Raw genomic sequence first — 72,089 nt, 5'->3', positions numbered from 1 at the left:
AATGAGACCTACAGTCTCATGTTTCTCTCATACTGGGGGAAATAAATGAAATTGTTTTCTAGCACAAGTAAAATATTACTAAATCCAAAAAAGGGAAAATCGAAAGAAAAAAAATTGTCTGATGATTATATTAAAATACAAAATCATCCCGAATGTCTTAACCTTCAAACAGCCTATGTTTAGTGTACCCACTTACACAAAAATGCAAATATTTCTCTCAGAGAAAACAGCCTAAGCTTAGGTTAGGTATATGGTGAATGTTATGGATTATAGATTCAGAACTTTATTAGCCCATATTTACAAGCTATTTCCTGAATGGCATTTTGATGTCTCATGTGAACTTTCTGAAGATACAGTCCAATCAGCAGCCCAGGCAGCTAATGACAATTTTAAACAGTGTTGCTCCCACCATCACTTCCTGAGAAACATTCTTGTAACTGTCCACCTATCCAAATTTGAGCTACTAGCTCCTGCCATTTGAGTCTGATTGTCCAAACATTTCTCTGCTCCCTAAGCATGTATTACATCATAACCACCCAGACCAGACCTCTTTAATTTGGGCATGTCTTTTTCTCTTAACTCATAATCTTTTGAATTTCTTTTCTTATCCCTAGCAGCTTATACAGGAGAAAGTTTGGATTATTATTTGTTGAGACATGTTTTTTTTTTTTTATTTGCAAAGAAGACGAGGTGAGAAACATTAATCATTTGTTTATTTTTCTTGTTTTTTTTCTCTCTAATCCTTACGAGGAAATCACTTTTTACTTCTGAGATAGTGACTGCAAAATATATATTGCAGATATAATAATAAGCTTCAGTCTTTAGTGTTGCCAATGTAAAACTTCACAAGCATTGTACTACAGTCAGGGAGACAAGATGACAGATAGAGAGAGAGATACCAAAGCAATAAAAAACATCACCTAATGAAACAAATATTTGAAAAACCACTGAATTAAATAATGTTCTTCTTGTAACGCAATCCCCTGAACACAGCATACAAGAAGAGCACAATTTTTTAACAAGTGAAGGCACCAGCCCTCTATTTCACTCTGTCTGTCTGTCTACCCAGCCTCTATCTGTCTATTTTGGCTTTCAAAGAAAGTACACAAGGCACATTTAGCGCAAATGGCTATCGTGATTAATAAGGACATCACAGTGAGACACTAAAAACTGCCCTGTCTCCTTCATCTATTCTTTTGGTGCAGTGATTAACCTTTGAGTTTATGATTATTTTTGCACTTGCCTCAGATAAAATATTTTATGACTTCTTACCTTCCAGGCAACTTGGATTAAACTTATCCAGTCTGGGAATATAGTAGCCCGTAATGACTCTTCCCTCAGAAATCATATCTACCTCCTTACTGCATTATCAGAACATTCTTTGCACAAAACAGATAGAAACATCAAAACAAGAGATAAGACAACTTGTTAAGGTCATTTTTCACCTTCCTATACATCATTCATGCTTAATTGATTTCCAAACCCTTCTAGAGACAGATAGCCATACATTATGAAGGCTAAGAATATGAAAAGATCATTTTCTTTTCCCCATTAATTCCCATTTGCAAAGTCTTCTTCAGCCTTTCCTAAAGTTGCTTTGGCAGTGTTCTTACTAGTGACTGATCACTGCCCTTCAGCATAGAAATGGGGCAGAAGAAAACATTTTTATCTTTTGGCAAAAGCATCCATCTCTAACACAGAATTTCAGATATTCTGCACTCAGTTTCAGAGAAAAACTAAGAGGAGAACAAAGGAGGTTCAAAGGAATCTATAGGACAGATCTCCAGAGACTGAGTAGTTTAAAAAGCTATCTTGTTTTGAACTTACAAAATGACTCATCACCATTTGAGGAATACTGCTTAGCTTTCCCCTCACACCTATCTGATGTCTCCTTCTGCACTGTACAAAGAGGGAGGCAGCCATTTTGATGCATGACTCCTAAACATGGTGGATGTACATGTGAGTGTCAAATCTGAAATTGCTGTAGACTTCCTAATCATTTAGAGATAGTGAAGAAATGTGAGGAAAGGAGAAACAGAAAAAAAAAACAACAACAACAACAAATAGATCAAAATAAAACAAAACACAAAGCTTTGGTTGTTGTTCTCAAAGATTTTTCTGTCTTTTCTGAATATGTTTTCTCTTGTTAATGTAAACAAATGGAATGTGTATAAGTTGCTATCTATAAAACTGTAGATATAGTCATAAAGGATAGCAATATCAGAATTAAAAGTTGCATTCAGTCTATAGAAAGGATTAAAAAGGTATCTCCAAAGAAAATGAAATGTAAGATTCCTCTTGTTGCAACATTTTGAAATATTTATATTAAGCTAGGTGCAACAGCAGTATAACTAGTAATATTTCAGATTTGGAATATATTTCATTTCAACAAAATTGTCTGTATACTATTCTTGGAGGTGGAAAACTGGTTTTTGGAAGGGAATTTGTCACTTCACTGCTCCTCTGCTCAAATCATGTGAAAAGAAGCAGATGAAAGTCACTATTGGTTTCAGAGTTCTTGAGTTTACATAAAACAGAAAAGAAACCCAACAAGCACTGAAAGCACAACTGGCCTTTAAAATGTTATCTGATTCTGTCCTGTTTAAATAATGTGCATGTGAACTAAATTTAAAAAAATAAAAAGTCCAAACTTAGATGGCTTTGCCATCCAGTTTATTGTCAAGTACATTTTGAATTGTTGAGTCTTGAACTATCATTTCAAATCATCCTCATACTTTAAAATCAAATCTTTACAGTTTGCTTCAACACATAAGAATAAAATAATTCTCCAAGATCAAGCTAATGTGGTGGCACAAGGAACACTCTCTATGTTATGTATTTCCTCTTTTAAATAAAAAAACAGATGTTTCTTGGTGGAGTAATTTGGAGGAGGATGAAATGCAGATGAAGATTTTTCTTTGTAACCATTGCTAACACCTGCTTCACGTCCTTTGGCACTCTCAGAAACCTTTCATGTGCACTCAAGTGAAGAGGAGAGGGAGGAAAACCAGAGACTTTGCACCATCTTTTTTCAGAGGGCAGCTTTGTATCATCTCTTTACTGCTGTATCTAGTGAAAATATAAGGTGCAAGCTGCAAAAAACCTTCTTTTATTTTCCTTAGATATCAACCATTTAGATGCAAGCTTGTACAGCTTCATTGTAAGTTACTCTTTGTTCAGAGAACTGTCAAGTCAGAGGATAGGAAAAAGAAAAATCAGATGAGTTTCCTTTGCAGCTTCCCAGTGGGAGAGCTCTGCTGAAATGCCAGTCTAGCTCTACTGGTTTCTACATCAACAGATGGCAGACAGCATTCCTTGTGTTTGCTTCCCACTTGGTAAATCACAGGTTACATCTGGTCTGGCCTCTGTTCTTTCTGAACAGATGGAAATACATGTTCATTATGGATTGCAGCAAGGAGATGAAGGGATGATAGGGATAAATGTTCATGGCAGGGGTGGGAAGGTGAGAAGGCATTAGAAAATAGAAAAGACAAAACCAAATAATATTTTAAAAAGGAAAGAACATCTTAAAGTGACCACTACTAAAAAAATAATACTGCTCATGAGAAAGGAAGATTAGTAAGCAGCAATGCATACTAAAAATTTCTTCCATATGTAATGCACAAATTAATCTACTTGCAGAATGTGAGACTGAATGACTATATTATCTCCTACTCAAAGCTATTGGAAAGAAAAGCCTGTTTTCAGTCCTAATTTCTTTATACTCAAGGTATGAATCAAGGTGAAGCTAAATAAGTCTCTGGGCAATCTGATCTAACTGTGGACGTCCCTGTTCATTGCAGCAAAGTTGGACCAGATGGACTTCAGAGGTCCCTTCAAACTCAAAGGATTCTATGATTCCATAATACTAAAAACAGAAAACACGCAGATAAATGTTCTCAGTAAGTCTCAACCATAAGTTTTATTTTAGATAGGAAAAAAAAAAAAAAACCTTTTTTTTGCAACTTGTCATCTCACATAGAAGTATACCAAACTTTTAAAATATTTTTCAACCTCCCATTAGAAAATGGAGTTTATTTTCCTCTAATCAGTTAATGAATGTCAATTTTTTCATATTTATATTGATAATCTTTTAAACATTCATAAGTTAAAGATTTCTAATAGAAATTTTAAAATATTGATTTTTAGTGAAAATTTGAGATTTTAATGAAAAAAATTATAAAAAAAAAACAATACTAGAATTCTACATCTGAAGTGTAAATGTCCTGAAGATTTAAAGTGAATTTGCTATGATATCTTCAAATGGACACAGCTCAAACTTCTTAAAATACAGCAAATTCTTCTTGTAACTATAGAAATGCATACACACAGCATAGACTTTGTAAATTGAAACACAAAAAAAGGACCACTGCTAATCCTTTGGCTAGGTACAAACTTGTTTCACACCTAGTAAATATGAGCAAATTTGATTGAAGGTTTGGTTATTTTATTTGTAAAACTAACTACAAAGATAATTGACAGTTATAGATCGCTTTTGAACTACAGCACAATAAAATCTTTGTGATAAAGAATGCAATATTTCAGGCACCCCAGAACTACAAAGCTCAATAATTAATATAAATTATAACACCTTATTCTGCTTCCTTTGTGCGTGCAAAGTGCAGTATGACTTCTAATTCAAACAGCCTAAGCCCTCCCCTATTCACACTATCAACAGGTGATACCTGAGAAACAGCCATTATTTTGTAACCTTTATTTGGGGTAAGGATCTATGTCTTATTTACTGCATTCTATTCAGCCCTTCACCTATTGCGGACTCCTTAATTTCCTTACCAAGCTTTCTATAGGACTATAGTTTAATTGCTAAAATCTACAGTTTCTCAGTATTATTTATAATTTTTTTTTTTTTAATTTATGTGGAACAACCAAGAAAATCTATTTTTTATTTTTAATTAATTAGTTCAGAAAACAAAAACAACCATTTAATATACAGAGAAAGTACAGTCAACAAGTAGTAGTCAACAAGTGTCTAGACATAAATGTCTAGCCATTTCTTGTCTGTGTACTTAACAATTCATTGAATACAACTGTATTCTAGGCACATCTCGTGTGGTTTTCATTTTTAGCACCAATAGCTTGCCAGTGCAGCATATCAAACATCCAAGTCCTCTACTGCATAAACTATGAATAGAGACCATATACTATTCTATTATACTATTGTTATATATACATATAACATATACATATATATACTGTTCTATTTCAGCAGTCTGTGCCAACCTATGAAATAGAATGCAGCTTTGCAGGATGCTTTTCAATTGCTCTGACTAGAGTTGTAAAGTGGACACTCCTAATTTCATTTTTCTGACATCATTTCCTACTTCACCTCCCACAGTTTAACCTCTGTAGTAAGTAATGTAGTAAAGTTATAGAAAAGAACCTCTTCTACTCTGATTTTATTAATCACAAGAACAGGTGTATTTTTCAGCATGAATTAAAACAACTATGAAACTGTATTATTTGAGTATATTGTTATAGAAATGCTGCATGTTTGTATATATTATAATGAAATGATTTCTTTGCATATCAATCAAAGATAAAATATTCTAGAAAAGTATTATTTCATGTTGTAGAGCCATTCCTGCAGGTTCTTTTTTTTTTTTTTTTTTTTTTTTTCAGACACCAGAAAGATAAATTCATTACTAGATGTTATATTTTGTGCTTGGTAGAACTGAGAGGCATGTGAGATAGAAATATTGATATGTGATAAAACATGGATTAGAGGTTAATTTATTTTCTGATAGCAGGCTGTGCTATGCAAACTTGTGACTAAAGACTTTGATTTACTGCTAAAATGTGTGAGGTCTACAGGATCAGATGTGGATTAATGTAATAGGGGAAATATAAAGCATATTTACTTCATGTGGAACATCTGGAAATAATTTAAGTGAAGATTAAAGAATTTTCAGAAAAAAAAGTTTATTACTAGTTTATGCAAAAGCAACATGTAGCAAAAACAAATGGATCATGATTACCCTTTAGACAACAGTAGTGATCAGACTGACATTAAAGTTAAGGATAGATTCCAGATTACATGTGCTTTAAAAGCACCTTCAGAAAAATGCCTATATAGAAACACCTATAAAGCAATTCCTTCATAAAAAACACTTTGGGATTATGAAGGTAAAACGAAGATTGGTGCTATTATGGTTAAATTCTTTTAGTTATTGAGCAGGTGGGGAGTTCTGAAACATGATCATGGAACAGGGACAAAACAGGCAGATTAATTAGAACATTAGAAATGCTAGTCATTTTGTACTTGTAGAATCAATTTGCAGTTTGTATTCAGTCTCACTCATCTCTCTTTTCTGTCCAGCACAATTATTTTTTCCTATACTATATTCTGAGCGTTTTACTATGGTGCTCTCTTTTAAACGATTCAAATGACCACGATCCAGTTTTGGAGACAATGTCATAGTTTAATACAATATATAATCAAAGGAATAAAAAACAGCCCTAACCTTGGTTTCCTGCTAGTTAAAATCCACCTGATTTTAACTAGTATAGATCTTTGATAATTCATTCTCAATTTGAAATGGCAGAAAATTCATACTTGTGCTCTCTAGAACAATTCCTGCCTCACAGTAGGATATGAACTAAATCATTAGTCTCTCCTCCAAGATCAGTGTCCACCAACAGTTTCTTCACTCACTGCCTGTATCTAACTCTTTAATATTCTGGTGATGTTTTATACAATCCATTTCTCTGTGAATTACATGTGATACTGTATAGTTTTGTATCTTTTTTGTTGTTGTTGTTGTTCTGAAAGTAACAACAATATTTATTTGAGATTGACATCATAATACAAACAACAGATAGGATTTATTTCTTACACATAAATTGGTGTTCTACTTCTGACAATAAGGGACTTTAAATTAAGCAGAAATCTTGCCCTGAGGAAAAAAAAAAAACCAAAACAACAGCAACAAAACTGCTACAGCAATAAACACACAATTCTTTCAGGCAAAGGGATATATTAAGGATGAAACACATTTGCAGACATATGCTCTGGACAGTTTATGAATTGGAAGTAATCAGGGTTTGAGCTGAGGAAAAATAAATAAACAAATAAATAAGAATCATGAATGCTATGTTTTGTGAAAGTCCAGAACTTCAACTACTTTCAGAAAAGCAAGCAGGATAATAATAATCAATAATTTTTGGGAAAGGAAGCAAACAAGAAAGCAAGAAATATAAGAAATATAAGAAAATAAGAAAGGAAGAAAAATTAAGTTATTGGAAGAATTTCTATGGAAGATGTATATTTGAACAGTTTCTTGGATAAAGGAATTCTAAAGAAGAGAAGAAGACTTCTGATTTTCTTTTGTCTCTGTATTTATTCCCCCAATTATTTTCTGAAAACCATTTACGTATCAAAGGGTAATAGGCTTTTTTTGGATGTATGTCTCAGTTGACCACAAGAGGTCAGGAGACCTCTTAATGACAAGTATTGAAGACAAGGACAAGTCAGATTGGAAGGGAGATCAGGAGGTTCTTGAGACCAACCTGCTGCTCAAAATACTCAGAAATGAGAATAGATCAAGTTCCTCAGATCTTAGTGCATCTGCGTCTTGAAAAAGACAGAAGCTGCAGAATACCTCTGGTCAGTCAGTTTCTGACTGTCCTGAACAAGTAAGATCTTTCCTCATATTAAGTTAAAATTCATTGTTTCATTTTGTTTCTCATTCTTAAACCACATACCATCTCATGAAAAGCTTTCTTTTGTCCTGCTGATGAACCTGCCAGGTTTCCCCAAATCATTTCTTCTTCAGGTTGAAAAAGCCTGGATTTCCTCAGCTTCTCCTTATTTGTCAACTTCTCTAGCTTTTACAATTTTTGTGGATTCCATTGAAATTTCTTGTTTGTCAATATCTTAATTTTCTACAGGGGAGACAAAACTGGACTCATTGATCTAATGAGTACAGTGAAATCATCACTTCCTTCACCTCCCACACTGTCACTGACAAAACTGTTAAAATATACCACAGAAAAGATATTGTAAATGTATGAATGAAGAATTATGTTCTGTAGGCCAGCTGTCCTTTATTCTGTATTTAACCAGTTAAGTTCCCCCTTTACAAAGTCATGTCTCTTTGCCAAGAAGAGAATAGGTAGCAGAGAAGATAACCTGATTTCTTTAAGATTTCTGAGTAGGAAAAGCACCATTTTCTCTCTCTACTGGCTTTCTTTTACAACTTCATTTGTGATATCATGACTGTCTTTCTCAGACCATAAAATCAAACATTCTGCTGCAAGGTTTCATTTCTTTGCTTTTTACCCTCTTTTCTCTGTAAAAGTCTTTCGTGTCATGCTGTCTTTACATTTTCCTCTCATTAAGCATATCTCTTCAAATACTTAAAGGAAAATCCAAGATCTATATTACTTACAATCATTGTTCTTATTTCACATTCTGTCAAACACATCTCTTCCCTAACACATAACTAAGAGGTTTTTTTTATACCAAACTTCTGTCTTGTTTTCTTCCATGTTATTCAACTGACCTGCACTTTGAAAAGCAGAAAAGACATTTAAAGCAACTGGTTATTAGAGTACTTCCAGCACTGAACATGTGCTTTTTTCTGAAAGAACAACTCCACAGGATATAAACCGGGTCTTGATGAATAATTAAATTATTTGTAAGAGTTTATAGCTTTTGAGAAGATAAGCAAATAAATCACATCTGCTGAAGTCAAACTTCATTAGTTTTAAAATCCTTAAAGTAGCCCATTTTTAGAAAAATCACTAGCACACATTAGAGCTGTGTGTATTTCAGAATTTCAAGTGTCTGTAAAAACAAGTGTTGGTTACTCTTCAGAAATAGTATTTCTCCTTGTTTTAATTTTCTATGGATATATTCTTATAGAATAAGAGACCGGCCTATTGCTCTGCCTGTTTCTGCAAAGAAATGTGCTGTGTTAGTAATCATGCTTTACCTACCAGGAGAATAAATAAAGATATCTATTGTCCTAGGACGCTAATCCGGTAGCTTTCACCAGAGGTACCTGTGAAAATGTGTATGCTTGCAACTTAAATATTCATTTTTGCTTTGAATCATTAACATCTCCTTCAAATGCATGTAAGGAAAGTTCCACGTATTGGAGAAACTAAACATTATACTGAGGAAAATCTTAACATACACTGGATTCCTGAAAATAGTTAAATCTTTTATCTATTAGTTCTCAGCCTTTTGGGCAAAGTAAGGAAGTTGTAATTGTTGTTGTGCTTGTCCATGGTTTTGTTCTGAGAAAAGTCCTCTGCTAGCTTCAAAATCAAACCATAACTATTCATTCTAATAAGTAAAATTTATTCAGGTTTGCAATCAAGTTGCCTCTTTTAAAAATATATGATGATTATTTAAAACCAAAATTATTCTGCTTTTTTTCCTCTCTAGAAACCTTATCATAATTTAGTATTACCTTCCTACACTGTACCACAATTCCTTTTATTGTAAAACTGCTTAGAGTACCACAAGCTTCATCCTGATCGTGCTGACTATATTCAAGTTTGCCTGTCACTAATTCTGATATCAATCAAGTGGTACAGAAAGAGATTCCAGGGCCTTAGACAAAGGTCTTCTAAAAATGTCATTCTTTAGCACATAAATTTTATGCTAACAAGTTATAAAACAAAACAACACAAAAACAAACAAAAAAACAAACCAGATAAAAAAAATTTGGCCATTCAAAAGAAGCTCAGTCATATAAAGAACACTTAACAGATTAGAAGTAGAACAATAAGTTAATATTATGATAATTAAGAATATTCACAGGAAAACTCAGTAAAAATCAATTCTATAGCAAGGCATACGATATGATTAGATGAAGAATTAAACTATAATGTTTTCTTGACTGAACTCATAGAATCAGACAAAAGGACAAGGATGAGAATTTTCAAATTAAGATAATTTTGTTTCAAAGCAATTGCTAAGGATAAGGCAAATATACTTAGAAGCAAGTTTCACGACCATATTTCAGTGGTCAGGAATCACTAATCAATGAATTGCCGTGTGGTGATCATTGCAATCTGAGGATTTGCAAAACTTTATATTGATAAATTAATTATCTCCATTGCTCAGATTAATAAACTGGCATGTCGAGAATATAATAATACAGAAAACCTAAATCACAGTCCTCCTCAGCTCTTAAGTGTATCTCTTTCTTACAGTCCCAGTTTTCTTTTTGTGCTTTTTGTCAGAATTACATGTAAATGTCTATTATATAGATATTATATACCTACATATAAATATCTACATTTTCTAGAAGCTTTTTACTAAGAACTTTTTGTCTGTTTGGTCTAATATTAGAATAATCCAGCTGCCATTGAAGAAAATTCTGCTAATTTTCACTTATCCAAGTCAAGTCAAATGTCTGTTTATAACTTGTCTGTATAGTAATTTTCCAATACTGCTCTTCCAGCTGACTACAAAAAGTTAACACAGAAACATACACAGAGCTGGAACAGGAGCAATTTCTTTTTCCGGATCACAGTCAAAATGAGACTTTCATGATGTATCTCAAAACAATTTTTCTCTCCATTTGTCTGAAAGTGCAATTTAATAAATAGTTATTAGTACTTTTAATACTTCCTATGGGAGAAAGTTAAATCATAGCCAAATCAAGCCTTTCCTCCCACCACTTGCTGAAACTGGAGAAAAAAAGCCAACAAGATGGAATTCTGTAATTATTGTTAGAGGGTAGTTCTTCTACTACAACCAAAAACAGTTTCAAACTACAGTTTTTTAAAATGTAAGAACTTTCATTTGGTTTCATTTCATTCTCTGCCCTCTTCTTGTACTCTTTTAACTTGCCTCACATTTATCTAATTTTTTAAAATTAGAACTGTATAGACTGATGCAGCAGAAATAGGTAGCAATAAATTGTTGGACTACACTTTCATTCATATCTTTAAATGCTTTATATTAAGAAATGCTTAAATGTTTCAGTTCTCTATTTATTTTATGTATTTATTCCATGAAGAGTTTAAATCAGCATTAATTTATTAAATTTAATATTAATATATGAAATATTAATATTAATTTATTGTTTTAATTTAATCAGATAGAACTGTAATATTTTCCTTTCATTTTATCAAAGATAAAGCTGCAAGTATTGTAAAATATCATGTCATTAACTTGAGATGATTGAGATTACTATGTGCATATATAACATTCTGTCAAACTACAAATTTGAAAATCTGCTGCTTCTACTCACTGATAAAGGGAAGATCTTTTAAATAGTTTGCAAACAATATATAATCTTTTTTTCTTCTTAACACTCTTCAGGGTCCTTTTATTGAAACATTTTAGAACAGAAGTTAGGAATGGTTTTGAAAATACATTGATTTTCAAAATGAAATGAAAATAAATGGATTTTGAAAATACTTGTAGAAATACAACAAATCTTAGGGAAGGGAAAGGGAAAACACCGAATACTTGTTGGATTGAAGTCATGCTAAATCCTGTCAAGAGAAGTTCTGAATTGGGTAAAAAAAGTAATATGAAACTAGGTTACATTCTATTTATACAATCTACTATATCGCATCAGTAGATTAAATATGTTCCTCTTTCTGTTTGTTTCAAAGACCAAACGTTATTTGCATTGCAGCTGTGGAATATCCATAAAACACAGAGAGACAGAATGGTAATGAACTGTGGAGCCAAATGGTAAATTGTATTTACCCCACAATTGTGTCCATGGCACTCTGCCCACTGATTTTTCTCCCTTATAGTTCCTCTTTTTGACATTAGAAGCCTGAAGCAACTTCAAATACACTCTAATTTTCTTTTCTAATGCAATACGTTGCGTTACTTCGCCCCTAGAATTTTTGTAACCCAATACTCAAGAAAAAAAAATAAAATAAAATTGGTATTTTACAAACATGGTTTTACAGATCAATGTTTTGTTACTGGTACCAGACAGTACCAGTTCAGGATGAATATGTACCAAAATAAGCAGTTTAAGAAGAATTACTCTAATAATGATTTAAACCATTAAAGACTTTGAAATATGTTTATTTTTTTACTTAGAAATACAATCTAAAATAAAGAAGCTAACGCATGAAATAGAGTTTTGATCAAGCAGAATGAATAATCATTATTAGCTGATTGTGTAACAAAGATGAAAATAATGCAATCATCAGGTGAAAACAGAAAGTAAGCCAATAAACCATCTCACATACTATCTTCTACATTCCCTTATTATTCCTATATATTTCTCTAAATGCGGTTTTCTCTATCTTTTCTTTTCCTCAGCAGTATGTTTTCTCCAAAGAAAACAGTTTCTGATTATCTGGCAGGAGCTGGACTACGAAAGAGTTTAGGAAAAACAAGCAAGCTTCATAAAAAATTAGTACAATCTGATTTATTACTAAATATATGGGATTAACCTTCTCACACACTTCTACATATCCCCACCAGCAATACCAGAAATAAATACTTCAATGACAGACTGCTCAATAAAATCCTGCAACTAAGCTTACAATCTCTGGCATCAACCATAAATTCAAAGTGCGAAATGGGATTATTTCATTCCCAGTGAATTAGTGTCCCTGTTAATAGAATTCTAAATATATATAATCATATAAATGTCAGAGAGAAAAATCTTTAACAGGCTTTCACTGTGCAGTTATTTCCAATGTAGACCCGGGAAATCAGCCAGGTCCATTCACCTTTGAGAGCAATGCCTCATATATCTCCATGGTTGGTCTTTCTGTCTAAAATACCATGCAAAAAAGAAGCAGGTCATGGGTTTTGTCAAGCTTTGTCAGATCTCTAAAGTGTCATCAGTTCCTGAATTTTTTCCTATCTCTCCCCTAGATTTAATCCAGCAGACAAGCAGTGTTTTAATGTAGACCAGAGCCGGTTTCTTGTTAGGACTTGTTAGGACACATCATCTAGAGAGTAATATGGTCTTCTATAGGTAGAAGGAACAAGTTTCAACATTCTTGGTCTCTTAAACCTGAGCCAGATCTGTTGGTGAATATCTTGCTCAGCAGTCTGTACTTATATTTTAAAAGTGTACTGCAGAAAGTCACAGACCTTGATAAGCACAGGTTTTCTAAAAAATACGTGTAAAACACTCTTGTCTCTTGAAATACTGTCTGAGGCTGCAGGTTGTCAGTCTGTGTGAGGTAGTTTGTTGAGATTCTTGAGATGACTGAAGTGCTAACTTGCAATGAACTCTGAAATTTTGTGTTCCAAAATTGTTAAGCATCCAATTTCAACCTTAAAGTTCACTGCAGCTCAGACAAGAATAATCTTTTTCTCTAAATCTTCCCCTTCTCTTTTATAAATTATTTTATATATGTACACACACATATACTCACGTATACTTGAACACAAGATATCTACAGAAAATAAATTCTAAAACATTTACAGATAATTACTTGATTTTAAGTATTTGGGGAGGAAATGAGATTATTAACTCATTATGTATGTCTCAGAGAAAACAAAAGTAGGTTTATAAACAGTTATCTGAAGTAGTATCTGATTTTTACTACTATTTGAATTAGTAAATTAGGCCATTATGAGGTAAATATTGTATGGCACTCAATTTATACAAGTGAAGTTTAATTGTTACAGAACAAAAACTTGTTTGAGAACACAAGACTCAGACTTCAAATTCAGATCTAGAGATGGAAAATTAGTCCACACTATTTTTTAGCTAATTTCACTCAAATTTCTGTTTTCATAAGTTTCGGCTTAGTTTATAATTTATGGTTGCTTTCTATGTGAATATTTTAACTGGAAAAAAAAATATCTTTATGAGAAGAAAATTCTAAGTTACTATGCATTAGTTAGTAATTAAATAATTAATAAATTACAAGAAATAAGTAATTCAGGGAGGAGATATATTTGCATAGGATTTTAAAAATTAACATGTTATATGGTTGTAGTATCATTTTATTTTTCAACTCACGGGTATTCAGATCATCATAAATACCTGTTTCAAAGGTTCTATTCAAAACTGTCTCTTAAAATTATATCTGGAGTGCTCATTGTAAACCAGTAAAGAGAAATAGCAGTATTAAAATTATTGTTCCACAGTCGGGTTCATTATGCTAAAATGATTCCCATAGTTCATTTTTGTTGCTAAGAGGCTCTCTCAACTCCTTTCACATTTTAGATTCCTATCCAGTGCTTTCTCTCTCAAAAAATCCTATCACAACAAATTAATTAAAAATCCCTAAATGAAGAATGTTTATTTGATAGATACACTGAAAATTTTACTGGCAGAAAGGCTTAAGGGCCAAGTGTACCAATGACTGTCACAAGCCTTAAATTTCAAGACAGGCACCTTCTTTGAACAGATATATTCTTAGCTTTGGATCTAGTTCTGTGTCTTGGTTCATGAAAAATATATTTTATTTCTGTTGATACTTCAAATTCAGCATTTTGCAGATATTCTGTTCTCTTGCAGGTAATGATTCACAATTATCCAGGTAAGAATTATTTGGTAAAGCATAAAATCCTATGTCGAAGATTATTATCAAGATTCCTTTTGTAGTTAAATGACAAACTGATATATCTAGATGTAGTTCTTCTCATCATGAAAAAAAGATTAAAACCGTGGAGCAATTACAAAATAATAGTGTACTTTTTTTCTCCACCAACTAAAAAGAGATTCTACTACACATGATTCAGATTGAGCTCAACATGACCTAATCTAGTTTGCATAAACAAAAACATCAGTGTGAGAGAAATTACTCTAACTGATTTTAAGATAAAGGAGTTTTGCTTGTTTTTAAAGATTTTGAGGTAAATTCTTCCTTTACCATCACAGTTTTACAGTTTCTTGACTGTATTATCTATTTTAAAACACAGCTACTGGCAAAGTTAAAATTAGACTGTTTAGGTTGCTCCAAAAGTAGTGCCTCCTACTTAATTCCACAGAAACTACAGCATATACAAAGAGCAGGACAGCACTACTTGATAGAGCTACAAAACAGTAGTTTTCAACATAACAAACATCATTAGCTATACTCACCAGGTATAAACAAGAGCCTTCAGGCTTATAAAATTCTGCACCAGCTGAGGTGACCCATTGTCATTGTCTCTACTGCTGAAACATACCACCCACCCTCTCAATGTTATCACATTCACTGGTTAGTCTTCATAAATGTGCAGTAAGTACAAGTGAATATGAATGGATGCAGTTTTTTCTTCATGGGTGAATTCAGTGACACAGCTTTGCTTCCTACACACTTCCATGTCAGATATCATTTTGTCAGCCTGCCCCTCTGCTGCCCAGCAAGAAATTGTAATGGAATGTTAGTGGGAATGTTCAACCTCTACTACCATACAACCAACATTCTCCTCTGACATCACTGGGCAACATAATAAAACAGAAGACACTAATTTCAGAGCAGACCTCATACATTTTTAGTAAAGAAATATCAAATACTCTCTGTAAGACACAGTGTTTCACTTTTCAATACTCTGACAGTAAAGGAATCATCAGAATAGTCTTCATTTTTTGAAGAACGTGAAAGAAAAAGAATAGCTTTACAAACAGAAAGTTCTTGTATGTAAGAAATGTATTTGATATGCACGGGAAGACTTGCAATCTTAACTACTCATGCTAGCAGACACAACAATAAATAAATAAATAAATAAACAATTAAGTATTTATAACTATATTTATTAAGTATTTATTTATGAGTATTACATAAACTATATCATTTGAGGAATCATTCATTCAATGACACGGAAGTCTGGAAATAGGTGATTTGAAACTGCTGGGATAAGATGTATAAACTAGATGTATAAGTTGTATAAACAAGAATTCTGTAATAATGAACCATGTTAACAGCAGCACATTACTCCACCAAAAGACTATACCTCACATAATATTCCTCTCTCTCTGCCTTCATGAAGGTCTTCACTGGTGGAATGTGGTTTGTATAATTCCACCCTCATATGTGCCCTATCTTCCTAAACTGATTTAAAAGAATTAACATTGGAAAACTAGTGTTAAATAGTTGAGCTTTCTGCTTGTGTTCCACAGTACCCCTTCATTCACAAATTAGGATTCAGATAAAGATCTACCCTGAATTAGTTCAATGTACTGAGAGTTATTCCATAGTATGCAGTTTTTATAAGGAATACCTCAATACACTATGTTTGAAAATGAACATTCCATTAAAATAAGAAAACTGCACAGATCCTCAAAAGCATCCTCTCTGACTGAATATAAACATGCAAAATTACAGTACATAAAATTCATATTCTAGTTAGCTAGATCAGGGTAGTATTTCAAAGACAAAACTCACTCTACACTTTGTAAACTTTTACATGTATAAAAGGCTAAATTAATTCCTATCCTGCTCGTATATTTTCCGATAATGTTGTTAGATCAAATTGATACCTCTAAATGATTATCTCTTATCAACATTTCAGAGAAGAGAGAATAATGTATTTCTGAGATGCTTAGGCACTTCTGGAATGATATGCTGTTTTAAGATTTTCACAAACAATTATATTTGCAGAAGTCCTAAGAGTCATTTCAGAGGCTGTATCAAACTGAAGGAACTGAAAAATTATCCTGAAGTGTGCAAACACAGAAAGGAGAATAGATTTATCAATTAAGAGATCACTGTATGTTAGCACAAACAGGATACATTATTAGAATATTACACCACTTTCAGTACTTTCTCTGGCATCGACTACCTGTGTAACTATTGCTAAATCATGTTCAAGAAACATGTTATAGGATACAACATTCCCTTTAGAGACAGAAAGCAAAACAAGGGTAAATTGATGTCAAAATTGTACTATACAGCCAAAGGAAAAAACATTACACTGTAAGCAGATCAATTCCATTTGTTTTCCTTTCTACTGATGTATTTTTAATGGAACTCTCATGCATTGGAACAGGTACTAACTGATGGAGAGAATTATATGTTAATTTTAGCTATGAAAGAAGTCAAATGGCTCAGAAAAAAAACAATCAAAGAGGTAGCAAGCCCAGTGGTAGAGAACAACACAAAATGAAGGCATGAGCATAGAAGGAAAAAAAGAAATCATACATGCCTCTCCATATGTTCTGTCATTTACTTTTATCCCATTCCCATTCAGTTAAAATGCTTAAAAATCTTGTGAAATAGAAAATCACACTGAAAGGTTGCACTAATAAAAGCCCAGAGTTACAGATTACAAGAGATAGAAAGAGTGTACAAACAGAAAGATAAAGCTGTGGCAGAAGGGAAGGCTTTCTTTCACAAGCAATGCACAAAACAGATAACCAAAGCTGAAGAGATGGGGAAAAGGGCATAAGAATATAGAGCACTGAGAAAGCAGCACACAATAAATGGAGAACTTCATGAATCAGAAAAAAATAAAATTGTCACAAATAGATTCACATATTAATTTGAAACATATTTAAAAAAATAATAAAAAAATGAAGAGCAAAGGTTTGAGAAGTACCAAATAAGGATGGCTGCCAATAAGGATTTTCTTACTAAAGACATAATTTAAGAAAAGTGACACCTATGTATTATCAAGGACATTTGTAATGAAAAATGCCTAAGAGTTTCAGTTTTAAAAAGGAAAGTATCTAGATCCCAAGAAGAATGGTCAGGAAGTATAACCCTCTATTGTGTATTTGCACTCTTTGGTGTGTTCTTCAAATATCAATCTTGACTCAGGAAAAAAAAAAAAAAAAAAAAAAAAAAAAAAAAAAAACCACCAACGGATGCCATTTCATAAAGTGAAATTTTGAATTACATTTCTGGTTGAAAATTTGTTGACTAGTTCTTTTAAATTTTCAAGAGCAGCCTGAGTAACTGTGAGCCATAAGATAATTTTCATGATCTATTTGGATGTGATGCATGGTTTGAACCATTTGAAGGTATTGCAAAGTATTGTGCTTAAAGTGATTGTTTTCTGAACAGCTACAAACAGTGGAGGTATAGAAGGCAGTAAATGTATCTTCCATCTGCTGCTACTGCCTTCTTATCTGAAAAGGATATAAAATCTCTGTATTCTTTCTTCCCAGGGTAATAATGTAAGTTACATCCTATGAAGTAAAGAGCTTTTTGTTATTTAGATTTTTGAAAGCAAAGTGCTCGACTGAATAACAGTATGAAATGGAAAACATGTGAGTTTATGTAACAATAAAAGTCACATAATATCCTCTCATAAAAAAAAAAAAAAATCTTACCTTGCTACTGCTTCCTTACTCTATATAAATATTATGCTTAGATACTGACAAACCATTCAGAATATTTTCACTATGAGGACTAGCACACAGCAGGATGTATAAAGAATTTCTACAGTCTGCCTCCATGGAGATTTTCAATACTTTTCTGGAGTCCTGAGCAACCTAGTCAAACCTCTCAGCTGACCCTGCTTTGAAAAGAAAGATGAACAGAGACCTCCTGAAGTCCCTTCCAACCTGAATTTTTCAACAACTCGGTGAAATATGAATTGCTTATAATGAAATGCACGTATTACAATGTCACTAGATTCAGTTCAATTCACTTGATCCTCGTTTAACTAATTGAATAGAAAATCATAATCATCTACCATTTAGCACTCTATATAATTGAAGCAAAGCCAGTACTCAGAACTACCTTTAACATTCAATGTATGTTGATTTAGTTTTAAAGGACAGGTCTTCTGAACAGCTATGTTTACTAGAGACTTAATTTTCTTATTTTCTTGTGTGAAATTAGAGACATAACACTTGTTTCATATTCTTTTGTGAAGAAGATTTGGCACAGAAACTCAAGATCTAGAAGTGTAAGAGATGTCCAACCCAAAAATTATAGAAGAGTATTATGCACATCCATTAAAAGGAAGACTAAGGATTATCCCTGCTCAGATGGCCATTTCTTTTAAGCCATTACAATGCTTACTCATGTCTTATTTCTTATAACTGTTTTGAATTATGGAAAAAAGAAATTTCCTGCTTTAAGCTATATCAATTGTTATTTCTTAAAAATATTGACTATTATAAAAATCCAAACAAAAGGGAAAAACAAGAACAAAAAATATAGATTTTCTCCATTAAATCCTGAGATTTAAAATATGCCTATGCTAAGTTTTACCAATCTTCAGAAATCAACAATTATAAGGGTAAGGTAAGACTAATAAAATCTTGAATTTTACTTTCAAAAGTCACAACAAAATAGACTCTTAGGGAAGCCTTGACTCACTATTTTCCATTCTTAAATTTCGCCCTCTGTTCCTTAGTTCTTTGCACTTTATAATAAAAAACCATCTCCCTGTGACATATCTCCAGGGAGATACATTTGCAGGAAGTTTTCTCCAGTGTTTCTGAGTGTGCTATGAGTAATGAGAGGATTTGAAAATCTAGGTTTGATCCTACAATATTTTACTTTAGCCTAAAGCCCCCATAAGAACACAGAATACAAATTTCTTTTTTCTCATATCTTTATCTGAAGTTAAAAAAAAAAAAAAACATTTAGAAATCTCATATATAATAAGAATTTTTCTCAATGTGTCCCAAAAGATTACCTGAAACAACTCACAGATGTTTAATTGCTTGACAATCTTGCCTTCCTCCTCCTCTTTCATTTTATGAATATTAGTTCTTTGACTTCCTCACTTATCCAGAACTTATATATCATCTCACAATCTAGCACTCCAAAATGGAAAACAATGCAATGAAAAAGTTGAGCCAACAAAATTTCAAAAAACCCATGAAATTATTTTCTGGAAGTGATGAGTATTAAATCATCATTCTGAATATAATTTTGTTCTTACTACATTCAAAATTTAACTGCATACATTAATCATTTTTTTCATATATATTTTTTCATATTCATTTTTTCCAATTTTTTTTTTTCACTAGGTGGAAAAAAATCTAGTCAGTGATGGACTGCCACCATTTCTTGACAACAAATAATTTGTATACACTGTGTATTTGGACACATCTATTCAAATTTCTGTGTCAAGAACTCATAAACAACTCTTATCCTGAGCCACTTGATGATGAAAAAGAAAAGAAATATAATAAAAATATACTTTGCAAAGGAACTGAAGACTTAGCCTCTCAACAAGTCTGACAGTGTCCTTCACAGAATTGATTTTTCCCCTATTTTATCTTATAATCTTGCATTCAGCACTCAAATAAGTCAATAAAACACAGCTATTTGGATAAATAGGCTTTACATCCTTCCTAAAGATGAGTGTTTAAAATCAGCTCTCTTCAGAATTAGGAATGGCACTAAATCTACAATGATAAGCAAGTTATATTTTTTGTAAAATCAGTAACTGAACTGTACAGTTAATATGCCTTACATTGCTATGATTTATTTAGTAGTCTAAGGAACACTACACAGTTCTGTCAGTTATGTGTCTCTATCTGAATATTGTAGACATCAACAACAACAACAAAAAAGTGTTTAGATAAACCACTTTATGTGTTTCAGGCCCTCTGATCTCCCTAAGACACAGTCTGATCATGCAACTCTAAGAGTTATTGTTTATGCAAATACCTACATAACAGTCTGAAACTGAGGGTCTCCTTCCTTTTCACAACCCTCCTTTACCAAAGTCTCTAAAAACACAATCAAGCAGTACTGCTTTACCATTTCTTGTCTTATCCACACAACTCAATAATTTTCACTTGATTACCTTTTAAATTTTACTGGTGAATACAAACATGGCCTTATTTCCTATTTTCCTTATTTTTCCCTGAAACATTATTTCTAATGACATTCAAAGAGAACATTGGCAAAAGGATTCCTAAAGTGAGAACCAACATTTGTAGGTCAGCATATGTCCTGATGTTGAACTTCAGCATTCTAATGCAATCTCAAAAAGGTTGGTGCATATTTGTTCTCCTCTTTCATATCTCAAAGAAAATCAGTGGGCATCACACTGAAACAGTATCTTGAAGCAGTTTGCCATGAGACTGAATGCTTCTGTAAGTAGGTAGAACAGCAAAAATTAAGAAATGACATCATTGAAATTAAAATTCAGCACATGCTAAATCTGCTCTCCCCTCTGAAGTTTACTTCACTTAGAGTATTTCTACAGCAGAGAGTACTAGATGATTAATACATCACCCTTGAAGTATGAGAGATAGCTTAGTAATGAAATACACTAAAATTATACAAATGTTTCCGCCTTAACCTTCTCATTTAACATTTCTCCATATGGCAGATGAACAACAAAATCTGGTGCAGATTCAGAATTACTGAAATATTGTATCAGGTGTGTCAAGGAAAAGTGAGGAAAGCAAGTTGTCACGGAGTTGACCAGATCAATCTATGTCCGTGACAGGGGCGACAGGCCTCTGCCCTCCCCCCCCCCCCCCAGTCCCACAAAAATGGGAAGGAAGGAAGGGAGGAAAAGAACAGCGGCAACAATCTATGGAGGAAAACTTATTTTACTATAATATCGGAATACAAAATAACAAAATATATACAATTTAATTGAAATTGAGATTAATAAATCAGACAAGATAAGAGAGAGAGAGTTCCCGGGACCGATTCAAACCTGAAAAAGCTTGGAACGGCTAGGAAAGCACCCTCCAGCACCCACTGCAAGGCAGCAAGAGAGCGCCCCCCCCCACCCGGAAGGGCCAGATCCCGTGACTGCTGTAATGTACAGGGATAGGTACTTGGAACTGGGGCAGTGACACTTTAATGCCCCGTACACTACATGATGTTTTGATGTGGAATACTGAAACCCAAAAACAAAAAACAAAAACAAAAAAAACATAGAACCATGACATTCCACCCCTTATTCTACATCATTACATCATGCTTAAAATATATATACATATATACAAACAAACAAAAAAATGATTAAAATGCATTAGTCACACATGGCTATATATATATATATACACATAGAATTACTCACAAGTTAAAACTCTACAGTATCTACCAGATGATACCACCTTTCAGTGTTCATTCTGAATTTCATAAACAGTCACAGTGATCAATAAAAGAAAGTACCTTAACCTAAGCTTTAACACAAACAAGTACACCAAAAAACTCTCAGCTTTTTACAAAGTGAAATGCAAAGCACATAGGAGCAATCAATTCCTTTTGAAGAAATCCAACTGGAGTTCAGGATGAGCTCAATTAATAAATTTTAGGAGAGACAGGAAGAACACTTCAACACTGGAAGGGCCTAAGGTTACCTTCTTTCTTTAATGATGTATTTAAAAAGATGTTCATGAAAAGTTGACCTTCACAGGACAAAATGCATATTTCAAAATGTTAAAGGACATACAGCTGATGGGAACAACTGTCCAGGGATTCCAGTTCTTGTCTTGTTGACAGCACACATCAAGACCAACCCTAACAGCTTTTAAACGTGATATTCATGGAGCCAACACTAAGTTCTTGTCCCATTTTACCCTCTTGAGCAATGTATTTCCTATCATTTTTTGCAGTCTTGGAAAAACCAGACCAGCCTAGATCTTCCAGATTGATATCTTAAATATTCAGCACTTATCACAGCAGCCCATCATTATTACTTCCGAACAGTCTGGCATCATCCAATCCAGTTTCACACACACACAAAAAGACTATGTACATTATTCTCACATTTGAATTATGATAGCTAAATTCAAATTTTTAAGTGAAATGTAAGTTCAACACAGAAAGAAGATTCGTGTTGACAAGATTTCTTTTTAAAAACTGTGGCCACAGTCAGCTTTGTTTAAGAAGCCAAGTTTATTTTGTGGCAGTCAAAACAGAAGAGTAGATATCTGTGACTGTCAGTCAGTATATGAGAGTCAAAAAGCAGTGCATCAAAGTTATGGAAACAAGGGATGAAGTTAGGAGAACACACTGTTTTCCTTATGTTTAACCTCCTCCTACCCCCTGATTTCCCAGCTGACTCTGATAGCTTCACTAGTGTAGCTTTCACAGACTCCCTCAGGAATTTAGCCATTTGTCCTGTACAGTTTGAAATCTTTTCTTAGTATCTAGCCTAAACATTTCCTGCCTCAGCCTGAGGTCACTGATCCTTGTCCTACATTTTCTAAGACTGTGAATAATTCCCTGCTTTCAATTTCCATCTCTTTCTTGAAGGCATGAAACTAAGAAGAAAAAAAGAAAGAAAGAAGAAGATAGAAGAAAAAAAAACCAAACAAGCAAAACATTCCTTAGATTTCCCACAGACTGTGAGAGCTACAACAGGATTATTGAGATTTTTTTAGGTTTTTAAACTTCAAGTTTTGTCAAAAAGTTATAAAGAATTTATAAGGTAGTTATATATCTACATTACATTACATAGGTCTCTCAAAAGCCTCCTATTTATTTCCATGGAAGCCACAATGGGTACATAGAGCACAGTAACTGATAGAGCAAATTCTTAGCTACAAAACACCATTTTTTAGCATATTCACCACCATTAGCAGATTCACTTGGATGAGCTGATTGAAACATTTCCTGATACGATAGCTGTGCATGATTGTCCAGAAAGGGGCTGGTCTTTCACATCACTTCCCCTACTACTGAAACATACCATCCACCACCTCAATATGTTGACATCCACTATTTGGTCTCCATAAACATTCAGCAAGTATTGATGAAAGTCAATGGGGGGCAATTTTTTCAGCATGGAGGAATTCTGTGATACACCTTTGCTTCATATACACTCCTATGACAGAAATCATTTTGTGAGACTGCCCCTCTGCTGCCATCCGTCTCACAGCAGCAAATTGAAACAGAATATTGGGGGGAAGGTTCAACCTTGTAATGGTTTTATGATCGGTGATCAGTATTCCACATTATAACAATGTACAGTGCACTGGAAGTTACGGAGTTAATTCTGTGGGTCCCTCTACCCCCTGTCATGGAACTAGCCCAGACAGGGCTGAACAGTGACAAGCTTCTACTGCCTTATCACCAACACCTGCTTCTGACATCATTATAATATGATAATAATTATTATAATAACCAATATAATAACATAGCAGGTGTTACTTTTGGAGCATCCACTGTAATATTAAAGTATCATTAGCCTAGATAAAAATAATCGATAGACTGGGCCTTTCAAGCACTGACAAGAAGAATATTTCTCTTCCTACTTACTGGAAATGAGCCAAGCAGACCAACACTCTGGGCAAAGAGAGTTTTTTTGAAAACACTTTATTTAAGTTTGAACACTTTGAATTTAGTTAAGTTTGAACACTTCTGTCAACAGGAGAAGGGTATAAAGTGTTCTGTCCAAAATTCATACAAGTAATTAAAATGTATTTTTCCACATTGTATAAATGATGACAAACTGCTTATTTCCAAATTTAACAAAATAACAAAGGGATCAACTGAACTACAAAATAATTTACAGAACTAACTTTTTATATTAGAATGACATGGTGTTACAGAAATCTGGGTCAGATCACAAATATAATAATCTTCTAGGCATACTTAATTCTTTTACATTGTATGTTACATTGCCATACAGTTTGGCAAATAATGCAAAATGTAGTACATGGCATCTTGCTACAAAATGAAAAAGAAAGAAAACGAACAAAAATCACATAACAAATTGCAGCTAATTAATATTAGTTATTTATTCATCATTTTACTGGAAAATTTCATGTATTGGAAAAATTACCAGGTATTTGAAGTAAAGTGACAAAGAAAGCAATCATCTTCAAGCTGAAATAAATCCCAAAGGAACTGAGAATTTATATATACATAAATATACGTATTATATAAATTCACTAACTTGTTTGGTTTTTTCATAAGAAATTGCCTTAGACCATCTCATGTATTAACAATGTATCAGAATACAGTTAATTTAGTTAAAAATAAAATAAAAAAAAAAAACAACAAAAGTAGAAAGATGTGAACTCTGCATTTATCATCTTCGGTACATCTTGAGGTTGTATTACAGATATATTTTTATTGAACAAATACATGTTCTTTTGACCCGTTTACTATGCTAGGCAGCCCAATGACAGTGAAATGGAGTTTTTAAGTATAAAAACTTAAACATTTATGGGGTGCAGAGACAGTTACACTTCATCTCCAACATTTAAGCTGACATGACAGATAGACTTGCTTTCCCGTCATAAGACTTTTCAAACAGAATCTAAATGAGAGATCTCAGACAAAGTTTACTCATCCATTTCCATCCAGATGTCTTGTGCAGGTTTACTTCTGACATTCCTGGACTTTCCAAACCATTGATAGTATTGTGTATATATTATTTCTTTAATATTTAATAATTAATTAATTTTGATTAATAATAATAAATTTTAATTAATAATTTTAATTAATATTTAATATCTGTATTCCAGAAAAATCTGACAGGACTAATCTACTTCTGGTAATCAGATAGCTGTATAAAGCTGCTCACCAAACACTCTCAGTCTTCTGTTCATAAAAACAGAATCATATTTTTCCAAAACAGATACTTCTCTAGATAATTCGAAGTTTGAAAAGAAATACACACAGAAGATCGTGAAGCATTTCAAATATTCTTATATAAATGAGTTTTGTCTACACATTGTATCCTGCATTAAAGTTCTGGAAAGTTTAGGTGGAAATGTTTAATGAAAGAAAAAAATTAAACAAGCCAATCAAGAAAAAATATTCCCTCCTAGTGGGGGAAAAAAAAAAAAAGTGTGAGGTAATAAGAAAAAAACCTATCTCGATTTCAAATACAGCAATATTGTTCTACAGTTTGGAACATCTAGGCTCCTCAATTTCACAGACTTGGTGGACTTTCAGGACACCTGACACAGGTTCACAGAATCACAGAATTGTAGGGGTTGAAAGGGACCTCTAGAGATCATCGAGATCAATCCCTCTGCCAAAGCAGGTTCCCTACACTCAGACAAGCTGTGGATATCCCATCCCCAGGGGCTTTCAAGGCAAGGTTGAATGGGGCCCTGGACAGCCTGATCTAATGGGTGGCAACCCTGCCCAAAAGAGTGGCATTGGAACTAAATGATTGTTAAGGTCCCTTCCAAGCCAAGTCATTCTATGATTCTGAGACACCTTACTAGGGGTGGATTGAACTTCAGCAGCACTGCTTTAGAACCTATATAAAAGACTTCCCATTTCAATATGCATTCTGTCCAATTTCATATGTACTACTAGCACCAAAAATAAATTTCTTTATAAAATAAATATTAAAAGTTATCCATGTTGGAATAACTTGATGAGTTCTCAGTTATTCTATGAATAAGGTAGATAACTGTAATACTCGTGTTAAACCTGTATTTCAGGGACTGTGTTTTTGCAAGATAGGCAGAGATAGATTTACTATGGCTTTTTTGTTACTTTTTTGTTACTGTGTTATTTTGTTACTTTTTTGTTACTGTGTTATTGAGAGTGTTTAAATTCCAGTTTTGAGAGACTGAATTTTTGGGGGGGAAAAAAAAGCACAAGCTGTACTGAGCATACAGAACATCTTCTGAATCTAATTTTCCTCATGCTCCTCTACCTCACATCAATTATTAAAGTGTATAAGTGAAAGCTGGATATAGTTCTCTTCATTTTTTTTCCAGTGGGAAAAGATTGAAGTAACACTACCTGAAAATCACCTTTATTCTGAGTCCTGAAAAGCAAAGAGGAAACCTTACACTACCATTCAGTGTGAAAGTCTGATAAAAAGTGAAACTTTTTACTTATATTTATATTTATATTAGTATTATAAATATATATAATATATAAAATATTTCTATTTTTATATTTATATTAATAACTTTTTATAAAAATATCAAATTCTTTGATATTTACTCCCCTTCTTATTACACCCAGCTCATAACTGACCCAGTGATATCATCAGTAGTCAAAACTAATGAAGCAGCTAAGATGACATTCCATAACTCAATGAAAACATTGATAGATCTTCCAAAGATTGTTTTATACTTTCTAGATTGAGATCTGTTTTAGTACACTGACAAGGGTGACCTTTAAAACAATCTATTTGCCATAAAAGGGGGGAAGGAAACCCTTTGTAACTGGAATTTATTGCCTACAAAATAATTTCCAGCCAGAAGTGTGATTACAATCAAAATAATCCACCAAAATGAAAGAGTTTACCTGTGATAAATTTAATGTGGTAGTAAAATGCTAAGTGTGGGCAAAAACACATTCAAGGTTTGTGGTATTGTCTATAAAATCTGCATGGAAACTAAGGTTCAGTGATATGTAGCACATAAGGGTAGGGAGACGACTGGAGAATTATTTTTAAACTTAGGACTTTTGTTGACAAAATATAGAATAGGTAGGGTAAGATTGGAAAGTGAAGAAGTTGTTATTTATGGGACAGTAAGCACACATGCAGTAATTGAATTCTTATTAAACAGAAGACAAAACAGACCATTGTGCATTAGGGTAATAAAGAGAGAGTCTATTTATTTTTTTTAATTATTTTTTTTTTACTAACTACACCTTCCAAGTTCAATCTGTGCAGTATTTTCATTTTGTGTTGGGTACTTTTTCAATCATTTTAAAAAATAAAATGCTTCAAAACACCTTAAAAATCTGAGCTAACACAACTTTGTTCTTTTAATAACTGCTAATTTAAACCTAAAACTAAAAGAAGCACCAAGTCAGACACTACTGTGCCTAAGTAAGATTTTATTTTGAAGAAAATTTCACACTACATTTTTTTCCTAAAGTAGAGCTTTTTAGGATTTCTGATTTTCAGCTAGTTTTTCCTGCTACTTCACCCTTCCTTTCAGATCTCTGTTTTCAGAGTGCAGCCCTGACATTTGTAGAAAGTTTTTATCTGAGATACAAGTGCCATATTGGAATCTTGGTTAAGATACCATGCAAGCACATGGTGATATTCTCTAGAGGCTTGTTACGATAGAATCTAGGCTAAGTGTACTATTATTTGGAATCCAGTTTCATACCACATTAGAAATCTGGGACATTTGAGACCCACATTGGAAAGCAGAAATAGATGAACACACAACTAAAAAAAAGGAAAGAGAAGAAACATTTGTAGAGGGAATGTGAGTTATATTTTGGGAAATTACATAAAAGCAAATTAAAACAGAAAATATCTAAGCCAGAGAATACTCTAAAATAGTTCTTCAATAACAGCACAGCAATTTGAAGAAACTTAGTCTAATCTTCATTAATTTTTTTGTTTCCTATACCTTTTCAATGCCCTTCCCAGAAAAAATGAACAACACATCCTTCATTCCTTAATTGCATTATGAAAATCCTTTTTCTTTTCACTATTTTTAATTTCTGTTTAAATATTTCCTCCCACTGTTTTCCCTCTAGTCATTCTAAAACATTTAGTTCATTAAAAATTTGGCAAACTTCTGATAACACTGGTTTAATGACAGTAGAACACAGAAAATGAAACACATATCTAACAGTGCTGTAAATTAAACTGCACTATGTAATCTATCTCAGATTATATTGGCCTTTCTGCTTGGGGTTGGAGAAAGTCTGTCAGGACCTGCCTAAGAATCTTCTCCTGAATGGTGGAAATGGTGGAACACAATTTGAATTTCCTGCAACAGTTCCAGCCTATTTACTGCACAAAGTACCCCTTTCTCTCTGAAACATGTATTTTTCTTTCCCTATATGTTGGTGTCATTTGCTGAAAAGGAAACAGTCACATACTCTATATGAATACAGAAATTATTTCGACTTACCTGCTTTATTAGATTTTCTTCTTTTGTTTGTGCTCTTATTTATGTTTTGCTACGTGTGGTAGTAGAATCCCTTCATTTTTACAGCTTGTGCAAAAATCTAACTTCTACTAATTAGTTCCAATTTAATTTAATATATAGAGTTATGCTTGTATTATGTTACTTGTTGAAGCCCCTTCAGAAGTTCACCTTTTTCTCCTCTGTGGCCAAACATGCACTGCAGGGATTGCGACTCCTATAAACAGGTGTAAGAGGCACAGTTATTCCCGTATCCCAGCTGCAAAATATTACCTGATGCAGCGGCTCAGGCACTGCTTTTTGCTTACTGGGGTGGGGTGGGGGTTATTGATTGGTCCCCTGATTGAACTGTGGGGCTTGCCACAGGAATTGGAGTGACCACAAGGCTAGCTGTGAGAGTCAGGGCAGCTGCACAGCCAATTGGAAGGGTTAGAGCAAACATGGGACCTGTCACAGGTGTTGGAGGAACCACAGAATCACAGAATCACAGAATCACAGAATTGTAGGGGTTGGAAGGGACCTCCAGAAATCATCGAGTCCAACCCCCCTGCCAAAGCAGGTTCCCTACACCAGGTCGCACAGGTAGGCATCCAGGCAGGTCTTGAACATCTCCAGAGAAGGAGACTCCACCACCTCCCTGGGCAGCCTGTTCCAGTGCTCCGTCACCCTCACTGTAAAGAAGTTCTTGCGCATGTTTGTGCGGAACTTCCTATGCTGCACTTTCCAGCCGTTTCCCCTTGTCCTGTCTCCACTCACCACTGAAAACAGTCTGGCCTCGCCATTCTGCCCCCCACACCTTAGATATTTATAGACCTGGATCAGGTCCCCTCTCAGTCTTCTCTTCCCAAGGCTGAACAGACCCAGTTCACTCAGCCTTTCCTCATAGGAGAGATGCTCCAGGCCCTTCACCATCTTCGTGGCCCTCCGCTGGACTCTTTCCAAGAGATCCTTGTCTTTTTTGTACTGGGGAGCCCAGAACTGGACGCAGTACTCCAGATGAGGCCTCACCAGGGCAGAGTAGAGGGGGAGGATCACCTCCCTCGACCTGCTGGACACGCTCTTTGCAATGCACCCCAGTAAGCCATTGGCCTTTTTGGCTACAAGGGCACGCTGCTGGCTCATGGCCAACCTGTCATCCACCAGGACACCCAGGTCCCTTTCCGCAGAGCTCCCCTCCAGCAGGTCATCCCCCAGCCTGTACTGGTGCATGGAATTATTCCTCCCCAGATGCAAGACTCTACACTTGCTTTTGTTAAACCTCATCTGGTTTTTTTCTGCCCAGCTCTCCAGCCTATCCAGGTCTGGCTGAATGGCAACACAGCCTTCAGGCGTGTCAGCCAATCCTCCCAACTTCGTATCATCGGCAAACTTGCTGAGGGTGGCCATTATCCCCTCATCAAGGTCATTGATGAAGATGTTGAACAAGACCGGACCCAGCACAGACCCCTGAGGAACACCGCTAGTTACAGGCCTCCAACCGGACTCTGCACCGCCAACAACGACCCTCTGTGCTCTGCCAGTCAGCCAGTTCTCAACCCACCTCACTGTCCACTCATCTATCCCACACTTCCTCAGCTTTGTTATAAGGATGTCGTGGGGGACAGTATCAAACGACTTGCTGAAATCAAGGTAGACTACATCCACTGCTCTCCCCCTGTCCACCCAGCCAGAGACAACATCATAGAAGGCTACCAGGTTGGTCAAGCACGACCTCCCCCTTGTGAACCCGTGCTGACTATTCCTGATAACCTCCTCTTCTTCCAGTTGTCTGGAGATGACATCCAGTACAAGCTGTTCCATCACCTTTCCAGGGACAGAGGTGAGGCTGACTGGCCTATAATTGCCTGGGTCTTCCTTCCTGCCTTTTTTGAAGACCGGGGTGACGTTGGCTATCTTCCAGTCCTCAGGCACCTCCCCCATCCTCCAAGACTTCTCAAAGATGACAGAAAGCAGTTCAGCAACCACCTCTGCCAGCTCCCTCAGCACACGTGGATGAATCCCATCGGGTCCCATGGATTTCTGAACATTGGTGTTGCCTAGGCGCTCCCGGACCACCTCTTCCCTGACAGAAGGGAGGTCTTCCATTCCCCAGATCCTCTCACTCACCTCCAGGGTCTCAGATTCCCGAGTGGGAGCTTTTTCACTGAAAACAGAAGCAAAGAAGGCATTCAGTATCTCCACCTTCTCAGCATCCCCCGTTACCAGAACACCCCCGTCACTTAGCAGGGGAGCCACATTCTCCCTAGTCTTCCTTTTACTGTTAATGTACTTGAAAAAACCTTTTTTATTATCCTTTATCCCCTTTGCCAGATTTAATTCCAGGCGGGCTTTAGCCTTCCTTGTCGCATCCCTGCAGACCCTGACAACATTCCTGTATTCTTCCCAAGTAGTCAGACCCTTTTTCCACATTTCATGGGCCTTCTTCTTTCCTTTGAGTTTGTGCACGAGCTCCTTGCTCATCCACACAGGTCTCCTGCCACCCTTTCCCGATTTCTTCCTCGCAGGGACGCACTGATCCTGAGCTTGGAAGAAGAGCTGCTTAAATGCTGACCAGCTCTCACAGGCCCCCTTGCCTTCCAACACCCTAGCCCATGAGACAGCTCTAAGTAGGCCCCGAAAGAGATCGAAGTTGGCTCTCCTAAAGTCCAGGATAGCAATCCTACTTTTTGCTTTACTTCTTCCACTCAGGATCTTGAACTCCACCATCTCGTGGTCACTGCAACCCAAGCTACCCCCGACCTTTACTTCCCTGACAAGCCCTTCTCTATTAGTGAGAATAAGGTCCAGCAGTACCCCTCTCCTCAACCACCTGCATCAGGAAGTTGTCTTCAACATATTGCAGGAACCGTCTGGACCGCGCATGCCTGGCCACATTGCTTTTCCAGCAAATATCTGGATAATTGAAGTCCCCCATAAGCACCAGCGCCTGGGATCCTGACGCTGCTTCCAACTGTTTGTGGAAGGCCTCATCAACCTCCTCCTCCTGATCAGGGGGCCTGTAGCACACACCCACAACGGTGTCAGCCATACCAGCCCGCCCCTTGATTCTTACCCACAAGCTCTCCACTGCTACACCACTCTCCCCCAGGTGGAGTTCAATACATTCAAGCTGCTCTCTTACATAAAGAGCAACTCCACCACCCCGCCTTGCCGGCCGGTCTTTCCTAAAAAGCACATAGCCCTCCATGACAACATTCCAGTCATGCGAGCTGTCCCACCACGTCTCAGTGATCGCAATGAGATCATAGCCATGTGACCGCACGCAGATCTCTAACTCTTCCTGTTTATTTCCCATACTGCGCGCATTGGTGTATAGACACTTCAGGGAGGCAGCATTCCCCTGCCACACTCCATCCCTTCGAACTCCACCCTCGTCCCCCATCAAGTTCACTTTTGAACCTTGAACTACCTGAACCTCAGCAGTCCTCATTTTGTCCCCTAATACACAGGATACATCATAGCTGTTGGAGCAGCTGCTGGGCTCATTACAGGAGTCAGAGTAACCACAGAGCTTCCCATGGGCTGGAGCAGATGCAGGTTTAACTGCAGGGATCAGAATGATCACAGGGCTTGTTGTAATGCTTGGGGCAGCCCCAAGATACATAGCAGTGATTGGAGAAATTGCAGGACTCATGAGGGTTGGAGTGACAGCAGGATCCTGTCACTATGCTTGGACCAACCGCATGACCTGCTGCAGGAAGTGGAGTTGCTACAGGTTCAGTCAGAGCAGTTGGAGGGTACATTGCAATGTTATTAGGTTCAGAGGTATTCTTTTCCCCTTGAGGATGCTGACTAGTGTTGAACACTTGATACACTTATAGTGTTGAACACTTGATGAACACTTAACATCTTGATAGTCCAGTCCCCAGCGTGCTGCAGTGTCTTGTGCCTCTCCAAGATTGCCAGAGTGACTTTCAAAAATTCTACTTGTTTTTCAGGGCTATGAAGTTTTTCAGGGATGAAATTCAAAACTGCTGGGGGTGCGTACACATCTAGGCACCTGCTCCTACCATCTCATACTTCTCACCCCTCATAACTGTCTCACCTCAGAGAAAATCTATGGGAGATAATCTTAAATAGTTGTTTAATTATAAACATAATCTGAAATACATTCTGGACACACAGCTCATTTGAACACCCCAAGGACATCAAAATTTTCAAGAACTATTGTAACTAGTCTGGGCACAGAAGTAAAACTGAAAGAGAAGCAGAGGCTGATGAGCTGCTGGAAAATGTCTTTGCCTAGTTCCTGGGGAGAAAAGCAGAGTATAATTACTAATAGCCTCCAAAGTATGCTTTTTGGAGTCCTGAGATGACTGCAACACTGAGTACAAACATCACGTTAGTTTCTCAGCTGCCAGTTTTGTCATAATATGATCTATGTCCAGACAGCCTAGCAAAATGAAAACTTTAACCCAACCCCCAGAGATGACAAACAACACAGCTGTGAAAATAAACAGTGAGGTGCTAGATAATACAGTTCCATGAGAAGACTCCGAAAGACCTTCATAAATAGTAAAAAAAATTAACCTAGTGACTAGCAATTATCAAGGTACCACAACACCCACATTGATAAGATGAGATACGATGTTATTCACCAGGAAAGTATGGATTTAAAGAATCCACTTACATACGCTTTATCCTCAGGAGCTTAGTGATTTCACAAGGAATCAGACAGTTAAGGGCATTCAACAAAAACTCAACTGGGCCACTTTGTAGAGGCAAAAGTTGAATTTCTAGAAAGGACAGGGCCAAAACCTCTCCAGCTAGCCTCTTAATGGGAAAGAAAGACAAGAGCAAAAGGGAAGATGAAAAGGTAAGACAAAAAGGGAAGACGGAGAGAGAGAGGGGAAAAAAAGAGCTAGAGGATGGTAGAGGGAAAGAGTAAAGGAGACCAGAAATGGAGGAAGAGAGGAATGCAGGAAAGAAAGTTTAAGAAAAAATACAGCAAAAGTACTTTACTGGAATATATATTTGTCTCAGTATGGCACAAATTGAGACAGTCTATACTTCTATATATATATATAGCTAACTAGAAAATCTAAATGTTCTATATCCTTTAATGATTGTCTAGCTGTTTGGAAACAATTCAAATAATGTTTAAAATAAATCCATAAGAAACAAAATAAAAGCACACATCTTGTCAAATTTTCTTGACATTATCCTTTTTTCAAAACACTAGACTCAGAAGGGAACAGCAGTTTCATTTCCTCACAACCTGACTATGAAAAAAAAGGTACACAAATACACAACTGAAGATAGCTTTAAAATTGCTGTATACAACTGGAAATGTCAGAGTTCACCATAATTGCTTCTGGACTTTTCAGGTTACCAGTGATGCGTATTTTATGTGTGAATTTTAAGGATTGCTATTAACAGAACTTTTCTCCCCAGAGATAACTCTAAATTAACTGGCACTGCATATGATGTGATGTTGCTAACACTAGCTAACAGGGATGAAACCCTACTTCTGAGATTAGAGAGACCAGTGAGATAGCATGATAGCATAATCAACAGAAAGAAAGCTGCACAGTACAGGAAGAGGAGAGGAGCATTACCATGCGGCTTTTCTTTAACCACAGCCAAATTCACCTTCACCATGGGATAAACAGTGTTGTGGACTTGCTTGTTATGATACCTCACATGCCGATACACATCTATAATGTGTCATGATGCTTATCTTCACAGATATGACAGTGATCATCAGTCGTGGTAGTTTTTCTCACCAAAATAATCAGTTTGAGTCCCTCTATGAATGAATGTGTTTCATAACGACCACTTGTTTCATACTAGTTGCGTGTGCACAAGTGCTTGCTGCTGTGAATTAAGTGGGCCAGCTGAGGAGCTGCTGTTTTCAAAGATATTGAAGTAAAAACTCAACATAAATGAATCAAGTAAGTATTTTATTTTTGCAGGACCTGGCTGGCTTTAGCAGCCTTCTCTGTGGTCTACAATTACACAGAATAAAATCAGTATCCAAAAGAGTTCGTTCAATGCTAGCTTGTATCTCTCTGATCAAACCGCTGTCTTTGTCATCAACTGTCTTAATTCCCAACATAACATCCCCATGCAATAATGCTAGACAAATATAGAACAAGACAATATTCCTTATTATTTCTGTTATTATATGTAATCTATTATTTTTGTTATTACTAAATCATTGTTATCCTGGAGTAGAGATAAGGCTAAATCCAAACTGAATTACACTGGAAAGAGTATCTGAAGGTCAAGATATTACATAGAAACACACATACACACAAACACATAATTATTAATATTAGAGTAAATATCTATATGGTTTGAATAATGACAATGGAGAATAAGGAATATGGGACAATACTAAAAGCTGAAGAACTTAATACATAAAGGGCAAGGAAAATACCAGACACAGGGCTTCCGCATTTCCCATCTCTTTCTTATTGTGTCTACCTCTGAGCAGAAATCTAGGATCTGACTTTGATTTTTATTTTTTTTTTTCAATAATTAAGAGCAGATAAGTGGGCCAACATATTCCTGACATAATTCTCCTTATCATATAAATGTAGACTATTCCATTTTACATAATCACAGATTGTTTTGCTTTTAAAAAAGTTCCCTAGATTTAATTTGCTTTATATTTTATATGAGTTAAATATTGTAAGTCCTAAAACATGCTTATTACTTTCAACCAAAAAAATATAATTCCTCTGTTACTGCAGTATTAAATTTTTAAATGAATTTATGTCTTAAATTTATACTTTTTAATGGTTAAAATTATTTGTATAAATCATAAAACCTACATTCCAAGACTGTTTCAGTAAGATACTTCCTTATATTATTAATTTTGAATATGTGAGAAGCCTTAATTTAAAGTAACAGTTGGTTATGTGATAACCAAGTTACCAGATTTACAAATATAGGTTTTCACCACAGCTTCTGAAAAAGGGAAAACAAGAAATCAAATATATTCTCCAGGTTGTTAACTGTTTTTCAGAGTTTGGAGAAAGCCCTTCTTCATTTGGAAAACATCACAAAATTAGCAGGAAGCAATCTATTTAAATTGTAATTTTCAGTGATAACTTTCCTGAAAAAAAACAACTTTGGTATCTATATGCATAAAGTATTTCACTGTGAAGTCCTCTAATATCAAGCTTTTCATTATATCGTAAAACAATATTTAATACAATACTAATGATCATATTACTGAAATTATCATAGAAAAAAATTTTTATGGTGAGTTGTTTAATGTAAAATTTATTTAACACTTCTAATGGTAATTTTGCAGGTATTTTGAGTTAGGTTTGGGCCAAGATACTGAATCATATGATGTGGTGAGTTGTATTATGCAATGATATATTTAGTTCTATTATATAGTGAATTGTATTATGTAGCGATTAATTGTATGCGATTATCCAGTGTAGTATCTGAATAGTTCTGAAATGTTTTTGAGTGGTTAGAGAGCTGCCATTTTTTTCTCTAGATTTGCCTGCATTCCTGTGACAAAAAGTCCTCCTACATCGATAGCTCGGAAAGCAATGCCTCCTATTTATTTCCATGGAGACTATAAAGAAACTATCTACAAAGAACACAACAGCATTATTTAATAGAACAGCTATAAAACACTAGTTTTCAACAGTCACCACCTACTTTTGCCAGCAATAAACAGGAGTCTGCATGCTGCTCTTGTGAAAATCTGCATCTGTCCAGAACATGACTTCTTTTACATGTCACTGCCACCACTGCTGAAACATTACCTGCAATCTCGCTTTGCTCACATCTACTGGTTGGTCTGCAAATGAATCAGTTTTTTCCTCATGGATGAATCCATTGACACACCTTTGCTTCATATGCACTTCCATGTCACATGCAATTTTGTCTGTCCCTCTGCAGACTTGTGTCACAGACACAGGCAAAATAAGCCATCCTGAATCTTATTAAGGATTTCTATCATATCACTGCATCTTATTTTAGAAGTAGAAAAATGGAAAACTATTACTTCTATTTGTTATAAGTTATTTATTCATAGTCCATCATAGCCTAATAGATGTTCAAAAACTCTCGAATATTTTCTTTTAAGGATGTTTCCTTACATTTTTTTCTTTTGATAGTTACTTTCAGAGTCTACAGAGATCTTTGAGCATAACAAATTTTTGATGAGACATGAATTACCCAAGAAGACTTTCAAAGGTACATAGAAAATCATCTGGAAACAGCTCCTCTTGGTCTTAAAGTGTCTCTTCCCATCACTACTTTGCATCTCAAAGCAATTTGACTGGACAATATTACAGTCATTGCATGATAATGTGTATGATAACACAACTGTTGTGTTACCTAAGTGACTACATATGCCAGTACATTGACTTTTCCACAGATATTGCGGGAAGTTAATTATTTATTGCCTTCTCTGAATTCATTCATTCCACTATATGAAACAGAACTCCAAACACCATATGGGACAACAAAAAACACATTCCAGGCTTTTAACCAAGAGTTTTCTTTGCTCAGTGGAAAAGCTGACGGAATAACACAATAATTCCATAATATCTTGTTTCTCTTGACAACAAGGAGTTCATTATCCTTCTGTATATTTCTTTTTTTTTTTTTTTCCTGGTCTGCAATTTGCATGAATCTTTATCATCTTGGAATCTTCCAAATGCTATTATTTCAGTTGAATTTGGCATTGGTCTGTCCTGGATCTCCAGGCTATCCATCACTACTGTAAAGCAAACAAAGGTGATGACAGAGCCTTTATTTGAGATACAGGCACTATAGAACAAGATATGAAAGAAAGAGGAATTAGCTCATCCCTCCCAGCAACAGTTTGGAAAAAAAAAAGGTGAGCGGAGGAATGCAGCCTTCTTCAATTTAAACTCAGGTGCTGGAATGGAGGAGACCTGTGTAGACTCTGACTGCATATGTGCTCCTGGAAGCACCACTGAGATGGGGAGAGAGAGAAAGGGCGGATCTAGGCTCCCCCAGCTCCAGGCACTCATATGCTCATGTACTGGTTCAGGCTGTGACCCAGCAATTCCACTACAGTTACTCATTTACATATCTATATTAATATTCAGAAAGTGATGCAGCATGGATTTTCCTGTTTCCCTAAAAATCTTACAACAGGATATTTCAAAAAAGAAACTTAGTAGCATGTTCTTGGCTAATGTTTCCTTCATTACTTAACTTTGGCACCTATGCAACTCTTACCAAAAGGCTTAGTCGTCACTACTCTAAAGTTAAAAGTGCAAAGGACATTAATTTTGTCTAAAGCGAAGTTTGTGAACCAAATCCATTAAATGATAAAGCGCATTTATACCTCCAACTTTCTTCCCTGATTAGTGATTATGATTCTTTTTCAACATTTTTGTAAAGCACCTTTCTCATAATAAGATATTTCATATTTTTCAATTTACCTTATATGCAATATCATATCATACCTTATTGCATGTATTTCTATCATTCTTTTTCTGATTTTTTTGAGCAATTTGCCACTGAGTAAATGACTGCATAGGATTGTACATGGCTAACACAGACAGCGGCTAAAAAAGCAAATCTATCAGATTAGATAGTAAAAGTTATCACAAATGTCATCATTAATTATAATACTGATTTTAAGATGCATTGATTTTAAGTCAAGCAACAGAGAGATATTGGTGGACCATGGTATTTCATGGACCATGACTGATAAAGTGGAATGGAAAGACTTCTATTGGAAAAAGGATGTCACGAATGTTTTACCTGATCATGTTTCCTAAACTGCAATTGAATAATTAGTTCTGAGAGACACAAAGACCTCAGAAGTACACAAAATACTCTTTTCACTGATTCTTTTCTCAAGTCTTCCATAAAAACACAAAGATACTTCCACCAATATTCCGTTAAATTTTGTTACCATTCAATGGATAGCAGCAGAGGGACAGACAGACAAAATAGCACCTGACATACATGTATGAAGCAAAGGTGTGTCATCAAATTCTTCCATAAGGGAAAAAATTATGATTTATATTCTTTGATGCTTGCTAAATGTTTATGGAGACCAACCAGTGGATGTGAGGTGGTGCACAGTGAGGTGGCGTGTGGTGCATTTCAGCAGTGAACAACACTGACAGAAGTTTACTTCTGTTCAAGTGCAAATTGTTATGAGCACAGCATGCAGACTCTTGTTCATTGCTGGCTAAAATACATAGCTAATGTGATGACTATGTCGAAAAAATTATGTTTTGTAGCTGAGAATTTCCTTCATCAAATAGAGTTATTGTGCTCTTTGCAGCTGTTACAACTTCAATGAAAATAAATACAAGGCCTTACTTTGGGAGAGGCCTACGCTATGTTTTCAAAGATTAGAAAAGATTCTCTGCAAACAGAGGGAGAAGGTCTAACCAAATCAGATAGGGGACACCTCAAGGAAGAAAAGACGTTAAGAATCTTCCTCACTAGCTCATTCAATCTCTACCCTTGGCAGTAAAAGAGGATATATCCTTGTAGGAATCTCACTCGTTCAACACTAAGCCTAATAATAGCTCTCCCTGAATAGCAAATTACTTGTTATCAAAATAACATCTCACTTTTTAGATAGAATCCTGAAAGAAAGGAGCATCAGTGCATACAAACATTACGATACTTCACAAAAATCACATTTTCAATCATTATCCTAGGAAATGGAGCAATTAATTTCAAAGAAAAAGTAAAAATACAAAAACAAATAGTGAGCCTAGAGGCACACTTTCACAAGCCATAGATTGTGTAAAAACGAGAGCTAAGCCAATACATAAGAAATGATCCATTGCTGCTCAATCAAGATGTTTGCACATCATTAAATATTTATTCTGAGATAAAGCAAAATTAGATTATTTTGTGCAAAATTTTATACCCCATTCAGATACATGCTTTACTGCTGTCTCGCTCCAATTTATAGGAGGGAGAGGAGGTTCTTTTATTATCTATATACCCGGCGTGAGATTAAGAAGCAACGGTTCAAATGTTGGTCCGACCAGTTTATTACAAATCTTAATCAGGGAAATGGGGAAGGGGAGAACGGACACTATTATGAATTAGGGTAATGGGGGAAGGGAAGGAGGGCAATAGAAAAGAAGAAAAGAAGAAGCAAGGGGTCTTTATAGGCAGCAAGAGGGAGATAGCCACCACCATGGATCCAGCGAGGTTCGTAGTTCCATCTTTGATCCTCAGTAGTGGTGGGTCGTCGGGCATAGTTGTCCTGTTGCCAACGACGACGACGACCATGGTGATGATGGCCCTTTTTCAATGCTTCAAAGTGGTTGAGTCAGCTGTTTTTGGAGTGACAGCTCAAATCCAAAGTGGTCGAATCAGCTCTCCTTTGAGTGACAGCTCAAACCCAAGGTGGTTGAGTCAGTTCTCCTTGCGGTGGCAGCGTCTGGCTCTGGGATCTCAGCAGGAACCTCCTTTGTTCCCATCTTCCGGGCCTTGCCAGCAGATAAGAGGAAGCAGGGAGGCACCAACTTGCATCTTGCCTTCGCAAGATACAATGGTATCATCCCCCAGCCTTCCATACTTAGCTGGAGCGGTTTGGCCACAGGCCAGATCTTCCACCAGTGAACACTCCTGAGCGCTCTCTTCCGCTCTTCTACAGAGCAAGCAGCTCTGGGGGAAGGGGCTTGCAAATGTTCCCAAAGCGATATCGATTGTCACACAGTTAGCACCCATCACTTGCCTCCTTGACAAGTCACTCAGAGTCTTATCACAAGAAAAACCTCAGGAAGCAAGCTTTGAGCCAAAAAAAAAAACTAAGAAGGATTCTCACAACTGCCCTAGAAGAAATGAAGCTTTAAACTCTGTCTCTTAGTGAAATGCCATATGTAATACTTCCTTAAGCATTACTCAACATAAATCAATCACTATGAACATCATATGAGCTTTATAATCACAATTTTGCCTGTGTATGCTACTTTCTTTAAAGGAGAAGTTGCAATACTTGGGCTAAATTATGTCCTGTGTAAAAAACAAAATACACTGTTGAAAACCACTAGCAACACACCATGAAACAAATAACTTTGCATATACACCAGTGAACATTAAAAAAATGGTTTACATATGAAAACATAAAATTAGGCAGATATGCATTAGAATTTTTGTACTGATGGGGGTCAGTGTCACCCACTGTATAAATTCAGATATTATTTAACGTAAGTAAATAGCAAAATGTTAACAGGAAACCATTGAAAACAAAGACAAAGTAAGCAAAACATTAAGAAAAAAAATTTAAATAGCCCCACGCTGACTCAAATATGAGTGAGAAATTCCCACTATTCATCCCAGGAAGAGACCTCAGGACACTGATGATTTTTCATAGACATCTTTCCCATTCTTGAGATAGATTAAAGTTATCTTAGTATCAAAAGAACAGTGGAATGAGGAGCATGACTACAAATAAATGATAATTTTTATTAGACTATTAAAATTTTAATTAGACTAACAATAAATCCTTAGTTCCATGTTAAAGGTGTTCTTCCTTCGCTCTTGGCAAGACTCTGAGCATAGGATTATTACATGATAAAATGCTTGGAAATGGTAAGTTCACGCTTTAGAATGCTTACTTTCCAGTTCCTCCTCCTCCTCCCACTCCTACTCCCTACACCATAATTAAGATATGACGACACTTAAAATACAACTAATATTCAACTTGCACTGCCTTCTTGAAGTTTATGAGTGATATTGACACATAAATGCTTCATGAATAAAATTAAACTGGAAACTGGAAAAAGATTTCAAGCTGTTAACATTCAAATCCATAACAGTTTTCTAAATAGCCTAGTTAAGACAAGGAAGTAAAAACTTTTAAGATTCTTCTCAAAAGATTACCAAAGGGATGGTTTGTCAATACAGGATACTGTTTGCAGCATTGTAAACATTTAAGAAATGCTTGATTTCTTTGTTAACTCTGAGAGCAGAATAAAAGAAGAGTTAAGGGATTTCTGTTTATCATATTTTATATTATATTTCTATTATCCTATGATCCAGAATCTCAACTAGTTGTCTGCCAGGGAAACTAAGGATTATTTTTTTTTTTCATATTTGGTTTTAGTAATGAAAATTAAGAGAGAAATTGCCATTTGAAAAGTTAGAGATCTCTATAACTACATTCAACAGAAACTGCGTTAGGTATCATAGTTGTATTACAAGTTCTCAGGTTTTCTATCAAGCATGCTTTGCTTATTTAGCTTTAAATGAGTTGACAAAAATGTAATAAGAAAAAAATTATCCAGCTCAAATAATAAAAATATCTGTGCTTTTTTTGTGATTTGCCTTTCTTTACATTATGGAATGTATTCTACTTCTAGGGGTCTTTTATGGATCCTTCAGGAATATAATAATGAAAAACAAGAAAGATAGTTTTGATATGTTCTAGGTTTTTGCTATAGAAGTTGTCAATGTTTTACGGAGATTGGCTCTGCCCAGTTCCGTGACTAGCAGGGCAGATGGATTTCACAAAATCCATGCCTTCAGAAAAGGAAAACAGGGGATCCCAAAATAATTAAAAACAGCAGCAACAATCTGAGGAGAAACAAACTAATATACTAAATATAGTATCAGAATGCAGGATAACATGCTACATTACAATGTAATTAGAATTGAAGCTAATAAATCAAATATAATTAAAGAGTGTCCAAAAGATGGATAGGTCTCACCATAACACTGAGGTGAAACGCACAGTTCAGCTGAGCAGCAGGGAGGAGAGAAGATGAAGAAGAAAAGTGCATCAGGTGACTTTGCCAGGGGTTATATTTCCTCTCTGACTGCAAAGTCCCCTGGGGCATGTAGTTGTTCTTCTCTTCTGGACAGGCACCCAGAACCTGAGCATTAACACTTTAAGTCCCAGTGCACTACATGATCTTACAATGTGGAATACGGATAGCCAAAAATCATAAAACTTCAAGATAGTGATTTGAGGAAGTTTTTGTTGGCTTTGGGGAGGAAATTCTCTATGAACCTAAATGAACACCCCTGCTAGATTAATACATCAATTTACACTCATTTACAAATGTAATTATTAAATAGTGCATTGTGTAGGAGAAGTTAATTATGCGAAGTGATATATCAGTGAAATACACACACTCACCACAGGTCAAACACATTATGAATATAAACCACAAGTAAAAGTGCTTGGCATTATTCCTCTTTCTCCAGAGTAGGATGAATCATCCCACATTTGAATGTTTTTCTAGGTAAATACATTACTTTTTCCTTTCATTCTGTGGCTTATCTGCTGCAACCAAGTAACAGAGGCAAGATACTACTAGATAAATTATTTCTTTCCCTCCACACTTATATTCAGCAGAAGTTTTACAATGGGGATCTGTAACCACTTCAGTCAAATGAGTTCCAGTCAAAGATGTATCTATCCCACTCCTTATACTAAAAAAAAAAAAAAAAAAAAAAAAAAAAAAGGATGTACAAAGAGTTTAAGAGTATTTATTTCAAATGCAATAAAGTTCTTAGAAAAAATAAGCTCACTTAGGTGTTGACTTGAAACTCCAGAAATCAATACTGCAGGATATGATGAAAACTTGCTTTTGGGACCTAATCTAGAACTGTATTTATCAGAAACATTTTAATACTTTCATATAGATGTTTATCTTGATCATTTTCATTCTGTCAAAAATAAGTGCTTAAATAACTTGTGTCTACACATTCAGAAATGTCACTGTGATGTTTACAATTAAACCTGTTCTAAAAAATGAAAATACAGCAAGATGGATGTATCAATGCACAGTTAAAAAGAAGTTCAGTGAAATATTTAATTACACAGAACCCTAAAGACCTGGTGTGCATCTATCTCTTTCTTCTCATACCAAACAGATATTAAAAGTTCTGGACAGTGCTCTTACTCTTCTTCAGGCTGTCCTTGTAGTTTCGAAGTACACATGCCTCCTCCTCACCTAAGTTTCTAGGATGTAGAACACTGAAGTCCGCAAAAATAGCAACCTTTTTTTAAAACATTAAAAAAAAAAAAACTAACAAAAATGTTCTTCTGTTCAATCCCTCATTCCTGTATCTACTGTCACTTTATTTTTCATGAAAAGGCATATTTATGAGACTTAAAAAAAAATAATAATAACGTGAGCTCCATGGTCTTCATCACTAAGAACTTCATATTACCATGCACTAGAGTATAACTTACTGACTTTCAGTTTTGCAGTGTTCTCTTCTATGTAGATTCTTTTTAAAGCTTCATTCACAACATCCTATGCAAACTACCTGTTTGACAATAATTTTACATGAAATTTAAAAGAACTTAAGTCCGTAAAAGTCAAGCAAATAGTTTTCTTCATCAAATTCAGGTGGATTTTTTGCTTTTTTAATTCGAATTTGATTGGAGTGAGCTTATATTATGTGTCTACTTCGTTCTTCTACTTGGTTTCAGAATAAGTCTAAAACCTGAAAACATCCTCAGAAATTTTCTGCTCTGGTATGGTGCTGCTTTTTGTTTGAAAATAAAAGTTCCCACAGAACAGTTGAAGGTTTCATGACTGGAAAACTAATGGATGTGTTCACATAACGTTGCTTATCATCAAAACTGTACTGGTACAGTACATTTTTTGAGAAATCTTAGGAAGATACTTGAGTTTTGATATTGTGAACTGTGAAAATACATGTTTGGAGTAATGAGTTGCAACTTTTTGAGCACAAGACAATTACTCGGAGGAAAATATGCACCAGGCACTAACTCTATAGATAAGGGTGCTTCCAATTAATAAATTATTTACACCTGACCAACTTTTCATTTTGTCTTTTTCAGTTTAGCATAGCATTTATCATGAATAAGAGTACTTATTTTTTCAAATTACTTGCTAGTTTAGTGTTTTAGATTAATCTTGCTAATTTATTACCTTTATATTTTATGTATTATCACAGTGGCAGGCCAGAAAAATCCATTCCTTACAGAAAACAGAAAAACAGTATTAAATGTATAATCTTATACTCAGTTTTTCTCAGCTTTGGTATATACAAGAAGTGAGACTTCGAGATAGAGCCTCAAACTGGTTAAGAGTTTTCATTATATATTTAAAGCACTCCATCTAAAAAACAGTTAGGCAGCTAGCTCTGGCAATTATCATTAAAATGTCAGCCAAAACACTTAACAGCTGAAACTCAGTACACATTGACATTATCCATTTAAAAGTCGGGCATCTTGCTCAGAATACCTTATTGAACTCCTTGGATTCCCTAATAATGAAGGAGTAAGATAACAATTCGTATCGTGATGTAGGTGTTTATGCCCCTCCAATCATTGTAAAAGAAAGCAGAAAAAAAGAAGCTTCAATACAATGTTTTAACTTTCAATAGTAAGCTAGGTAAAGTTAATAAAGTTAAACCTTCTCTTTTCCATTATTTTGACATAAATTTCTTTCTAAAGATACTTACTGCATTGAATCTGTCTGCACATTCTATATGCAAAAGGAATTCACACCTTCATTTTAAATAGTAAATAGACTTCCCATAGAGTCTTCCTCAGGCTTACAGTGAGAATGCTACTTATCAGAACAATCTAGAATGACATAAATATGCCAGAGCAGTTATTATTTCCAATGGCATTACACTTGCATCAAATACTAAGTCTGTTTTTTGCATTCAGTGTGGTTTTCTCTCCTCTCATCTCCTCATCTTTTTTTCACTCATATGGAAAAATAGACATTTCAGTAAGCCAGTATAAGCCATGTGGCAATGTAAAAAGTTCCCTGAACCAAGAAATCTAATGCCCAAATTAAGAGTTAAAAAGCTCTCTCAGTGTGCTACTAATTAGTGCTGCCTAAAGAATCACCAATATACTTCTACCATAGTTTTCCCTAATGCTTTCCTGCCTGGAAAGAATTAGTACTCTTTCAGATCTACTTGAATAACGTCTGTCTTGCACTTTGCAGTATGGAAACGCCTAAAGGCACAAGTAGATTTTCAGAAAATAGGGAATCAGGACAAGAGCTGAAAGACAGGCAAGTTTAGAACACTAAAAAGAACTAAGGAAATTCATTCTTCACTTTCTGTTCTGAAAGATTATGCAGTTTTGCTATGCTGTTGTGTCACTTACGGATCTTTCTGTACAAAAAATATTATACACATTTAAGTCATTATCTCTTCCAGACTGTTTCCCAGGAAAAGGTATTGCAACACTTCAGATGCCCTCAAGGACCATCAACTCAAATTATTTAAATGAGTAAGATTTGTAGGCAGTAGGAAAGATTTTGCATGACTAAAGGAAACATACTGTAAAACCTTTTAAATGAAATACTGAGGGACTTCAAATGATTTCCCACCCATTGACAATTCTGGTTCAGTGAAAAAAAAATAAAATAAAGACGGAGAATTCTGGAATTTTAAATTAAACTTTCAATGCTCTTGCATTTACATCTGCTTGGCTTGGATCTTGAATTTTCTTTGCATGCTGTGATTTAATATTTCATTTATATTTTCCTAAACTTCAGGGAATGAGGAGTACTTGCACCTGAAATCTTATCAATATGTCCAATAAAATGCTAGTTAATTCTATATATTTCTATTATGTAAAACACTTGAAAAACATACATACTTTCAAATATAAACATTTAATAATACTCCTTTGACATGTAAGATATATCTGAGACAACTGATTTATTTTCATATTTTACTTATTTTCCCACTATTTAGAAATACCACATTTTGGCTATTTTCTAATTACAAAAATATATCTCTTATTATTGCTGGTAAGATATGTGACACAGAACACAGAGATAACTAGCTAGATACATGAAAGGTAAAGCAAAGGCATTTGAAAACAAGAAATATTCACTTGACCATAACATTGAACCAGTACATGAATGTATAAAAATATTGTTGGGATTCTTTACATACATGAGGATTACACTACATCCTTTGTAATGTCACTATGAGAATTTCCTAGATAAATGTGAAAGAATAGTTTAATAATTAAATCAGAGTGCAGAGAGATCTAACATCACTTTCTCAATATGTTGTGTAAAAAATAATAATAAATAAATTTAATTTATTCATCTTAAAATAACGGGTTATTAATTCTTATTCTCCAGGCAGTAAGATAAGAGTAACATAATGATTCTGTCATGCTATCCTCGATAATCATTACTTTATTAATTGTGTTAAATATAACAGGGACAAAACTTTTTATTTTTTCCCAGAACATTCTTATTGCCTATGCCAAACACTGTAGAAAAGAATTTTCTACATCTACATAAACCAAAATTCCCTGAAATAAGGCTGACACTGGGTATTTAGACAAAATTTTTCAAAGATCATTGGCACCCAATATTTTCACCTGTTCAGTGCCAACATGTAGTCATTAAGCTACAGACAAGAGGAAAACCTGTCAGCCAGTAACAGTTCTTCCTCACTTTCCATTGCCCATTGTAGAAATTTTTGTCTCCTAGTTTGCTAGAAGTAACCAGTTAAACAGGCATAGTTAAATACTTTACACTCCAGTCCTTTATGCTAGATTTTTCCTATAATAAACCAGAATGGAGAAACAGAATTCCCTTCATCAGTAATTTAAATAATTTTTAAGTAAAAAGAAAAAAGAAAATTCTGTTAATAGAATAGAATATCATCACTATACTGGGTGAAGATTTTCCCAAAGACATCAAAGCTAGAAATGAGTATGCCAGCACAGTAAGTACAGGCTAAAGTATTTCAGTATTCCACTTAAAAATATCATGTAGTGTACTGGGCATTAAAGTATTAATGCCCCAATTCCAGAATACATAACACAAGTCATGGGATCTGGCCCTTCTGGGTGGGAGGCAGTCTCTTACTGCCTTGCAGTGGGTGCTGGAGGGTGCTTTCCTAGCTGTTCCAAGCTTTTCGGGTTTGATTCGGTCCCGGGAACTCTCTCTCTCATCTTGTCTGATTTATTAGTCTCAATTTCAATTAAATTATATTATATTGTGTTATCTTGTATTCCAATATCACAGAAAAATAAGTTTTCCTTCATAGATTGTTGCCGCTGTTCTTTTCCTCCCTCCCTTCCTTCCTTCCTTCCCATTTTGTGGGACTGGGGAGGGGGGGAAGGGCATGGGGCCTACTGCCCCCCTGTCACAGGCATAGATTGATCTAGTCAACTCCGTGACAGGTGGAAATTCTACATATCAGATCAGAGGACAGACAATGTCAGACAATTCTCATGCAACCCAAAAATAATACACTACTTTGAGTCACATAATGAAACATAAACTATGTGGAGCAGTGTGAATATCAAGGCTATATCCGACCCTCTTAGAGTCTTTCTAAACGGGGACTTGATCCTCTTGATTGAACCTTTTAGATTCTTTACTGACAACAGTATAATGGTGGTTTCAATTCCCATTCAATATTGCATAAGAAACAAGCTGGCATAATTTTACTATACAGCAGACATTTTTTTTCATTTGAGGGAAAAAAAAAAATCACTTAATACCTTTAAATGTGGTTCTGTAAGGCACAATGATAAGCCATTCCACACGGAAAAGAATACAGCTTAATATGATAAAAAGGTTTAGCTAACAGGCACTTAACTGAATTTTCAGTTTCTGTAATCTCATTGCTATGCAACAAAAACTAGCTTTTCAGTCAATAAACTAGTTAGTTTTGTAATGCATATGAAGATATTCACAATTTTAGCAGAACCCTTGAAAGAAACTGTAAACAGTTTCACACACTTTGTTTCCTTCAGCTAGTAGCTCTTCGAGAACCAGAGAAAAAAATTCAAATTTTTATTTATTTTATTTAACAATTATTTTAACAAAGCTATTACAAAAAGAGTTCAGCAAAAGCGAGATCCACTTTACTTACTTTTTGCTATCTAAAAGTGAATTACTTAAAACCTCATTAAGTGAGGAACCTAGTGTCTCTAGTACTATAATCTGTCTCTGCAGCAAATGGAATTTTTCATAGAATAATCCATAATACGTTAAGAAAGATGTGTGTTGAAGGCATGGCAGAAGTTTGTATGGTGCACACATATGGAGTTTAATTATTGGTAATAATTTTCCTCAAGTCTGTTCTCTCTGAACACAGAAAAATACTCATTGCAATTCACAGAATGGCCTGAATTAGAAGGGACGATGAACACGTCCAGGAACGGGGCATCCACAACCTCTCTAGGCAGCCTGTTCCAGAACCTCACCACTGTCATAGCAAAGAACTTCAATTCATAGTCTTACTTAAACAAGATATAGATTATTCCCTCTAAGAGCTACTTTGGAAGAGGTAATTTGGGCCACCTTCAAATAGTTTTTTTGCACCAAACCTTCCTTATGATAGCAACACTGAATAATAGCATTGTTGTGGTTACTGTGGTTTAAACTAGCAAGCAGCTATACTCCAAACTGGCATTTGCTCAATGTCTGGAATCAACCAGTGGAATGGGGGAGAGAATAGAATAGATTAAGCATAACACTAAACATTTCCTTAGATGAAATAGATATGCTTTGCTATCCCTGAGCAATATAAGAGATCCAGCTCATATCAGAAGTTTTCTTTACAATCATCTCCAAATCATGCACAGCTGATGCACTTAAATTCCCATAATAATAAGTTCACATTCTTATTAGCTTGATGTCACCTAAGTAAAAAATAAGTAAACAAACAAGTTTCATTGATACTCTGGGATTCCACATTTAATAGAATATATTCATTAGAAAAATGAAAGAATAATCCTATATACAATGCTATAATTGGGAAGAAAGTACCGTAGTAATAGCAGGGTGCCAAAGTCTTTCGCTGCAGTGAATAAAAATGGGCCCAGAAGCAGCAACCATGAATACAAAAATGAAGGAAAAGAGCTGCTTACCTTTGGAAGGCCTCCGATGTCCAGCAAGAGATACCCTCACCTCCACTTCCAACCCTTAATGAGGTCTGGGAAGGATGGATCCTGATTCCACTGCCTTCCAGTCACTCAGGTGCATTGCATGCTCAATCACTGTTTCAGGCCATGACTTATCAATACTTCTACACTATATTACATACCTTTGCTTTTATAAATATTTCATTTCTGAAGATTTTTGTTCTTTTCAGTTTGTTTTCTCTTACCAATAAAATACAGAAAGATTTAATATATCAGAGGCAAATTCACAGGATATAAATACAGAAATATTAATTTTACAGAAAATAAATTGTGATAGAAAGATTTCTGCTTCAGATTATCAGAGAAATGTTGAATCATAGAATCACTAAGGTTGGAAAAGACTTCCAAGATAATCTAGTCTAACCATCCACCTACCACCAATATTTTTCCATGAAACCATGTCCCTTAATACAATATCTACATGTTTTCCATCACTGAAACAATCTTGAGATACAGCCTGCAAAATCAATAAAGAAAAAGATAGCAAAATCAGTAGCTGTTTTCATAGTTAAGCAGCTGATGCAGCCTAGGCTGATGCTTTCCATTGGTTCTCACCACAGTTCTCTTTGTTTTTCAAATTCATTTCATTTTTCCTGTTATATGCTGTTTCACAGCCTGGTTCTCATGTGTCCCCTGTGTGTTTACTACCAAGAGCAAGAAAAGATAGATACGGAGTTTGTGAAGGTTATTTTATAGTAAGTAGAACTGTGAGTCTTCATGAAACAGATTAGGGTCAGAAGAGTTCTTCTGGGTGTTATTTAAATGACCAGTTAAAAGACTGCTGGATCATTATGGGGCTGAAAATTCAGACCTTATATACAAACATGGGAACCTACAAAACTGTTCTGTTTGCTGCTCTGGAAACTACATACCCCTATCATAGGAACAGAAGAGAATACATTTTCTTTTCCTTAATCCCTCCATTCTTGCTATCTGAAATTATTTTATAATACACAGAATAAGAATGATTTTTAATATGATTTCCATTAAAATTCAACAAATATATGAGTTTTAGGTGTGTTTGTTTGTTTGTTTGTGTCCTTTTAATTCCAGAGGGTTGGGTTTTTTTATTTATTTATTTTTAAAGGCTAATTTTGATTCAAAAAGCTGCTGGTTTCCTCCACCAAAATTTAAAATAGTTTACCGTGATCTAATTCCCTAATTTCCTATTACATTTTTTAATCTCCCTTTTTGCCAGTGACAGTATTGCTCAGCCTCAAATGAAAGAAACCCAAGAATGGAAGCTAAACCAATGCATGAGAAAGCTTGACCTTAACTGAATCATCTGACACTCTTACTCACAACCATCATTTGATTACCAGTTTCTAAACTACTATTCATGGATGAGACCTCTACTAATTGAAGCATTATAGTGGACAAATTACTGGGAAAAAAAAAAAAAAAAGGAGAAGAAAATCTGTTAAAACAGTAATGTAGTAATTACTAACACTAATAACTAGACATTTAAGATAAAATGTCAAAAAACAAACAAATTAAAAAACAACACTAAATTCCAAAGTAAAATACAGGCTTGACTTGTTAATTTACTAGAAAATAATAATGAAACAGCTATCTGTGAGCAACATGATGTAAAATAGATTGTGAAGTCCAGAAAAAAGTATTAATGAAGTACAGAGAAATTCAAACAAATTAAGTAAACGATCAGTTCTATGAAAAATTATTGTGCTTAATAACAGTAATGTTATTAAAATTAATATGAGAAATTTTAATAGCCATATCATTACAGGATATAAGCCAACTATAAAAATACAAGAAGAGAATATTAGTATCATAATTCATGAATTGATGAAGATTTCTTACAGTAACTTTTAAAAGAAAAAGTCAAGTAGGATGCATAAAGAACTAAGTAAACCAGTTGCAAATTTTTCTAGACTATATTATTTTATAATGTCATAAATATTGCTGACTAATTTATAAAAAAATTGCTGCAGTTCAGAGACTGAAACAAGACTAAGTAGGATCTTGAAAAGATTCCTACAGTCTTATAGGAAGGTGATTTCTTAGAAAGGAATGTTACATGCTAAAAGCAGGTAGCATAAATATAGGAAAAATAAATGTAGGGAATAAATATAGGAAAAAAATAGATACTGCTTTCCTTGTTTTGTGAAACAAGAACTATATGTCAGTAAGGGAAAAGGAAAAGTGAATATTGAAAACTGATGAAAACAAATGCTTAATACAAAACTAGTCTGTCGGTTTGATTGTAATGAGTTTAAGTTCTTTCACAGTTTTAATTTGAGAGGTAAAATAGTAATTAAAGAAGAGGTTTTTAAATGCCCTATAAAACTGTGTTTCATATCTTAAACCTGTATTTTACTAGTAGGTGCTCCTCACAAAAGAAACTTTTAATCAGAGCAAGATATTTCATCGCATTAAACATCCATTATTTTCTGGAGAGGGAATTTGAAATAAAGTCAAGTCAAATTCAGCAGTCAACTACTGTGTCCTTTTATATATATATGCATATATATATATATATACTTCTGAAGAATTTAAAGAATTGAAAGACAAGTACTCATTTTGTGACTACAGTCACTAGTCAGAAATGAAACCTGATATCTCCTCAATAAATGAACCTATTGATATTTGTTTGGAACTGCAAGAATGTTATCACAATCGCCTACAATGTGGCAGTAGATGGAAGCATCAGGAAATGTTGATCTTCCTAGCTTCTTTTAATGAACTGTTTCACTTTACCTTTCATTGCTTGGCTGTCTGTGTAATAAATTGCCTGTAACTGCAATCCCTTCTTATTAGGCCTAGTGAAGCATAGACCCTAATCTTACTCTCTTTCACTCTGAAACAAAAAGAACTTCATTCTCTGAATCTCAGCTAGCTATATAATAGAGAATTCAGTAATATATATAATATTCTAGAAGAATATAATATGTTAGTAATTATTTGTTAGTACAAAAAAAAATATAAAGTCAGTAAATCGATACATTAAATTTGCCATTCTGTTTAAATGTGCAGGTTATTCTTGCAGACACCTACGATGGAGCTAGACACATAAATGGGCATTTTATGAGAGGCAAATTAATCAGCAAGCAATATCAGTATTCAATCACGATGCTGTAGGAAAGAAGAGAAATAAGACACTGGGTGACACTACATTGACTAAAAGAAGAGAGAAATAGCAAAAGACTTGTAGACATTGTGAACTTCTGAATCAATGTCTTATAGTTCATCCTACTCTATTCACTATTAATTTCCTTGCCCTCTTTATTGCATCAAGTTGTTGATAATATTTATAAAAAGGCTCTCAACAGATTTTGAATTTCTCAGTACACTGAATATTTCTTTCTACAATCAGCATCATGAAAACTGAGGTAAGGCCTTTTTTTCCTCTAGAGAAAAATAATTCAGTATCTATTGAATTATTACAATAACTTACAATAATTCAAATATCTAGCAACTCTTAGCAGGAAGATTTTAGTACCAACCAGTTAAGATAGGAACTGGATCATTTTTGTTGACCAAAAGGGGTAGAATAGAATCATAGAATATTCAGGTTGGAAAAGACCTTCAAGATCATGGAGTCCAACCACAACCTAACCATACTACCCTAACAACCGTCCACTAAATCATGTCCCTGAGCACCACATCCAAACGGTTTTTTAACACATAAAGCAATGGTGACTCAACCACCTCCCTGGGGAGCTTATTCCAGTGCTTAACAACCCTTTCTGTAAAGAAGTGTTTCCTGATATCCAACCTAAACTTACCCTGGCACAACTTTAGGCCATTTCCCCTCAACTTGTCACCTGTCACCAGTAAGAAGAGACCAACCCCGCTCTTGCTGTAAGCACCTTTCAAGTATTGAAAGAGAGCAATAAGGTCTCCCCTTAGCCTTCTTTTCCACAGTCCAAACAGCCCCAGTCCCTTCAGTCACTCCTTGTAGGGCATATTCTCCAAGCCCTTCACAAGCCTTATTGCCCTTCTCTGGATCTGCACCAGCACCTCCAGCACAAAACTGAACACAGAACTCAAGGAGAGTCCTCACAAATGCCAAGTACAGGGCAAGATTACTTCCCTAGTCCTGCTCACTGCATCGTTCCTCATACAAACCAGGATGCCATTGGCCTTCTTGGCGACCTGGGCACACTACTGGCTCATATTCAGTCAACTTTCTGTCAGTACACCAAGGTCTCTTCCCATCAGGCAACTTTCCACCCACTCCTTCCCAAGCTTCCAGGGACAGAGATGAGGCTGACTGGCCTGTAATTACCTGGATCTTCCTTCTTGCCCTTTTTGAAGATCGGAGTGACATTGGCTATCCTCCAGTCTTCAGGCACCTCCCCATTCTCCAAGTCCTTTCAAAGATGGCAGAGAGCAGTTCAGCAATCACCACTGCCAGCTCCCTCAGCACCGCTGGATGCATCCCATCTGGTCCATAAATCCATGAATTTATGAACATTGGTGTTGCCTAGGTGCTCTTGGACCGCCTCTTCCCTGACTAAAGGGAAGTCTTCCATTCCCCAGGCCCTCCCATTAACCACCAGGGTCTGGGATTCCCGAGGGAGAGTTTTTTCACTGAAAACAGAAGCAAGAAGGCATTCAGTATCTCCACCTTCTCAGCATCCCCTGTTACCAGAACATCCCCCTCAGTTAGTAGGGGAACCACATTCTCCCTAGTCTTCCTTTTACTGTTAACATACTTAAAGAAGCCTTTTTTATTATCCTTTATCACCTTTACCGGATTCAATTCCAGGCGGGCTTTAGCCTTCCTCGTCGCATCCCTGCAGGCCCCGACAACATTTCTGTATTCTTCCCAAGTGGTCAGACCCTTTTTTCACATTTCATGGACCTTCTTCTTCCCTTTGAGTTTGTGCACGAGCTCCTTGCTTATCCACACAGGTCTCCTGCCACCCTTTCCTGATTTCTTGCTCACAGGGACGCACTGATCCTGAGCTTGGAAGAAGAGCTGTTTAAATGCCAACCAGCTCTCACAGGCCCCCTTATCTTCTAACAGCCTAGCACATGGAATAGCTCCAAGTAAGTCCCGGAAGAGATCGAAGTCGGCTCTCCTAAAGTCCAGAGTAGCAATCCTACTTTTTGCTTTGCTTCTTCCACTCAAGATCTTGAACTCCATCATCTCGTGGTCACTGCAACCCAAGCTGCCCCTGACCTTTACTTCCTTGACAAGCCCTTCCTTATTAGTGAGAATAAGGTACAGCAACACCCCTCTCCTTGTTGGTTCCTCCACCTACATCAGAAAGTTGTCTTCAACACACTGTAGGAACCATCTGGACCGCGTGTGCCTTATCCAGTAAATATCTGGATATTTGAAGTCCCCCATAATCACCAGTGCCTGGGATTGTGACTCTACTTCCAGTTGCTTATGGAAAGCCTCATTAACCTCCTCCTCCTGATCAAGGGGCCTGTAGTACACACCCACAGCAGTGTCAGCCATACCAGCCCACCCCTTGATTCTCACCCACAAGCTCTCCACTGCTACACCACTTTCCCCCAGGTGGAGTTCAATACATTCTAGCTGCTCTCTCACATAAAGAGCAACTCCACCACCCAGCCTCACCAGCTGATCTTTCCAAAAGACCACATAGCCCTCCATGACAACATTCCAGTCGTGCAAGCTGTCCCACCATGTCTCTGTGATTGCAATGAGATCAAAGCTGTGCAACCGCACACATATCTCCAACTCTTCCTGTTTATTTCCCATACTGCACGCATTCTCTCCATCCTTTGTATGAGACATCAACTGATTATTGAATAATTTGAACTTCAGCCGACCCTAAAATAAAAATTATTTTGATTCAAATAATATGATGAATTAGCGCATCAGACATCATGGAAAAAAAACAAAAACAAAAACTTGTCTCCAGGAAGTTCTCTGCACTTCATTCATTGCCAACTAATCGCAAATTTTCAGTTATGGCTTCAGGTACCAAACCCCAAAGAGGACAAGCTAGAAACAGTTAGATAAAAACTTTTTCTCTCCCTTTACCAAGTCCAGTACATCTCCTTCCTCCTTCTTAGTCTGAACTCGTCTTGCTTTTTCAGTTCTTTACATTCAGTCCCTTCTAGCCCTTTGGTGAGGCAACAGGCAGTGCAGGAGGTCATGGTCAGTGCACAGAAGTTTCTTTCTGCTGATCCCTCTTCCTTAATCTTTTTCTTCTCTTCCCCCTTCTTATTTTCTGTGATCCAACACAGGTTATTTAAGACTTATTAGCCCTTTGGGAGTGTTTCTGCTCTGGCATTGGTTCCCCCACAACTTCAGTGTAGGTTGCACTTTTAGATATAGTACCATTTTTGGCAGCCAGTGCCTTTGTCCGAGTGTACTTTTCAAGTATGTCCTCAGAAAGTCTCCTTCCATGTGCATTTTTCATTTCTTTTCTCCACGCAGTCCAGTATCAGGGGTAGAAAAAAATACTGGAAGAGTGAAGGTAGAATCAGATCAGTTGGAAGAACAAGACCAGCCTGCTGCACTGCTTACTGGAGCGGCTCTCAAATAGCCATACAGAATGTTCATTCTGAACCATGACTATCTAAATATGTTAATCTCTGTTTAACAAAACAGTCCAAGAGTTCAATATATTTTCTAAACAACTGTCTAATCTTCAGTGAAGATGGGCCTTTCTAAAACAGGACGAAAGCTCTGTTGTGATTCTTTGATCTTTCCAGATTCTTTCAAATCTTACAACTCTACACAGATCAGCAGTAACAAAGATGTTTTAAACTACTTCCCAAAGAAGGGTAGCCTATGTTAATGAGGATCACTTGGATCTAAAATTAGTTTCTGGTAACATCTCTCTCCTGTGCAGAATCTCAGAAATAAGAAACTTCATTGGAAAAGCTGTTGAATATCAGTTTTCACTCACTACCCTCACCATGACTTTCTAGTAATCACCCAAATAATGCTTACAGTGATTTTTTTTTCCTCCTTATTCTTCCATTGATAATTCACCATACAACTCTCTTCCCCACACCTTTCTCTCCCTCAGACCAACACCTCCGATACCTAGGCTAGAAACTGTTGGGATAAGGAGAGATTGGCATGTTTTTTAGGTATGTGACAACTTCTTTTCCCTGCAGGCATCATGATCCTCAGGAAGACTGAACTCATGAACTTTTCTCTTTATTAGTGGCCATAAATATCAAACAGTAAAGTAAGGATAATGAATTCTTAACATGGAAATAATAGCATGTTTTATATTCACCCAAAGCTAGATAATGGTAGTAGTGATATTAGTTACATAGAGTGGAGGAGGTCTAAAGATCTATTACTGTAAAAAAAAAAAAAAAGTACTCATGCTTTTCTTCCTCACAGGTGCCTGGGCAATCTATACATGTACTACTGTAACAGGAAATTAGTGGTGGTTTGTCATTTACATATGCATAATATTATGCTTATATAATAACTTACTATGAATCTGAAAGTTTTTCTAAATATATTACCAAAATTAGAAATTCATTGTGATAATAATTTAACGGTGGTTGAATAGATTTCTACAAAGCTGGCTCTATTGTGAAACAATCAGAAAAGATACTTTCCTCTTCCCAAAATTTAACTTGTTTTTTATAAATCTACTAGGATTACATGTGTTATAGGTAAACCTGGTATGCAGCTCAGCACCACACAGTCATTTGCTTGCTCTTGGTGGGTGAGGAGATAATTGAAAAAAAAAAACTATTAAGTAGAACTTCTGGGTTAAGATAAAACTATTTACTAAGACAGAAAAAGAAAAGGAAAATAATAATAGAAATGACAATAATATAATATGTGTTTAGAAAACAAATGATGCACCAAACTATCACGTACCACCCACTGCCCAATACCCAGCCAGCCCTTGATCAGCAGCTGCCCCTCAGCCAATTGCCCAGAGTTTTTAAAGTTTTTGCATGTCACATTATATGAAATATGTTACTGGTCAGCTTAGGTCAGTTTTCCTTGTTCTGTGCCCTTTCAGCTCCTTGCGCCCCCTCAATCTCCCTCACTAGCAGGACAGTATAAGAAGCTGAAACACCCTTGACTCTCTACAGTACTGCTTAGCAACAACTAAAACATCACTGTGTTATCAACATAGCTTTTCTACCTAAGCCAATACATAGATAATACCATACCAGACAGTATGAAAGGAAAAAAATCCTGTCCCAGATGATACCACCACAACATGGTAGTAAAATATTATAAAAGTAAAATAAAACAATAGATATCTAAGCTGACACAAAACTTATATTGCGCTTGGTGCCAAGAGTGGTGCTAGTCTTTCTCTTTGAAAGGACATTTAAAAAAAACAAATTTGCTTCTGTTAGGTGTAATAATATTTGTTCTATTTCTTTTTGATAACAACTAGGAAACAGGCCACATATACTAATAGACCATTCCTATACTGCAATTTATTTTTTCTTAATTTTATATGAAGTTTTAGAAACAGAGAGCAGCATAAAAGTTAATATTTCTATTCTGAATTCTCTAATTTGATACTTTCATTCACTAAACTAGAAAATTTGTAGATCGGTCCATCAGTGGAGAGATAAGGGACAGCATTCCCTCCTTTTGACAATTCTGACAGAATGCTAGTTGAACCTATATATGGGAAAATAATAACACATGAATTTTTGTGGATATGTTGATGACTAAATGATTTTTGCAAAATGTAAAATTAACAGCATAAAAACAGTACAAAAAGCACAAAAGCTTTAAACCTACCATTGTCACTGCTTCTTTGTTTGATATTTACAGGCATTAGAACCAACCCATCATTCCATTCTGTCACAGAATTTTTCAGGACTTTTTCTCTTTTAAATATTTTTCCTTTTCAAATATTTAAAATGAAAGGAAAATTATTATGAAAAGAATTTTTTTTACTTATCGATGCACATGGTGAAAAGATTGTGTTTTTCACAAAATATTTAATACCTGTTCTATAATCCTCAGTGATAATTTATTGTAGTGCTACCTAATTTCAGGTTTTTCCTATGTTCTATTACTAATGCAGTCTAGTCATGCAAATCAGACAAAAAAAAAAAGGGAGCCAAAATCACAGTAGTTCTCATAATAGAATGATTGAGCTTACCTGTAGGACAGCCTAGACTACAAGAGTAAATCAATCATAAATCCTGATTGAAACAAGCTTCTTTGTTAATTTTCACAGCTACCAGATTCTCTTAGGTGCACAGATTCCAAACTGATAGACTGGTGAGCAGTTGCTAGACACCCAACTATAAACTTGAGTAGATAAATACTTAATTTTTTGAAATACTGGACTTGTACCCGTAAGAAGAAAAAAATTCAATATCACAATTACTCTTGACATTAAAAACTTGCATATTCAAAGTAATTTCTATTTGGCTGTTTAATCTGCTGGACACCATACTACTTCTTTACGTTTTAACTCTGACAAAATTAGTTAAGTAAGAGGAACTGCCAGAAAATATGTAATTTTCATAGAATGGCCTGGGTTGAAAAGGACCACAGTGATCATCTAGCTTTAACTCCCCTACTATGTGCAAGGTTGCCAACCACTAGACCAGGCTGCCCAGAGCCACATCCAGCCTGGGCTTGAATGCCTCCAGGAAAGGAGTTTCCATGGAGTTTTCTTTTGCTTGTGTTACTCAAAATCCGCCCATAAAATATTACATTTTCATCATCATTTTCAAGTGTGATAAGCTGAAATTCAAAGTCTGCTTCCTTATTTGGGCTTACTCCTACTAAATATTTTTTTTTTTCCTGACATACTTTATCTACAATTTTGTTGTCTCCCACAAGAACACATCTTTGAACTCATTTATTATTTTGCAGACACTGTTCTACTTACAGTGCTTTACCTTTAGCCACTCTCAAGCACACCTCAGTAGCATGGCTTAGATCTTTCAGTTCTTACATTTAAGTCAATGTGAAATTCAGTTGTGTCATTGTGCTCCTATTCATTTGGAATCTAACACGGACTTTGTTTTTTAACAGCTGCCTCTTTACATCATACTCTCACCATGTCCACTGTGCACATTTATTTAAATATATGTATTCTGCAGCTGTATAAACTACATGTGGGATGAGCAGCAAGCTTTGAAAACACTTTGCCATATTCCTCCGTGAATACTGTTACTGTGCACTGGAAAATTCACAGCCTAAGATTCTGCTTATTTGTCTTTCCTAACTGAACAACAAAATCTTGATTGTAATTATTTTTGCATCAGATAAAGATCATTGTCATTTGATAAAAAGATTTATCCCTGCACCATGGAAAGTTTACAAAAGACCAGAAAGATCTCTTCATGAAAATATTTTGTGCAAATATCTTGTCACAAAACAAGATTTGTTTATTTTTTTACTTATAGATGCACATGGTGAAAAGATTGTGTTTTTCACAAAATATTTAATACCTGTTTTGAGATTTGTTTATGAATCTCATTCAGCACTGTATAAATGAATTTTCTCTTTCTAATGAAAGAGACAATTTTGTGTATCTTACAATCAAGACCATGAATTTGATAATAAGAGACAATACATGGCAGTGAAAAACACTGACTAGAATTAGATGCACTTAATGCTAAGTGTTAATTTGGATTATTAATAACAATGGCAGATCATTTCCTAGAGATATGAAAAAGTGTACATAAGAAAGTTTTCTCTCTCTTTTGTAAAGCAGTATTTCCTTAGGGGGAAAAAAAAAAAACAAAACACTAAGTTCTTTAGAATTTTTTTATTGAAATTACTACACACACACACACACACACACACACACACACACACACACACACAAAAAAAAAATATACATAATTTAAGAATATTGTAACAATGAACAGATATGCAGTTTCAAATACTTATAAAGATTGGAGTAATTTTTCACATTGCAAGATCCATTTCTTTCTATGTATAGGCTTAACTTAATAAACCCAGGCTATCACAGATACGAAATGCCCATTCCTTGAGCTGGCATAAATCTCTGTATTTCAACTAAAAAAATCAATACATCCACTGAAGTACAATCGGTCTTCTACAATATATTAACTGAAATCCTTACGCTAAACTAGAGAAAGTATCAACTTCGGATTTAATTGTGTGACAAAGGAAGTAACAGCGTTACAACTTCAGGCTGAATGTGAAAGGAAAACAAAGGTGATTGATATATGTAGATCATAATTTTTTTTTTTAAACAGAAATAAAGCTCACAGTACATATAGAAAGTGGGAATAAATAAATAAAATTACTGGAGGCATGAATGGAAGAATCAAGAATTTAGATAAATTCTGTAAATAACAGTATATTTTTTCATCAGGAATAGTATCATCACAATAATGTGATTGTGGTTTTACTTTTTATATTTTGCAGTCAATATTTTAAACAACTTACCAATATTTCCAAAGATGGCATCTGATACACACATCATCCTTTGAAATTGTATTGAACTTACACATTCTTAATATTTGAATTACATTCTTTTCTCTTTTGTGCTGATATATCACTTTATTAATAATCAAGGAAAATTCCAACTGGATTAAATAGATTTCCATATGGCAATCTGACCTAGAGCAAACTCTTCACCATATCTTGAAACTCTGTTTTTTGGCCAGACTTGCTTTTAAATTACCTGATAATATTTCATTCCAGATCTTCACATCGTTGTGTTTCCAAATCTAGTTGTGTTCTATGGTTAATTAGATGCACACTTGCATAATTCATCAAATTCCCTAATAAAATTCTGTCTATTCAGTATTTCCATAATAATTTTACTGACACTAAGTTGTAGATTAAATCCATCTGTAGGAATCTTGCTATGATCTTTACTGTAGGCTTTTGAATCCATAATATTTTCTACCACAGTTCTCTCTCATGGTCGTTCCTGCAAGATCCCCACCATACTCCTGCATAAAGAACCTTCTGCACACAAATATAAAGATACTTCTTACAGACATCTAAATTGATGTATCGTACATTGCCTAGAAATAAATTTCTACAGTCACATAAACATGATTTAAAAATTAGATGAGTAGCATCAAGGACAAGGGGAAATGGTTTGGAGTTGAGGGAGGGAAGATTTAGGTTGCAAAACAGGGGAAGTTCTTTACAGAGGGAGTGGTGAGTTGCTGGAACAGGCTGCCCAGAGAGGTTGTGGACGCTCTGTCCATGGAGGTGTTCAAGGCCAGATTGGATGGGGCCCTGGGCAGCCTGGTCTAGAATTAAATGGGGAGGCTGGTGACCCTGCATGGCATGGGGGTTGGAGATTCATGATCCTTGATGTCCCTTCCAACCCTAGCCATTCTGTGATTACATTAATTTCGGGTATTGGAGTTGCACTAAACCTTTCAAAGACTTCCTTGTTAACGTACAAGCTCTGTCTGAAAAATCATCTCTTCATTGGAAATTCCTCTATAAACTTTCTCCAAAAGAATGATTTGACAAACTGTTCAGTAGAAATTCTAGAGAAAATGTATCTAAAGGTTAAAATTTGAGATGAAAAAAGCCCCACAGAAATATTACACATTAAAATAAAAAAATATAGAACCAAGTTTCCTGTAAGAAATTCACATTTTGAAGGCAGTGCCTTGTACGGTAGGAAAAATCACACATCTTACACACTACTTACATGCTGAGAACACCGCCTTTTCCTTTTCTTCTTCAAATAGCGTATTTGAGCTGTCTAGATATCTTGTATTTTAAAGAAACATCACACAGAAAATGAAACTACCTGCAGACTGAATCGTTGCAGTGCAGTGAAGAAAGGAAAATAACATGGGTATTTCTGTCACTAGATGCCTAAAGCCCTTTTCAGGTTAAAAGCCTTCCTAGAATTCATCATAAATACTCCTGCACCACTGTCACTACCCACTCATGCCTTCAAACTGTATATGTCTGCATCTGCTAACAACTACAGAACATATGATGTGCATGCATGTTCCTGACAATTCTGGCTGCAAAATTACATACACATCTCATCACGAAGCAGCTTGCAAGTTTCATCAAGGACCTTATCTTTAGTTTATATCCAGACTTGTATTAAGTTACCAAATAGTTTGAAAGTAAAGCTCTTGAATGATGATTCTTACTAATAAGATCATCATTAACAAACTCTTAAATCCATTGATCTTTGTGAACTACATGAAATGAGAAAAAAACAGAAAGTCCTAACAAAGCTGATTCCCCCCCCCCCCCCCCCCCCCCCCCTCAGTGTTTTTTTTTGTTTTTGTTTTTGTTTTTTATGCTGGGGGAGTGTTATTTCTAGCTCATTTCCTGGGACTTCAGAAAAACCTGCTAGGTTTTTCCTAGTTTGCTAGTCAGATGTGAAATTAATTAAATGTTCGATGTTCTGTTTTCCTTACACAGATGTATTTACTGAAGCGATCAATTTTTTCTGTGTGTATTCTACTGCATGGTGTTTGGAGAAGAAATGATCTCTCAGTACAAGGTTTTGGTCATATCTTTTATAAAATACTGATAATACAAATATTGTTCTGAGAGTAACCTTGAAGTGCAAGGGTACATATGCATAATTATGAACCTACTGGTATTTGATGTAAAGGCCTTCAGTCTTTCTTACTGAGAACACAGTAAGTTTGATATTCAAATAGCTGTTACAGAATATCTTGATATATAACAATATATACTAAGAGGTGATATGAACTGCCCGATTTGATATATGTCAATATAATTTTAAATCAGTAGACTGAATTTATTTTTCCATAATTTAAGCAATCTAATCAGGAAATAGAATAAAAATCTCAGAAATAGCAGGACTATGAGTGCTAGTCAGCAAGTATACCTCAAAATTCCATTCTCTTTCCAATTTTTCTCTACGCTTCAGCAATTTGTAGTTTTTATTACTGTCACTGCCTCTTGTAACTCATTCTGTCAGTTGCTTCTTGCAAATCATTCCACTGTCCTGTAGCTTATTCCTAAATTCAGTAATAAAAATATCTACAACATACTTTATTTCACTGCATTTATCTACAACATACTTTATTTCACTGCATTTTGCTGTAGACGTTGCACTGTGTATGCATAACGCAACATTACCTTCTACAGATGCACATCTTTGCATGTGGCTTGTTGCCATTTGGAGTCCAACTAGGTTACAGAGCTGCTAACTGCAGTTAGGAAGTCAAACCTACTGACTTTATTTTCTTTACTAGAAAGATTGCAACTATTTTTCTACTTGCCATGAACATCTCATTCCTATTAATAAAACTTGCTGTGTTCTCCCTTTAAAAGATATCTACTGTAAGTGGGAACACACTGCCAATGAGACAGACAAATGTGTAATGAGTTCAATATAAAAACAAAATGCATTAAAGACAGTAGGCCCTAAAGTGAGTGAAGAACAGAATTACAATTACAGAGAATTACTTCTCAGTTTACGTTATACAGATCTGAGTTTAATAGCTCTGGGTGAATATACATGCGCTGATGTTATATAATTAGTAGTAGTGATCAGGGTAATAATTAATCTGTCCAACAGCTCTGACACATGCTGAAATTTCATTACTTGCAAATACCTAAGAATATTATAAACAATATAATATACGTTATAAAATGAAAATGATATTGTTTGTGTAATATATATTATAAATACAAATTTTTAATATAAATTAAGTATGATTTTACCATTTAATTGCACAAATTAAGAGAAACATACCTGTAGCACTTCGGATCCTCTCAGAAATTATGTGGAGATACAAAGCAAATACTTATATTTCATTACCTCTCATTCAATGTAGCCTTTCAAACACAAGAATATTCACCTCCATTCTTGTTCAGTAGATTTCATGGCAAAGTCAGCTGCATGTCCAAAGCATAAGTCACCTTTGGTTGCTGAAACGTTCTAGTTCATTGAATTACTCTAGAAGTTTCTTTTGGCTGCAATGAAAATGTTGCAAAAACTGGTAAAGATATGGAGAAAACAGAATGTAAACAGTAGTAGGTATTTCTTTAAAATTCAGTCCCTCCAAAGAAAAGGATCGCTTGGTTAAAAGACAGTTTACATGTTTCCAAATACTTCAACAGGATTTTTCACAAACTAAGTTCTGTTCAAGCAATTTACTCATGTAGTTCTTAGAGACAGGAAGCAATAAGGGCTTTCAAGTATATTTACCAAATATCCCTCTGCAACAAGAATGATTTACGACTTGTTCACACACCATTTTTCAGAAGCAGCTGTGTGAACTGAAGACATTACCATCGCACCCACTGCCTGCTGCTTGCTCATGCCAAAAGTTACCGCACACTCAGGTCTGCCTGGGTTCTGCTGCTCTTGTTCTTCTCCAGCCTACTGCAGCCAGAATAAGAGAACAGCAGCCCACCAGTTAAGCCTCCTTTTCTAGGCCAAAGGCAGGCTCTTAGTGCTCAAAACACTATGCAAGGAAACTTGATGGAAATCACTGGCTTTCAGCTGTGAGGTGGTGCTTCACAGTATCAGTCAGTTGTGAAAGGCAAATGAAACTGCTTCACATAAGACCTTGAGTTAGGAACTTAATGTCTGATTTTCTGTAATTGTGTCATTATGTGATACAATACAACAAGCAAAGGCTTTGAGCAGATAAACACTGTGTCTGAAAAAACATTGCTGTGAATTTAAAAAGAACGATTAGTATTGCACTAATTGCTCTTTTTCTGCAATTGAATAACATGGAAATAAAGCAGTTATTGAAAATGAAAACATCTGCAACTTATCACAGAAACTTTTCAAACTTTACTGATGCATATGGTATGTAAAAGGGTGTTTGGATAAACACACTATATCCTGTTTTTCTTTACAAAATAAAAATGAACAAACTAAACTGGGGAACACATAGGTTTGATTACCTAATTATCTCCAGTTAATATTAAATGCGGTATTCTGTTAATTTGCAACCTGAGATTGAAAATTATTGTACATAATTTTCACATGACAAAAGCAGTGAGTAATGGGACAAGAATATGAATATTGGTTGGATAAGGGTCACAAATATGAGGCCAATGTTTCCGGAATGCATTAGAATGATAAAAGTGGGAAAGTCATCCTACTCTTCTGACATTTGAAGGCCTCGGGGAAGACCTACAGCCTTGTATAGCATAAACTATTCTGAATTATTTCATCACGAACATATAGAATGTCCCTTGCGGTTTTTAAACTAAGCACTTGCTCACGCTTGTCTTTTATCAGAGACATCCATGTTGCTTTCAAATGGACAGGAAGGATTAGCAAGTTAGCATCCTTGATCATAAATTTTGCAAGTAAGAAGGTTTGGAAAACAACAATGAAAGTGTAGAATAATTGCTTAATCTTCAAAATAAAAGACACCATGAGAACTCGAAAAATTTAAAGGACTAACATAAGGAAAAAAAAAATTTTTATGTTCTCTGCCCTGTAAGTTAATACTGATTTTTTTTTTTTTCTTTAAAAAGAATTTAAGATACAAATCATCCCTTCTACTTAAAAGGAGAAATAAATATGGAAGTGAGTTAATGACAAAAATTGAATAATTTCCTTCATGATTTCTGTCAATTGCTTATTGAGACGTACCTGTTTCACATTACCCAAGTCACTGTTGAACAAGAAAATAGACTAGATGATTTTCTCAGTTGCCCTGTTTTAATAGATAAAAAATTAAACATGTGTTTTTTATTAATAATAAATTTAATAGTATTATTATTAAAAATTCATAATCTGGTAATGAAAGAAAAAAGTGACTTAAATATTTCACAGATTTGCATCTTTTTCATTTAAAAATATAATAAATTTGGTAAAGGTCTATTTTAGATCATTACAGACAGAATTCCTCAAGAATAAAAGTCAAGAATAAAAGTGAGGTTCGCAAGTGGAACTTCTAGGTTTTTTTGCCTTAAGCAATGCATAGAACAGCAAAGAAACACAAATGAAATTAAATAAAATGGTTGGCAAACACCTTAGAATTCTATATTATCTTTTTGTATGAATTCCTAAGATTGTACAAATATGCAAGTGTTACAAAAGCTCTTGTAAAATGGGTGTAACAGAATGTAAGCATCTGTAAAGTAAGTTCAGCAGTGGAATGTCATCATTATGCATATATTTTATGAAGGGTATGATGAATGCATTATGTACTATAATACAATGCTTTGGAATGGTAACACAAACCATAGAGAGATGGGGCAAAAAGAAACAAACCAACAAGGTGACTGTAAACAAGCCATTAACCCAAATGCAATGGTAATCCAGACATTGTCACAAGAAGCGCACTGATAAATTATTTCCTCATAGACTTTTTTCATTGTAAGTTACAAGGTATAAGTAGTGAAAGAACTGTTTTCACTCAATATATTCAAAAATTCTGAATGTATATGCTACGGTAAGAGCATGAACAAAGTCTGTTTACCAGAGTTACAGGAAAACTACAAAATCATCGGGAATCCTTCCAGTGCTTTATTAATTTTTTGCCTAGTTACATTTTTCCTCCCTCTTAATCCATTACATGTAATAACACAAAATTACTAGAGGATGTAAGCTATAGGCTCCAGCTACTTATTTCTATATGGTAGTGTTTATGTCCTCATAAAAATGCATAAGGGTTTATATGTTCTGACTTTGTAGTTCAGTTCAGTTTACTCATCTTCACTCTAAGAATGATAGCCATATTTACTGAGAAACTATATTTGGTATTTGAATAGTGAACAACAGAACTGAAGCTAGATGAGATTTATGTTGATAATTAAATTATTGTATAATATATGATATTATAAATATATAAATAGTTTTATATCAATAATTGAGCTTTTAAATTATAAATAAAATTAATTATAAATTAATAAACTAGTAAATTTATAATAAATAAATACAATTAAATTTTACTTCTCAGAGTACATTAGGTTATGTTTAACTTAAAATGGATTGGTTAATATCTTCGGTCCTGTAGTTGTTGAATTAAGTTTGCTACATGTAGTCCACTTTAGAAAAACCTCATCTTTTAACATGTGGTAAATTTAAAGGACTAGAACTTAATCTATTTCTAAAATAATAATAGCTAGCTAATATTTTCATATTTTGCAATCCCCTTTGCAATCCATTTACTTAGGGAAAGCAAGATCAGTTGCTCTTCTAAACAAATCAAGTACTCATCTTACTTTTTCAAAGAAAAAAAGAAATGCGTTTTGGTTTTATTTTCTTTATTTTGAGATATGTAACTTAATAGTACAGAAACAAAGTGGTAGCACTAGGTAGCAAAATACCTATCAGCTCCCTATATTCAGAAGAACTAGCTATATACAGGAAAAATGTCTTCTGTGCCTTTTACAACTTTACATTGAGATTACTAAACTCAGCCAATCACTCAGAGTATCATTCTTTTATTAAGGATTAAGTTTCAACCATGGCAACTGTATAAGACACTATCTGAGAAGATGATTCATTCTTCTATGACTAAAAATCTCAAATGAGAATTTTAGGGGGCTAGAAGAAACCTGTAAATGATAACTAATTTATTAATGAAAGACATCTAACCTTAGGATGCATAGCTGTAGCATATGGCAGATGTATTACTCTTATTACAGTTTTTTAGCTAAAAAAAAAAAAAAAAAAAAAATAGGAAAAAAATAACATAAGCAGAGCAATGTTGGGCAGAGAAGAACATAATGAGGCTCAGCTAGGACAAGTGTAGAGTCCTATACCTGGAGAGGAATAACTGCACATATCAGTACAGGTTAGGCACTGACCCGCTGGAGAGTAGCTCTGCAGAAAAGGACCGGATGTCCTGGTAGACAACCAGTTGGTCATGAGCCAGTAGAATTTTTGTGGCCATCCTAGGGTGCATTAAGAAGAGCATGGCCAGCAGGTCAAGGGAAGTGATCCTCCTCCTCCTCTACTCTGCCCTGGTGAGGCCACATCTGGAATATTGCGTTCAACTGTGGGCTCCCCCAGTTCAAGACAGACAGTACTTCTAGAGAGCAACCAGAAAAGGAGCACAAAGATGAGCGGCCTGGAGGAACTCCTTTATGAGAAAAAGGGTGAGAGACCTGGGATTGCTCAGCTTGGAGAAGTCTGAGGGAGGATTTTATCAACGCTTGTAAATATCTGAAGGGTGGTTGTGAGTCAAGGGGGATGGGCCAAGCTCTTTTCAGTGGTGCCCAGCAACAGGACAATGGGCAATGATCACAAGCCAGAATGTAGAAAATTGAGATATCTCAAGATATCTCAGCCAACTCCTATGATTCTGTGATATCTCTGAATCCACTAAGAACACCGAAGTATTAGTTGTGTATTATTAATATTTATATTATAACATCTTAATTCATAGATTTCCATGGAATGAGATTCTACTTATATCTAGTTCCTCAGAATCAGAAGTTTGAACTCTGTATACAAGCATAAAAACATCCAGACTGAAATATGAATGCAATTATAGTCACAGTAAAAGACTAAAGAGATTGTTGAGTAATATAGTGAATCTAGCCATACTGAATAGTTGAAAAACCCATTCTTCTCAGCTGAAGCTTACTAAAAGCAGGTGGAAAAGCTGTTCTTTTGGCTTCTTCGTGTTTGTCCTGCGGTTAAATAATTTGAGTTTGCAGAGCTATTCATTCATCTTCTCTCAGAAGAGATAAATTCATTTCGAAAAACACTGAAGTTAATTTCTTGAAATACTGCATATGGGAAAATCAAAGGAGTAGACTGGAGGAAAATAAAAGCAGAATGAACAACCCTCCTAGTTAGCAAAACTTCACAGGACATAAGCCTTCACTCGCACTCAATATTTGTAACATTAAATCAGAAAGGAGGATTTCCAATATTTTCTGATAAAAACGATGCAGCATGCTTTTCAGTGCCTACCGATAAAGTCTGTGCTGTCTTTTTAAAGCTATTCAAACCCTTCTTGAATAAGATCTTTGTCTCTCTATTTGTTACAGCGGTTATTTTACTAAGGGGAAAAAGGGCCCCACAAAGAATTAAAATACAGAAAACATGTAAAACTTCTGTATACAGTATGTTCATACTGTTTTTCCATTTTAGAATTTCTTAAGATGTACAGATATCATCTTGAAGACATCTATTTTAGTTCCTTCTTTAGGGAAAAGTATAAACAATGAGTCAAGAATGTTCCAAGCCAGAGATAGAATGTATTTTATAGTTCTTCAGAGTATTTCACAGTATGGAAGATTATTAATAGCACGTTAAGCAGTGAGAAGTACCATCAATTAGTTTACATCCTGTATGTAAGCACTCAGCAGAATTAATGTCTGAACAAAAAAAAAAAACCCACAAAACTACAAATGAGCATTTGTATCAAATCCAGTCTACCTCTCAATCATGCAAATCATGGAATTTCTTAAATCCAAATGTCTTATAGCCCCCAGAAATTTCTTCTCCTTTTTCTACAGATCAATAAAATTTATAAGTATCTTGCTGGTTTTTAAGTGGATGCCTTGAAAATCATTTTTTGTTAAATTTTGCTAGGTTTGCCTTAGTTATATGAATTATTAGAGGTGAGCTAGGGCATATGCATATTTCCTGGTAGCGCATATGCATAAGAAATATTAAGCTAACTCTAAAGGGCAGAAAATATTTCTTTTAAACACTGGTTATACAAAAAAAAAAAAAGCTGTGTATTTTAACAGTTGATCTCATAATCAAAACACTTGTTCATAAGTGCGTATAATCAACAAATATACAGAGCAGTTAGGTTAGTATCTACAGAGTATACAACTAAATGACTATCACAGTAGAAAAGGATAATCAAAAATAAATGAAAACACTCACCCATGTCCTGGGCTTACAGGAAAACTCCAAAGGAAGAAATCTCCAGAAAAAGACCCTGCCTTAATGGCAGCCAGCCTTAAAAGGAGTCTAGGAGAGGTGGAACCAGGCCACCCCTTCCAGTCACACAGGTGAATTGCTTTCACCTGTGTTCCCCTAGATGACTCAGTGCTTGCCTCCGGCGATCAATCAGAGGTTCAGGCTGTGATTCAAAAGTTTGCATAAAGATGTTACGAGGAAATTTCTGTAATTATTCATTTTGAGGTTCCAAGAAATTTTTTTCAGATAAATGAGCATAGAGTATTATTAGAGACTCCATTCAGGGTTAGAGACATTTATTTTGTGAAATGTTGGTGTTATAGTCCTCTTCAGACTTAATCCTTTATCTCTCAAAAGGTGACAGTGTAGATAAAGAACAATCAAGAACACTTCTAGATACAGTACCAATGAGCAATAGTGACCAATGTAGAATTAGGAATAATTTTTAGTTATCACTCTAGCTAATGAATTAGTTCTCTGGCATCTACATTCTACATTGATTTGCTTTTCATTTTGTGAGCATACAGATTGTTGTGGAAGGTGTGTGCTTTATAAAAGTAAGAATTAGAACCACTAACCTTTTTCAATCTAATTCACAAGAACCACTAGAAAGGAGGGACTTTTTATCCATCCAATTCTCAAATACATATGCATGAAAAATCTAATAATCCATGTTAACACAGTACATTTCAGATAGGAATGAAGTAACATTCATGAAGGAAGGTTATTCTGCCATGATAATTCATATAAACCTATTGTCTGCACAATAATGATCCTATGGTCTAATCTCCAGAAATGATCTGCCCCAGTTCTTTCAAACCCTGATCCACACTCTGAAACAGTAAACTCTTGCATATATAGCAAGGCCATGAATTATCAATTCCATGTTACTTTCAGTGACTCAAATGGAAAAATAAATAATAAAGACTATAACTATCAACATATAAATAAGATAGCCTCAAATATAGGTATTTCATGCCAGTTTCAGTTTCAGACACAGACATTTGTTTTGAACTTGCTGTAATATATTCTTTTTTTAATATACATCTTTTCATTGAAATACATTGTTTTAGGAAATACAATCTATAGTACTACTTCATAAATTTTATTCTGAAATATATTTGCAAAGCTCTGTATGAATAAATGTAAAACAAGGAATCAACTCTATACTCCTCAGTGTGCATTTCTAGTCCATCTTTCAAACACACACAAAAAAGTACAGATTCTATTAAATTTAACTATAGTATCACAGAATCATAGAATGGCCAGGGTTGGACGGGACCTCAAGGATCATGAATCTCCAACTGGAGGTGCTCCAGTCCCCTGATCATCTTTATGGCTCTCCTCTGGACCCTCTCCAACAGCTCTCTGTCTTTCTTGTACTGGGGGCTCTAGACCTGGACACAGTACTGAGATGGGGCCTCACAAGGGCAGAGTAGAGGGGGACAATCACCTCCCTGTCCCTGCTGGCTACCCCTCTTCTGATGCAGCCTTTCAATATCTAAAGGGAAAGGGACAAGGAGAAATGGTTTGAAGTTGAGGGAGGGAGAGACTTGCTCTGCCCTCACAGTGGGGTGGGATTTACTGCCCTGGTCTCCACCTAGAGGTTTAGAGATATGGGAATAGAATAAGCAAAGGTCATTCACTAAAAATGTACACACTAATAGAAAAAAAAGGAACTACGACAGCAAAAGACAATAAACGTTACAATGAGAACAATTCCAAAGCACAGAAACAACACACTCTTGATGAAAGTTCAACTGGTACACAACTATAGAGACTGAACAGGTCATCAGTGTCTAAAATTACTCAGAAAAACAGTGGTCTACCCAAATGAACAAACCTAAAAAATGTCAACAAACTATAGTATTTGTGCTAAGGTTGAACTATCCATATAACATAGCAACAAAACTCCTTTGCAAATAT

This window comes from Tetrao urogallus (genome assembly GCF_951394365.1).
Source record: "Tetrao urogallus genome assembly, chromosome: 6".
Taxonomy (NCBI): Eukaryota; Metazoa; Chordata; class Aves; order Galliformes; family Phasianidae; genus Tetrao; species Tetrao urogallus.
Note: the sequence above shows the minus strand (reverse complement) of the source record.